The sequence below is a fragment of the Elephas maximus genome (genome assembly GCF_024166365.1).
Source record: "Elephas maximus indicus isolate mEleMax1 chromosome Y unlocalized genomic scaffold, mEleMax1 primary haplotype SUPER_Y_unloc_1, whole genome shotgun sequence".
In the NCBI taxonomy this organism is placed as follows: Eukaryota; Metazoa; Chordata; class Mammalia; order Proboscidea; family Elephantidae; genus Elephas; species Elephas maximus.
In genome coordinates this window covers 817,739-884,721 of record NW_026060237.1, presented here as the reverse complement: position 1 = coordinate 884,721, position 66,983 = coordinate 817,739, and positions in this window count along the sequence as shown.

The following is a 66,983-nucleotide window of genomic DNA, read 5'->3' as shown; positions in this document are numbered from 1 at the left end:
CGTTACGGCTTAGGGTTTCTCGTTAGTGTTAGGGTTAGGGTTAGGCAGAGCATTAGGGTTAGGGTTGGAGGATACGGTTAGGGGTTAGGGTGAGGGTTATGGTTAGTTTTATGGTTAAGGTGAGGGTTTAGGGTAAGTGTTATGTTTAAGGTTAGAGTTAGGGTTAGGGTTAGGTGTAGCGTAAGTTTTCGGTTTAGGTTCAGGTTTTGAATTAGAGTTAGTGTTCTATTTAAGATCAAGGTTAGACTTAGGGTTAGGGTTAGGATTAGGTCTAGACTTAGGTTCAGGGCTAATGTAAGGCTTAGTTTTAGGGTTAGAGGTGGAGTAGCATTATGACTAGAGTTTGGTTTAAGGTTAGGGTTTGGGTTAGGTTTAGGTTTAGGGTTAAAGTTAGGGTTAGGGTTGGATGAAGTTTAGGATGGGGTGAGGGTTATTCTTATGGTTAGGGCTAGAGTTTGATTTTGTGTTCAGGTTAGTGTTAAGGTTAGGCTTAGGGTTCGGGTTCGGGTTCGGAATTTCGTTTAGGGTTAGTGTTAGGTTTAGATTCAGGGTTAGAGTGACATTTCGGTTCAGGGGGAGGGTTAAGATAAGGGTTAGGATTACGGTGAGGATTATACTTAGTGTTAGAGGTTAGGTTTACGGTTAGGATAGGGTTAAGTTTAGGGTTCATGTTAGGGTTAGTGTTAGATTAGGGTTACTGTTCGTGTTTGGGTTAGGCTTAGGGATAAGTTTAGGGATAGCTTTAGGTTTAGGGTTGGGGATAGGTTTAGGGGTTAGGGTGAGAGTTAGCATTAGGTTTACAGTTAAGGTGAGGGTTTAGGGTAAGTGCTATGGTTAGGGTTAGTGTTAGAGTTAGGGTTAGGGTGAATTTTCAGTTAATAGTGAGGGTTAGGGTAAGGGTTAGGGTTAAGGTTTAGGTTAGATTTAGGATTAAGATTAGTGTTAGGGTTAGGTTTAGGGTCCGGGTTAGGGTAGGGGTAAGGTTAGGGTTAAGGCTAGGTTTACGGTCAGGGGTAGGGCTAGGTTAGGGTTAGGGTTAGCTTTAGAGTTAGAGTTAGTGCTAGGGGTTAGGGTTAGGTTTAGGGTTAGGTTTAGAGTTATTGTTAGGGTTAGGGTAGAGTTAAGGTTAGGGTTAAGTTTAAAGTTAGGTAAGGGTTACGTTTAGGTCAGGGTTAGGGTTATTATTAGAGATAGGGTTAGGTTTAGAGAAAGGGTTAGGGTTCGTGTGAGGGTTAGTGTTAGGTTTACAGTTAAGCTGATGTTTTACAGTGTTACGGTTAGGGTCAGGGTTAGAGTTAGGTTTAGGGTTAGGTTTAGGTGTAGGGCTTGAGTGAGGCGATAGTTTAGGGTTAGATTTAGGGTGAAGGTTAAGATTAGTGTTAGTGTAAATATTAGAGTTAGGCTTTTGTGTTAAGGTTATGATCAGGTTAAGTTAAGGTTTAGAGTTAGAGTTAGGGTTAGGTTATGGTGTTTGTGTTAATGTTAGGGTCAGGATTAGGGTAGCTTTAGGGTTAGGGTTTGGTTTAGGGTTAGGGTTAGGGTGAAGTTGAAGTTAAGGGTCAGGGTTGAGCTTAGTCTTAGCATTAGGGTTTAGGGTTAGGGTTAAGGTTAGGATAGGTTTTAGGGTTAAGATTAGTTTTAGGGTTAGGGTAAGTGTTAGGGTTAAGTCATGGTTAGGTTTAGGGCTAGTTTAAGGTTAGAGGTAAGGTTAGCTTAAGGGTAGTGTTTAGGTTTCGACGTTAGTGTGAGGGTTAGTGTTAGGTTTCCATTTGAGCTGAGTGTGTAGGGTAAGTTTTAGGGTTAGAATTAGGGTTAGAGATAGAGTTAGGGTCAGGGTTCGGGTTAAGTTTAGGGTTAGGGTTAGGTTTATGGTTAGGATTAGGGTTAGGGTCAGAGTTGGGGGATATTTAGTATTATGTTTCGTGTTAGGGTTTCGGTTAGGGTGAAGTTTATGTTAAGTGTGAGGGTTAGGGTTCGGGTTAGTTTTAGGGGTGGGTTCAGGTTAGGGTCAGGGATAGGGTTTGGGTTAGGTTTAGGGTTAGGGTTAGGGTTAGGGTTAGGTTTAGAGTTAGGTTTAGGGTTAGCTTTAGTTTTGGTTAGGGTTAGGATTTGAATGGATTTAGGTTAGGTTTAGGGTTCTGGATAGGGTGAAATTTTGGTTAAAGGTGAGGGTTCGGTTGAGGTTTAGGGTTAGAGTTATTGTTAGGGGTTAGGGTTAGGTTTGAGCTTATGGTAGGTTTAAAGTCTGGGTTAAGGTTAGGTTAGGGTTATGGTCAGGGTTAGGATTAGGATTCCGTTTAGGGTGAGGGTTAGGATCAGAGTTATTGTAAGGGTTAGTTTTAGGTTGACATGTGCGCCAAGGTTAAGGTTATGGTTTGGTTTAGGGGTAGGGATAGGTTTAGTGTTAGGGTGAGCTTTAGTTTAGGGATAGGGTGAAGTTTAAGATAGAGTGAGGTTTAGGGTTAGGGTTATGGCTAAGGTTTGGTTTAGTTTTCAGGTTAATGTTAAGGTTGTGTTTCGTGTTAGGGTTAAGTTTACGGGTTCTGTTTACTTTTAGGGTGAGGGTTAGATTTTAGGTTAGGGTTAAGTTTAGTGTTAGGGTTCCGGTCAGGGTGACGGTTTGTGTTAGGCTTTGTGGTTGGGGTGAGGGTTAGGTTTAGGGTTAGGGTTGGGTAGGGTTCGGATTATGGTTATGGTAAGGTGTTAGGGGTTAGAGATTTAGTTTAGGGTGAGGGTTTGGGTGAGTGTCTCGGTTAGTCACTGTGGTTCTGGTCATGCTTAGTTTTGGTTTATGGTTAGGGTTAGGTTTATGATCAGGTTTATGGTTAGTGTTAGAGTTAGGGTTAAGCTTTAGGTAAGGCTTTGGTGTTTGGGGTTAGGGTTTAGGTAAGGCTTTGGTGTTTGGGGTTAGGGTTTGGGTTGGGGTTAGGGTTTGGGTTCGGGTTAGAGTTATCGTTACGGCTTAGGGTTTCTCGTTAGTGTTAGGGTTAGGGTTAGGCAGAGCATTAGGGTTAGGGTTGGAGGATACGGTTAGGGGTTAGGGTGAGGGTTATGGTTAGTTTTATGGTTAAGGTGAGGGTTTAGGGTAAGTGTAATGTTTAAGGTTAGAGTTAGGGTTAGGGTTAGGTGTAGCGTAAGTTTTCGGTTTAGGTTCAGGTTTTGAATTAGAGTTAGTGTTCTATTTAAGATCAAGGTTAGACTTAGGGTTAGGGTTAGGATTAGGTCTAGACTTAGGTTCAGGGCTAATGTAAGGCTTAGTTTTAGGGTTAGAGGTGGAGTAGCATTATGACTAGAGTTTGGTTTAAGGTTAGGGTTTGGGTTAGGTTTAGGTTTAGGGTTAAAGTTAGGGTTAGGGTTGGATGAAGTTTAGGATGGGGTGAGGGTTATTCTTATGGTTAGGGCTAGAGTTTGATTTTGTGTTCAGGTTAGTGTTAAGGTTAGGCTTAGGGTTCGGGTTCGGGTTCGGAATTTCGTTTAGGGTTAGTGTTAGGTTTAGCTTCAGGGTTAGAGTGACATTTCGGTTCAGGGGGAGGGTTAAGATAAGGGTTAGGATTACGGTGAGGATTATACTTAGTGTTAGAGGTTAGGTTTACGGTTAGGATAGGGTTAAGTTTAGGGTCCATGTTAGGGTTAGTGTTAGATTAGGGTTACTGTTCGTGTTTGGGTTAGGCTTAGGGATAAGTTTAGGGATAGCTTTAGGTTTAGGGTTGGGGATAGGTTTAGGGGTTAGGGTGAGAGTTAGCATTAGGTTTACAGTTAAGGTGAGGGTTTAGGGTAAGTGCTATGGTTAGGGTTAGTGTTAGAGTTAGGGTTAGGGTGAATTTTCAGTTAATAGTGAGGGTTAGGGTAAGGGTTAGGGTTAAGGTTTAGGTTAGATTTAGGATTAAGATTAGTGTTAGGGTTAGGTTTAGGGTCCGGGTTAGGGTAGGGGTAAGGTTAGGGTTAAGGCTAGGTTTACGGTCAGGGGTAGGGCTAGGTTAGGGTTAGGGTTAGGTTTAGAGTTAGAGTTAGTGCTAGGGGTTAGGGTTAGGTTTAGGGTTAGGTTTAGAGTTATTGTTAGGGTTAGGGTAGAGTTAAGGTTAGGGTTAAGTTTAAAGTTAGGTAAGGGTTACGTTTAGGTCAGGGTTAGGGTTATTATTAGAGATAGGGTTAGGTTTAGAGAAAGGGTTAGGGTTCGTGTGAGGGTTAGTGTTAGGTTTACAGTTAAGCTGATGTTTTACAGTGTTACGGTTAGGGTCAGGGTTAGAGTTAGGTTTAGGTGTAGGGCTTGAGTGAGGCGATAGTTTAGGGTTAGATTTAGGGTGAAGGTTAAGATTAGTGTTAGTGTAAATATTAGAGTTAGGCGTTTGTGTTAAGGTTATGATCAGGTTAAGTTTAGGTTTAGAGTTAGAGTTAGGGTTAGGTTATGGTGTTTGTGTTAATGTTAGGGTCAGGATTAGGGTAGCTTTAGGGTTAGGGTTTGCTTTAGGGTTAGGGTTAGGGTGAAGTTGAAGTTAAGGGTCAGGGTTGAGCTTAGTCTTAGCATTAGGGTTTAGGGTTAGGGTTAAGGTTAGGATAGGTTTTAGGGTTAAGATTAGTTTTAGGGTTAGGGTAAGTGTTAGGGTTAAGTCATGGTTAGGTTTAGGGCTAGTTTAAGGTTAGAGGTAAGGTTAGCTTAAGGGTAGTGTTTAGGTTTCGACGTTAGTGTGAGGGTTAGTGTTAGGTTTCCATTTGAGCTGAGTGTGTAGGGTAAGTTTTAGGGTTAGAATTAGGGTTAGAGATAGAGTTAGGGTCAGGGTTCGGGTTAAGTTTAGGGTTAGGGTTAGGTTTATGGTTAGGATTAGGGTTAGGGTCAGAGTTGGGGGATATTTAGTATTATGTTTCGTGTTAGGGTTTCGGTTAGGGTGAAGTTTATGTTAAGTGTGAGGGTTAGGGTTCGGGTTAGTTTTAGGGGTGGGTTCAGGTTAGGGTCAGGGATAGGGTTTGGGTTAGGTTTAGGGTTAGGGTTAGGGTTAGGGTTAGAGTTAGGTTTAGGGTTAGCTTTAGTTTTGGTTAGGGTTAGGATTTGAATGGATTTAGGTTAGGTTCAGGGTTCTGGATAGGGTGAAATTTTGGTTAAAGGTGAGGGTTCGGTTGAGGTTTAGGGTTAGAGTTATTGTTAGGGGTTAGGGTTAGGTTTGAGCTTATGGTAGGTTTAAAGTCTGGGTTAAGGTTAGGTTAGGGTTATGGTCAGGGTTAGGATTAGGATTCCGTTTAGGGTGAGGGTTAGGATCAGAGTTATTGTAAGGGTTAGTTTTAGGTTGACAAGTGCGCCAAGGTTAAGGTTATGGTTTGGTTTAGGGGTAGGGATAGGTTTAGTGTTAGGGTGAGCTTTAGTTTAGGGATAGGGTGAAGTTTAAGATAGAGTGAGGTTTAGGGTTAGGGTTATGGCTAAGGTTTGGTTTAGTTTTCAGGTTAATGTTAAGGTTGTGTTTCGTGTTAGGGTTAAGTTTACGGGTTCTGTTTACTTTTAGGGTGAGGGTTAGATTTTAGGTTAGGGTTAAGTTTAGTGTTAGGGTTCCGGTCAGGGTGACGGTTTGTGTTAGGCTTTGTGGTTGGGGTGAGGGTTAGGTTTAGGGTTAGGGTTGGGTAGGGTTCGGATTATGGTTATGGTAAGGTGTTAGGGGTTAAAGATTTAGTTTAGGGTGAGGGTTTGGGTGAGTGTCTCGGTTAGTCACTGTGGTTCTGGTCATGCTTAGTTTTGGTTTATGGTTAGGGTTAGGTTTATGATCAGGTTTAGGGTTAGTGTTAGAGTTAGGGTTAAGCTTTAGGTAAGGCTTTGGTGTTTGGGGTTAGGGTTTAGGTAAGGCTTTGGTGTTTGGGGTTAGGGTTTGGGTTGGGGTTAGGGTTTGGGTTCGGGTTACAGTTATCGTTACGGCTTAGGGTTTCTCGTTAGTGTTAGGGTTAGGGTTAGGCAGAGCATTAGGGTTAGGGTTGGAGGATACGGTTAGGGGTTAGGGTGAGGGTTATGGTTAGTTTTATGGTTAAGGTGAGGGTTTAGGGTAAGTGTTATGTTTAAGGTTAGAGTTAGGGTTAGGGTTAGGTGTAGCGTAAGTTTTCGGTTTAGGTTCAGGTTTTGAATTAGAGTTAGTGTTCTATTTAAGATCAAGGTTAGACTTAGGGTTAGGGTTAGGATTAGGTCTAGACTTAGGTTCAGGGCTAATGTAAGGCTTAGTTTTAGGGTTAGAGGTGGAGTAGCATTATGACTAGAGTTTGGTTTAAGGTTAGGGTTTGGGTTAGGTTTAGGTTTAGGGTTAAAGTTAGGGTTAGGGTTGGATGAAGTTTAGGATGGGGTGAGGGTTATTCTTATGGTTAGGGCTAGAGTTTGATTTTGTGTTCAGGTTAGTGTTAAGGTTAGGCTTAGGGTTCGGGTTCGGGTTCGGAATTTCGTTTAGGGTTAGTGTTAGGTTTAGATTCAGGGTTAGAGTGACATTTCGGTTCAGGGGGAGGGTTAAGATAAGGGTTAGGATTACGGTGAGGATTATACTTAGTGTTAGAGGTTAGGTTTACGGTTAGGATAGGGTTAAGTTTAGGGTTCATGTTAGGGTTAGTGTTAGATTAGGGTTACTGTTCGTGTTTGGGTTAGGCTTAGGGATAAGTTTAGGGATAGCTTTAGGTTTAGGGTTGGGGATAGGTTTAGGGGTTAGGGTGAGAGTTAGCATTAGGTTTACAGTTAAGGTGAGGGTTTAGGGTAAGTGCTATGGTTAGGGTTAGTGTTAGAGTTAGGGTTAGGGTGAATTTTCAGTTAATAGTGAGGGTTAGGGTAAGGGTTAGGGTTAAGGTTTAGGTTAGATTTAGGATTAAGATTAGTGTTAGGGTTAGGTTTAGGGTCCGGGTTAGGGTAGGGGTAAGGTTAGGGTTAAGGCTAGGTTTACGGTCAGGGGTAGGGCTAGGTTAGGGTTAGGGTTAGCTTTAGAGTTAGAGTTAGTGCTAGGGGTTAGGGTTAGGTTTAGGGTTAGGTTTAGAGTTATTGTTAGGGTTAGGGTAGAGTTAAGGTTAGGGTTAAGTTTAAAGTTAGGTAAGGGTTACGTTTAGGTCAGGGTTAGGGTTATTATTAGAGATAGGGTTAGGTTTAGAGAAAGGGTTAGGGTTCGTGTGAGGGTTAGTGTTAGGTTTACAGTTAAGCTGATGTTTTACAGTGTTACGGTTAGGGTCAGGGTTAGAGTTAGGTTTAGGGTTAGGTTTAGGTGTAGGGCTTGAGTGAGGCGATAGTTTAGGGTTAGATTTAGGGTGAAGGTTAAGATTAGTGTTAGTGTAAATATTAGAGTTAGGCTTTTGTGTTAAGGTTATGATCAGGTTAAGTTAAGGTTTAGAGTTAGAGTTAGGGTTAGGTTATGGTGTTTGTGTTAATGTTAGGGTCAGGATTAGGGTAGCTTTAGGGTTAGGGTTTGGTTTAGGGTTAGGGTTAGGGTGAAGTTGAAGTTAAGGGTCAGGGTTGAGCTTAGTCTTAGCATTAGGGTTTAGGGTTAGGGTTAAGGTTAGGATAGGTTTTAGGGTTAAGATTAGTTTTAGGGTTAGGGTAAGTGTTAGGGTTAAGTCATGGTTAGGTTTAGGGCTAGTTTAAGGTTAGAGGTAAGGTTAGCTTAAGGGTAGTGTTTAGGTTTCGACGTTAGTGTGAGGGTTAGTGTTAGGTTTCCATTTGAGCTGAGTGTGTAGGGTAAGTTTTAGGGTTAGAATTAGGGTTAGAGATAGAGTTAGGGTCAGGGTTCGGGTTAAGTTTAGGGTTAGGGTTAGGTTTATGGTTAGGATTAGGGTTAGGGTCAGAGTTGGGGGATATTTAGTATTATGTTTCGTGTTAGGGTTTCGGTTAGGGTGAAGTTTATGTTAAGTGTGAGGGTTAGGGTTCGGGTTAGTTTTAGGGGTGGGTTCAGGTTAGGGTCAGGGATAGGGTTTGGGTTAGGTTTAGGGTTAGGGTTAGGGTTAGGGTTAGGTTTAGAGTTAGGTTTAGGGTTAGCTTTAGTTTTGGTTAGGGTTAGGATTTGAATGGATTTAGGTTAGGTTTAGGGTTCTGGATAGGGTGAAATTTTGGTTAAAGGTGAGGGTTCGGTTGAGGTTTAGGGTTAGAGTTATTGTTAGGGGTTAGGGTTAGGTTTGAGCTTATGGTAGGTTTAAAGTCTGGGTTAAGGTTAGGTTAGGGTTATGGTCAGGGTTAGGATTAGGATTCCGTTTAGGGTGAGGGTTAGGATCAGAGTTATTGTAAGGGTTAGTTTTAGGTTGACATGTGCGCCAAGGTTAAGGTTATGGTTTGGTTTAGGGGTAGGGATAGGTTTAGTGTTAGGGTGAGCTTTAGTTTAGGGATAGGGTGAAGTTTAAGATAGAGTGAGGTTTAGGGTTAGGGTTATGGCTAAGGTTTGGTTTAGTTTTCAGGTTAATGTTAAGGTTGTGTTTCGTGTTAGGGTTAAGTTTACGGGTTCTGTTTACTTTTAGGGTGAGGGTTAGATTTTAGGTTAGGGTTAAGTTTAGTGTTAGGGTTCCGGTCAGGGTGACGGTTTGTGTTAGGCTTTGTGGTTGGGGTGAGGGTTAGGTTTAGGGTTAGGGTTGGGTAGGGTTCGGATTATGGTTATGGTAAGGTGTTAGGGGTTAGAGATTTAGTTTAGGGTGAGGGTTTGGGTGAGTGTCTCGGTTAGTCACTGTGGTTCTGGTCATGCTTAGTTTTGGTTTATGGTTAGGGTTAGGTTTATGATCAGGTTTATGGTTAGTGTTAGAGTTAGGGTTAAGCTTTAGGTAAGGCTTTGGTGTTTGGGGTTAGGGTTTAGGTAAGGCTTTGGTGTTTGGGGTTAGGGTTTGGGTTGGGGTTAGGGTTTGGGTTCGGGTTAGAGTTATCGTTACGGCTTAGGGTTTCTCGTTAGTGTTAGGGTTAGGGTTAGGCAGAGCATTAGGGTTAGGGTTGGAGGATACGGTTAGGGGTTAGGGTGAGGGTTATGGTTAGTTTTATGGTTAAGGTGAGGGTTTAGGGTAAGTGTAATGTTTAAGGTTAGAGTTAGGGTTAGGGTTAGGTGTAGCGTAAGTTTTCGGTTTAGGTTCAGGTTTTGAATTAGAGTTAGTGTTCTATTTAAGATCAAGGTTAGACTTAGGGTTAGGGTTAGGATTAGGTCTAGACTTAGGTTCAGGGCTAATGTAAGGCTTAGTTTTAGGGTTAGAGGTGGAGTAGCATTATGACTAGAGTTTGGTTTAAGGTTAGGGTTTGGGTTAGGTTTAGGTTTAGGGTTAAAGTTAGGGTTAGGGTTGGATGAAGTTTAGGATGGGGTGAGGGTTATTCTTATGGTTAGGGCTAGAGTTTGATTTTGTGTTCAGGTTAGTGTTAAGGTTAGGCTTAGGGTTCGGGTTCGGGTTCGGAATTTCGTTTAGGGTTAGTGTTAGGTTTAGATTCAGGGTTAGAGTGACATTTCGGTTCAGGGGGAGGGTTAAGATAAGGGTTAGGATTACGGTGAGGATTATACTTAGTGTTAGAGGTTAGGTTTACGGTTAGGATAGGGTTAAGTTTAGGGTTCATGTTAGGGTTAGTGTTAGATTAGGGTTACTGTTCGTGTTTGGGTTAGGCTTAGGGATAAGTTTAGGGATAGCTTTAGGTTTAGGGTTGGGGATAGGTTTAGGGGTTAGGGTGAGAGTTAGCATTAGGTTTACAGTTAAGGTGAGGGTTTAGGGTAAGTGCTATGGTTAGGGTTAGTGTTAGAGTTAGGGTTAGGGTGAATTTTCAGTTAATAGTGAGGGTTAGGGTAAGGGTTAGGGTTAAGGTTTAGGTTAGATTTAGGATTAAGATTAGTGTTAGGGTTAGGTTTAGGGTCCGGGTTAGGGTAGGGGTAAGGTTAGGGTTAAGGCTAGGTTTACGGTCAGGGGTAGGGCTAGGTTAGGGTTAGGGTTAGGTTTAGAGTTAGAGTTAGTGCTAGGGGTTAGGGTTAGGTTTAGGGTTAGGTTTAGAGTTATTGTTAGGGTTAGGGTAGAGTTAAGGTTAGGGTTAAGTTTAAAGTTAGGTAAGGGTTACGTTTAGGTCAGGGTTAGGGTTATTATTAGAGATAGGGTTAGGTTTAGAGAAAGGGTTAGGGTTCGTGTGAGGGTTAGTGTTAGGTTTACAGTTAAGCTGATGTTTTACAGTGTTACGGTTAGGGTCAGGGTTAGAGTTAGGTTTAGGGTTAGGTTTAGGTGTAGGGCTTGAGTGAGGCGATAGTTTAGGGTTAGATTTAGGGTGAAGGTTAAGATTAGTGTTAGTGTAAATATTAGAGTTAGGCGTTTGTGTTAAGGTTATGATCAGGTTAAGTTTAGGTTTCGAGTTAGAGTTAGGGTTAGGTTTTGGTGTTTGTGTTAATGTTAGGGTCAGGATTAGGGTAGCTTTAGGGTTAGGGTTTGGTTTAGGGTTAGGGTTAGGGTGAAGTTGAAGTTAAGGGTCAGGGTTGAGCTTAGACTTAGCATTAGGGTTTAGGGTTAGGGTTAAGGTTAGGATAGGTTTTAGGGTTAAGATTAGTTTTAGGGTTAGGTTAAGTGTTAGGGTTAAGTCATGGTTAGGTTTAGGGCTAGTTTAAGGTTAGAGGTAAGGTTAGCTTAAGGGTAGTGTTTAGGTTTCGACGTTAGTGTGAGGGTTAGTGCTAGGTTTCCATTTGAGCTGAGTGTGTAGGGTAAGTTCTAGGGTTAGAATTAGGGTTAGAGATAGAGTTAGGGTCAGGGTTCGGGTTAAGTTTAGGGTTAGGGTTAGGTTTATGGTTAGGATTAGGGTTAGGGTCAGAGTTGGGGGATATTTAGTATTATGTTTCGTGTTAGGGTTTCGGTTAGGGTGAAGTTTATGTTAAGTGTGAGGGTTAGGGTTCGGGTTAGCTTTAGGGGTGGGTTCAGGTTAGGGTCAGGGATAGGGTTTGGGTTAGGTTTAGGGTTAGGGTTAGGGTTAGAGTTAGGTTTAGGGTTAGCTTTAGTTTTGGTTAGGGTTAGGATTTGAATGGATTTAGGTTAGGTTTAGGGTTCTGGATAGGGTGAAATTTTGGTTAAAGGTGAGGGTTCGGTTTAGGTTTAGGGTTAGAGTTATTGTTAGGGGTTAGGGTTAGGTTTGAGCTTATGGTAGGTTCAAAGTCTGGATTAAGGTTAGGTTAGGGTTATGGTCAGGGTTAGGATTAGGATTCCGTTTAGGGTGAGGGTTAGGATCAGAGTTATTCTAAGGGTTAGTTTTAGGTTGACATGTGCACCAAGGTTAAGGTTATGGTTTGGTTTAGGGGTAGGGATAGGTTTAGTGTTAGGGTGAGCTTTAGTTTAGGGATAGGGTGAAGTTTAAGATAGAGTGAGGTTTAGGGTTAGGGTTATGGCTAAGGTTTGGTTTAGTTTTCAGGTTAATGTTAAGGTTGTGTTTCGTGTTAGGGTTAAGTTTACGGGTTCTGTTTACTTTTAGGGTGAGGGTTAGATTTTAGGTTAGGGTTAAGTTTAGTGTTAGGGTTCGGGTTAGGGTGACGGTTTGTGTTAGGCTTTGTGGTTGGGGTGAGGGTTAGGTTTAGGGTTAGGGTTGGGTAGGGTTCGGATTATGGTTATGGTAAGGTGTTAGGGGTTAGAGATTTAGTTTAGGGTGAGGGTTTGGGTGAGTGTCTCGGTTAGTCACTGTGGTTCTGGTCATGCTTAGTTTTGGTTTATGGTTAGGGTTAGGTTTATGATCAGGTTTAGGGTTAGTGTTAGAGTTAGGGTTAAGCTTTAGGTAAGGCTTTGGTGTTTGGGGTTAGGGTTTAGGTAAGGCTTTGGTGTTTGGGGTTAGGGTTTGGGTTGGGGTTAGGGTTTGGGTTCGGGTTAGAGTTATCGTTACGGCTTAGGGTTTCTCGTTAGTGTTAGTGTTAGGGTTAGACAGAGCATTAGGGTTAGGGTTGGAGGATACGGTTAGGGGTTAGGGTGACGGTTATGGTTAGTTTTATGGTTAAGGTGAGGGTTTAGGGTAAGTGTTATGTTTAAGGTTTGAGTTATGGTTAGGGTTAGGTGTAGCGTAAATTTTCGGTTTAGGTTCAGGTTTTGAATTAGAGTTAGTGTTCTATTTAAGATCAAGGTTAGACTTAGGGTTAGGGTTAGGATTAGGTCTAGACTTAGGTTCAGGGCTAATGTAAGGCTTAGTTTTAGGGTTAGAGGTGGAGTAGCATTATGACTAGAGTTTGGTTTAAGGTTAGGGTTTGGGTTAGGTTTCGGTTTAGGGTTAAAGTTAGGGTTAGGGTTGGATGAAGTTTAGGATGGGGTGAGGGTTATTCTTATGGTTAGGGCTAGAGTTTGATTTTGTGTTCAGGTTAGTGTTAATGTTAGGCTTAGGGTTCGGGTTCGGGTTCGGAATTTCGTTTAGGGTTAGTGTTAGGTTTAGATTCAGGGTTAGAGTGACATTTCGGTTCAGGGTGAGAGTTAAGATAAGGGTTAGGATTACGGTGAGGGTTATACTTAGTGTTAGGGGTTAGGTTTACGGTTAGGATAGGGTTAAGTTTAGGGTTCATGTTAGGGGTAGTGTTAGATTAGGGTTACTGTTCGTGTTTGGGTTAGGCTTAGGGATAAGTTTAGGGATAGCTTTAGGTTTAGGGTTGGGGATAGGTTTAGGGGTTAGGGTGAGAGTTAGCATTAGGTTTACAGTTAAGGTGAGGGTTTAGGGTAAGTGCTATGGTTAGGGTTAGTGTTAGAGTTAGGGTTAGGGTGAATTTTCAGTTAATAGTGAGGGTTAGGGTAAGGGTTAGGGTTAAGGTTTAGGTTAGATTTAGGATTAAGATTAGTGTTAGGGTTAGGTTTAGGGTCCGGGTTAGGGTAGGGGTAAGGTTAGGGTTAAGGCTAGGTTTACGGTCAGGGGTAGGGCTAGGTTAGGGTTAGGGTTAGCTTTAGAGTTAGAGTTAGTGCTAGGGGTTAGGGTTAGGTTTAGGGTTAGGTTTAGAGTTATTGTTAGGGTTAGGGTAGAGTTAAGGTTAGGGTTAAGTTTAAAGTTAGGTAAGGGTTACGTTTAGGTCAGGGTTAGGGTTATTATTATAGATAGGGTTAGGTTTAGAGAAAGGGTTAGGGTTCGTGTGAGGGTTAGTGTTAGGTTTACAGTTAAGCTGATGTTTTACAGTGTTACGGTTAGGGTCAGGGTTAGAGTTAGGTTTAGGGTTAGGTTTAGGTGTAGGGCTTGAGTGAGGCGATAGTTTAGGGTTAGATTTAGGGTGAAGGTTAAGATTAGTGTTAGTGTAAATATTAGAGTTAGGCGTTTGTGTTAAGGTTATGATCAGGTTAAGTTTAGGTTTCGAGTTAGAGTTAGGGTTAGGTTTTGGTGTTTGTGTTAATGTTAGGGTCAGGATTAGGGTAGCTTTAGGGTTAGGGTTTGGTTTAGGGTTAGGGTTAGGGTGAAGTTGAAGTTAAGGGTCAGGGTTGAGCTTAGACTTAGCATTAGGGTTTAGGGTTAGGGTTAAGGTTAGGATAGGTTTTAGGGTTAAGATTAGTTTTAGGGTTAGGTTAAGTGTTAGGGTTAAGTCATGGTTAGGTTTAGGGCTAGTTTAAGGTTAGAGGTAAGGTTAGCTTAAGGGTAGTGTTTAGGTTTCGACGTTAGTGTGAGGGTTAGTGCTAGGTTTCCATTTGAGCTGAGTGTGTAGGGTAAGTTCTAGGGTTAGAATTAGGGTTAGAGATAGAGTTAGGGTCAGGGTTCGGGTTAAGTTTAGGGTTAGGGTTAGGTTTATGGTTAGGATTAGGGTTAGGGTCAGAGTTGGGGGATATTTAGTATTATGTTTCGTGTTAGGGTTTCGGTTAGGGTGAAGTTTATGTTAAGTGTGAGGGTTAGGGTTCGGGTTAGCTTTAGGGGTGGGTTCAGGTTAGGGTCAGGGATAGGGTTTGGGTTAGGTTTAGGGTTAGGGTTAGGGTTAGAGTTAGGTTTAGGGTTAGCTTTAGTTTTGGTTAGGGTTAGGATTTGAATGGATTTAGGTTAGGTTTAGGGTTCTGGATAGGGTGAAATTTTGGTTAAAGGTGAGGGTTCGGTTTAGGTTTAGGGTTAGAGTTATTGTTAGGGGTTAGGGTTAGGTTTGAGCTTATGGTAGGTTCAAAGTCTGGATTAAGGTTAGGTTAGGGTTATGGTCAGGGTTAGGATTAGGATTCCGTTTAGGGTGAGGGTTAGGATCAGAGTTATTCTAAGGGTTAGTTTTAGGTTGACATGTGCGCCAAGGTTAAGGTTATGGTTTGGTTTAGGGGTAGGGATAGGTTTAGTGTTAGGGTGAGCTTTAGTTTAGGGATAGGGTGAAGTTTAAGATAGAGTGAGGTTTAGGGTTAGGGTTATGGCTAAGGTTTGGTTTAGTTTTCAGGTTAATGTTAAGGTTGTGTTTCGTGTTAGGGTTAAGTTTACGGGTTCTGTTTACTTTTAGGGTGAGGGTTAGATTTTAGGTTAGGGTTAAGTTTAGTGTTAGGGTTCGGGTTAGGGTGACGGTTTGTGTTAGGCTTTGTGGTTGGGGTGAGGGTTAGGTTGAGGGTTAGGGTTGGGTAGGGTTCGGATTATGGTTATGGTAAGGTGTTAGGGGTTAGAGATTTAGTTTAGGGTGAGGGTTTGGGTGAGTGTCTCGGTTAGTCACTGTGGTTCTGGTCATGCTTAGTTTTGGTTTATGGTTAGGGTTAGGTTTATGATCAGGTTTAGGGTTAGTGTTAGAGTTAGGGTTAAGCTTTAGGTAAGGCTTTGGTGTTTGGGGTTAGGGTTTAGGTAAGGCTTTGGTGTTTGGGGTTAGGGTTTGGGTTGGGGTTAGGGTTTGGGTTCGGGTTAGAGTTATCGTTACGGCTTAGGGTTTCTCGTTAGTGTTAGTGTTAGGGTTAGACAGAGCATTAGGGTTAGGGTTGGAGGATACGGTTAGGGGTTAGGGTGACGGTTATGGTTAGTTTTATGGTTAAGGTGAGGGTTTAGGGTAAGTGTTATGTTTAAGGTTTGAGTTATGGTTAGGGTTAGGTGTAGCGTAAGTTTTCGGTTTAGGTTCAGGTTTTGAATTAGAGTTAGTGTTCTATTTAAGATCAAGGTTAGACTTAGGGTTAGGGTTAGGATTAGGTCTAGACTTAGGTTCAGGGCTAATGTAAGGCTTAGTTTTAGGGTTAGAGGTGGAGTAGCATTATGACTAGAGTTTGGTTTAAGGTTAGGGTTTGGGTTAGGTTTCGGTTTAGGGTTAAAGTTAGGGTTAGGGTTGGATGAAGTTTAGGATGGGGTGAGGGTTATTCTTATGGTTAGGGCTAGAGTTTGATTTTGTGTTCAGGTTAGTGTTAATGTTAGGCTTAGGGTTCGGGTTCGGGTTCGGAATTTCGTTTAGGGTTAGTGTTAGGTTTAGATTCAGGGTTAGAGTGACATTTCGGTTCAGGGTGAGAGTTAAGATAAGGGTTAGGATTACGGTGAGGGTTATACTTAGTGTTAGGGGTTAGGTTTACGGTTAGGATAGGGTTAAGTTTAGGGTTCATGTTAGGGGTAGTGTTAGATTAGGGTTACTGTTCGTGTTTGGGTTAGGCTTAGGGATAAGTTTAGGGATAGCTTTAGGTTTAGGGTTGGGGATAGGTTTAGGGGTTAGGGTGAGAGTTAGCATTAGGTTTACAGTTAAGGTGAGGGTTTAGGGTAAGTGCTATGGTTAGGGTTAGTGTTAGAGTTAGGGTTAGGGTGAATTTTCAGTTAATAGTGAGGGTTAGGGTAAGGGTTAGGGTTAAGGTTTAGGTTAGATTTAGGATTAAGATTAGTGTTAGGGTTAGGTTTAGGGTCCGGGTTAGGGTAGGGGTAAGGTTAGGGTTAAGGCTAGGTTTACGGTCAGGGGTAGGGCTAGGTTAGGGTTAGGGTTAGCTTTAGAGTTAGAGTTAGTGCTAGGGGTTAGGGTTAGGTTTAGGGTTAGGTTTAGAGTTATTGTTAGGGTTAGGGTAGAGTTAAGGTTAGGGTTAAGTTTAAAGTTAGGTAAGGGTTACGTTTAGGTCAGGGTTAGGGTTATTATTAGAGATAGGGTTAGGTTTAGAGAAAGGGTTAGGGTTCGTGTGAGGGTTAGTGTTAGGTTTACAGTTAAGCTGATGTTTTACAGTGTTACGGTTAGGGTCAGGGTTAGAGTTAGGTTTAGGGTTAGGTTTAGGTGTAGGGCTTGAGTGAGGCGATAGTTTAGGGTTAGATTTAGGGTGAAGGTTAAGATTAGTGTTAGTGTAAATATTAGAGTTAGGCGTTTGTGTTAAGGTTATGATCAGGTTAAGTTTAGGTTTCGAGTTAGAGTTAGGGTTAGGTTTTGGTGTTTGTGTTAATGTTAGGGTCAGGATTAGGGTAGCTTTAGGGTTAGGGTTTGGTTTAGGGTTAGGGTTAGGGTGAAGTTGAAGTTAAGGGTCAGGGTTGAGCTTAGACTTAGCATTAGGGTTTAGGGTTAGGGTTAAGGTTAGGATAGGTTTTAGGGTTAAGATTAGTTTTAGGGTTAGGTTAAGTGTTAGGGTTAAGTCATGGTTAGGTTTAGGGCTAGTTTAAGGTTAGAGGTAAGGTTAGCTTAAGGGTAGTGTTTAGGTTTCGACGTTAGTGTGAGGGTTAGTGCTAGGTTTCCATTTGAGCTGAGTGTGTAGGGTAAGTTCTAGGGTTAGAATTAGGGTTAGAGATAGAGTTAGGGTCAGGGTTCGGGTTAAGTTTAGGGTTAGGGTTAGGTTTATGGTTAGGATTAGGGTTAGGGTCAGAGTTGGGGGATATTTAGTATTACGTTTCGTGTTAGGGTTTCGGTTAGGGTGAAGTTTATGTTAAGTGTGAGGGTTAGGGTTCGGGTTAGTTTTAGGGGTGGGTTCAGGTTAGGGTCAGGGATAGGGTTTGGGTTAGGTTTAGGGTTAGGGTTAGGGTTAGAGTTAGGTTTAGGGTTAGCTTTAGTTTTGGTTAGGGTTAGGATTTGAATGGATTTAGGTTAGGTTTAGGGTTCTGGATAGGGTGAAATTTTGGTTAAAGGTGAGGGTTCGGTTTAGGTTTAGGGTTAGAGTTTTTGTTAGGGGTTAGGGTTAGGTTTGAGCTTATGGTAGGTTTAAAGTCTGGGTTAAGGTTAGGTTAGGGTTATGTTCAGGGTTAGGATTAGGATTCCGTTTAGGGTGAGGGTTAGGATCAGAGTTATTGTAAGGGTTAGTTTTAGGTTGACATGTGCGCCAAGGTTAAGATTATGGTTTGGTTTAGGGGTAGGGATAGGTTTAGTGTTAGGGTGAGCTTTAGTTTAGGGATAGGGTGAAGTTTAAGATAGAGTGAGGTTTAGGGTTAGGGTTATGGCTAAGGTTTGGTTTAGTTTTCAGGTTAATGTTAAGGTTGTGTTTCGTGTTAGGGTTAAGTTTACGGGTTCTGTTTACTTTTAGGGTGAGGGTTAGATTTTAGGTTAGGGTTAAGTTTAGTGTTAGGGTTCGGGTTAGGGTGACGGTTTGTGTTAGGCTTTGTGGTTGGGGTGAGGGTTAGGTTTAGGGTTAGGGTTGGGTAGGGTTCGGATTATGGTTATGGTAAGGTGTTAGGGGTTAGAGATTTAGTTTAGGGTGAGGGTTTGGGTGAGTGTCTCGGTTAGTCACTGTGGTTCTGGTCATGCTTAGTTTTGGTTTATGGTTAGGGTTAGGTTTATGATCAGGTTTAGGGTTAGTGTTAGAGTTAGGGTTAAGCTTTAGGTAAGGCTTTGGTGTTTGGGGTTAGGGTTTAGGTAAGGCTTTGGTGTTTGGGGTTAGGGTTTGGGTTGGGGTTAGGGTTTGGGTTCGGGTTAGAGTTATCGTTACGGCTTAGGGTTTCTCGTTAGTGTTAGTGTTAGGGTTAGACAGAGCATTAGGGTTAGGGTTGGAGGATACGGTTAGGGGTTAGGGTGACGGTTATGGTTAGTTTTATGGTTAAGGTGAGGGTTTAGGGTAAGTGTTATGTTTAAGGTTTGAGTTAGGGTTAGGGTTAGGTGTAGCGTAAATTTTCGGTTTAGGTTCAGGTTTTGAATTAGAGTTAGTGTTCTATTTAAGATCAAGGTTAGACTTAGGGTTAGGGTTAGGATTAGGTCTAGACTTAGGTTCAGGGCTAATGTAAGGCTTAGTTTTAGGGTTAGAGGTGGAGTAGCATTATGACTAGAGTTTGGTTTAAGGTTAGGGTTTCGGTTAGGTTTAGGTTTAGGGTTAAAGTTAGGGTTAGGGTTGGATGAAGTTTAGGATGGGGTGAGGGTTATTCTTATGGTTAGAGCTAGAGTTTGATTTTGTGTTCAGGTTAGTGTTAAGGTTAGGCTTAGGGTTCGGGTTCGGGTTCGGAATTTCGTTTAGGGTTAGTGTTAGGTTTAGATTCAGGGTTAGATTGACATTTCGGTTCAGGGGGAGGGTTAAGATAAGGGTTAGGATTACGGTGAGGATTATACTTAGTGTTAGAGGTTAGGTTTACGGTTAGGATAGGGTTAAGTTTAGGGTTCATGTTAGGGTTAGTGTTAGATTAGGGTTACTGTTCGTGTTTGGGTTAGGCTTAGGGATAAGTTTAGGGATAGCTTTAGGTTTAGGGTTGGGGATAGGTTTAGGGGTTAGGGTGAGAGTTAGCATTAGGTTTACAGTTAAGGTGAGGGTTTAGGGTAAGTGCTATGGTTAGGGTTAGTGTTAGAGTTAGGGTTAGGGTGAATTTTCAGTTAATAGTGAGGGTTAGGGTAAGGGTTAGGGTTAAGGTTTAGGTTAGATTTAGGATTAAGATTAGTGTTAGGGTTAGGTTTAGGGTCCGGGTTAGGGTAGGGGTAAGGTTAGGGTTAAGGCTAGGTTTACGGTCAGGGGTAGGGCTAGGTTAGGCTTAGGGTTAGGTTTAGAGTTAGAGTTAGTGCTAGGGGTTAGGGTTAGGTTTAGGGTTAGGTTTAGAGTTATTGTTAGGGTTCGGGTAGAGTTAAGGTTAGGGTTAAGTTTAAAGTTAGGTAAGGGTTACGTTTAGGTCAGGGTTAGGGTTATTATTAGAGATAGGGTTAGGTTTAGAGAAAGGGTTAGGGTTCGTGTGAGGGTTAGTGTTAGGTTTACAGTTAAGCTGATGTTTTACAGTGTTACGGTTAGGGTCAGGGTTAGAGTTAGGTTTAGGGTTAGGTTTAGGTGTAGGGCTTGAGTGAGGCGATAGTTTAGGGTTAGATTTAGGGTGAAGGTTAAGATTAGTGTTAGTGTAAATATTAGAGTTAGGCGTTTGTGTTAAGGTTATGATCAGGTTAAGTTTAGGTTTCGAGTTAGAGTTAGGGTTAGGTTATGGTGTTTGTGTTAATGTTAGGGTCAGGATTAGGGTAGCTTTAGGGTTAGGGTTTGGTTTAGGGTTAGGGTTAGGGTGAAGTTGAAGTTAAGGGTCAGGGTTGAGCTTAGTCTTAGCATTAGGGTTTAGGGTTAGGGTTAAGGTTAGGATAGGTTTTAGGGTTAAGATTAGTTTTAGGGTTAGGGTAAGTGTTAGGGTTAAGTCATGGTTAGGTTTAGGGCTAGTTTAAGGTTAGAGGTAAGGTTAGCTTAAGGGTAGTGTTTAGGTTTCGACGTTAGTGTGAGGGTTAGTGTTAGGTTTCCATTTCAGCTGAGTGTGTAGGGTAAGTTTTAGGGTTAGAATTAGGGTTAGAGATAGAGTTAGGGCCAGGGTTCGGGTTAAGTTTAGGGTTAGGGTTAGGTTTATGGTTAGGATTAGGGTTAGGGTCAGAGTTGGGGGATATTTAGTATTATGTTTCGTGTTAGGGTTTCGGTTAGGGTGAAGTTTATGTTAAGTGTGAGGGTTAGGGTTCGGGTTAGTTTTAGGGGTGGGTTCAGGTTAGGGTCAGGGATAGGGTTTGGGTTAGGTTTAGGGTTAGGGTTAGGGTTAGGGTTAGGGTTAGAGTTAGGTTTAGGGTTAGCTTTAGTTTTGGTTAGGGTTAGGATTTGAATGGATTTAGGTTAGGTTTAGGGTTCTGGATAGGGTGAAATTTTGGTTAAAGGTGAGGGTTCGGTTTAGGTTTAGGGTTAGAGTTTTTGTTAGGGGTTAGGGTTAGGTTTGAGCTTATGGTAGGTTTAAAGTCTGGGTTAAGGTTAGGTTAGGGTTATGGTCAGGGTTAGGATTAGGATTCCGTTTAGGGTGAGGGTTAGGATCAGAGTTATTGTAAGGGTTAGTTTTAGGTTGACATGTGCGCCAAGGTTAAGATTATGGTTTGGTTTAGGGGTAGGGATAGGTTTAGTGTTAGGGTGAGCTTTAGTTTAGGGATAGGGTGAAGTTTAAGATAGAGTGAGGTTTAGGGTTAGGGTTATGGCTAAGGTTTGGTTTAGTTTTCAGGTTAATGTTAAGGTTGTGTTTCGTGTTAGGGTTAAGTTTACGGGTTCTGTTTACTTTTAGGGTGAGGGTTAGATTTTAGGTTAGGGTTAAGTTTAGTGTTAGGGTTCGGGTTAGGGTGACGGTTTGTGTTAGGCTTTGTGGTTGGGGTGAGGGTTAGGTTTAGGGTTAGGGTTGGGTAGGGTTCGGATTATGGTTATGGTAAGGTGTTAGGGGTTAGAGATTTAGTTTAGGGTGAGGGTTTGGGTGAGTGTCTCGGTTAGTCACTGTGGTTCTGGTCATGCTTAGTTTTGGTTTATGGTTAGGGTTAGGTTTATGATCAGGTTTAGGGTTAGTGTTAGAGTTAGGGTTAAGCTTTAGGTAAGGCTTTGGTGTTTGGGGTTAGGGTTTAGGTAAGGCTTTGGTGTTTGGGGTTAGGGTTTGGGTTGGGGTTAGGGTTTGGGTTCGGGTTAGAGTTATCGTTACGGCTTAGGGTTTCTCGTTAGTGTTAGGGTTAGGGTTAGACAGAGCATTAGGGTTAGGGTTGGAGGATACGGTTAGGGGTTAGGGTGACGGTTATGGTTAGTTTTATGGTTAAGGTGAGGGTTTAGGGTAAGTGTTATGTTTAAGGTTAGAGTTAGGGTTAGGGTTAGGTGTAGCGTAAATTTTCGGTTTAGGTTCAGGTTTTGAATTAGAGTTAGTGTTCTATTTAAGATCAAGGTTAGACTTAGGGTTAGGGTTAGGATTAGGTCTAGACTTAGGTTCAGGGCTAATGTAAGGCTTAGTTTTAGGGTTAGAGGTGGAGTAGCATTATGACTAGAGTTTGGTTTAAGGTTAGGGTTTGGGTTAGGTTTAGGTTTAGGGTTAAAGTTAGGGTTAGGGTTGGATGAAGTTTAGGATGGGGTGAGGGTTATTCTTATGGTTAGGGCTAGAGTTTGATTTTGTGTTCAGGTTAGTGTTAAGGTTAGGCTTAGGGTTCGGGTTCGGGTTCGGAATTTCGTTTAGGGTTAGTGTTAGGTTTAGATTCAGGGTTAGAGTGACATTTCGGTTCAGGGGGAGGGTTAAGATAAGGGTTAGGATTACGGTGAGGATTATACTTAGTGTTAGAGGTTAGGTTTACGGTTAGGATAGGGTTAAGTTTAGGGTTCATGTTAGGGTTAGTGTTAGATTAGGGTTACTGTTCGTGTTTGGGTTAGGCTTAGGGATAAGTTTAGGGATAGCTTTAGGTTTAGGGTTGGGGATAGGTTTAGGGGTTAGGGTGAGAGTTAGCATTAGGTTTACAGTTAAGGTGAGGGTTTAGGGTAAGTGCTATGGTTAGGGTTAGTGTTAGAGTTAGGGTTAGGGTGAATTTTCAGTTAATAGTGAGGGTTAGGGTAAGGGTTAGGGTTAAGGTTTAGGTTAGATTTAGGATTAAGATTAGTGTTAGGGTTAGGTTTAGGGTCCGGGTTAGGGTAGGGGTAAGGTTAGGGTTAAGGCTAGGTTTACGGTCAGGGGTAGGGCTAGGTTAGGCTTAGGGTTAGGTTTAGAGTTAGAGTTAGTGCTAGGGGTTAGGGTTAGGTTTAGGGTTAGGTTTAGAGTTATTGTTAGGGTTCGGGTAGAGTTAAGGTTAGGGTTAAGTTTAAAGTTAGGTAAGGGTTACGTTTAGGTCAGGGTTAGGGTTATTATTAGAGATAGGGTTAGGTTTAGAGAAAGGGTTAGGGTTCGTGTGAGGGTTAGTGTTAGGTTTACAGTTAAGCTGATGTTTTACAGTGTTACGGTTAGGGTCAGGGTTAGAGTTAGGTTTAGGGTTAGGTTTAGGTGTAGGGCTTGAGTGAGGCGATAGTTTAGGGTTAGATTTAGGGTGAAGGTTAAGATTAGTGTTAGTGTAAATATTAGAGTTAGGCGTTTGTGTTAAGGTTATGATCAGGTTAAGTTTAGGTTTCGAGTTAGAGTTAGGGTTAGGTTTTGGTGTTTGTGTTAATGTTAGGGTCAGGATTAGGGTAGCTTTAGGGTTAGGGTTTGGTTTAGGGTTAGGGTTAGGGTGAAGTTGAAGTTAAGGGTCAGGGTTGAGCTTAGACTTAGCATTAGGGTTTAGGGTTAGGGTTAAGGTTAGGATAGGTTTTAGGGTTAAGATTAGTTTTAGGGTTAGGTTAAGTGTTAGGGTTAAGTCATGGTTAGGTTTAGGGCTAGTTTAAGGTTAGAGGTAAGGTTAGCTTAAGGGTAGTGTTTAGGTTTCGACGTTAGTGTGAGGGTTAGTGCTAGGTTTCCATTTGAGCTGAGTGTGTAGGGTAAGTTCTAGGGTTAGAATTAGGGTTAGAGATAGAGTTAGGGTCAGGGTTCGGGTTAAGTTTAGGGTTAGGGTTAGGTTTATGGTTAGGATTAGGGTTAGGGTCAGAGTTGGGGGATATTTAGTATTACGTTTCGTGTTAGGGTTTCGGTTAGGGTGAAGTTTATGTTAAGTGTGAGGGTTAGGGTTCGGGTTAGTTTTAGGGGTGGGTTCAGGTTAGGGTCAGGGATAGGGTTTGGGTTAGGTTTAGGGTTAGGGTTAGGGTTAGAGTTAGGTTTAGGGTTAGCTTTAGTTTTGGTTAGGGTTAGGATTTGAATGGATTTAGGTTAGGTTTAGGGTTCTGGATAGGGTGAAATTTTGGTTAAAGGTGAGGGTTCGGTTTAGGTTTAGGGTTAGAGTTTTTGTTAGGGGTTAGGGTTAGGTTTGAGCTTATGGTAGGTTTAAAGTCTGGGTTAAGGTTAGGTTAGGGTTATGTTCAGGGTTAGGATTAGGATTCCGTTTAGGGTGAGGGTTAGGATCAGAGTTATTGTAAGGGTTAGTTTTAGGTTGACATGTGCGCCAAGGTTAAGATTATGGTTTGGTTTAGGGGTAGGGATAGGTTTAGTGTTAGGGTGAGCTTTAGTTTAGGGATAGGGTGAAGTTTAAGATAGAGTGAGGTTTAGGGTTAGGGTTATGGCTAAGGTTTGGTTTAGTTTTCAGGTTAATGTTAAGGTTGTGTTTCGTGTTAGGGTTAAGTTTACGGGTTCTGTTTACTTTTAGGGTGAGGGTTAGATTTTAGGTTAGGGTTAAGTTTAGTGTTAGGGTTCGGGTTAGGGTGACGGTTTGTGTTAGGCTTTGTGGTTGGGGTGAGGGTTAGGTTTAGGGTTAGGGTTGGGTAGGGTTCGGATTATGGTTATGGTAAGGTGTTAGGGGTTAGAGATTTAGTTTAGGGTGAGGGTTTGGGTGAGTGTCTCGGTTAGTCACTGTGGTTCTGGTCATGCTTAGTTTTGGTTTATGGTTAGGGTTAGGTTTATGATCAGGTTTAGGGTTAGTGTTAGAGTTAGGGTTAAGCTTTAGGTAAGGCTTTGGTGTTTGGGGTTAGGGTTTAGGTAAGGCTTTGGTGTTTGGGGTTAGGGTTTGGGTTGGGGTTAGGGTTTGGGTTCGGGTTAGAGTTATCGTTACGGCTTAGGGTTTCTCGTTAGTGTTAGTGTTAGGGTTAGACAGAGCATTAGGGTTAGGGTTGGAGGATACGGTTAGGGGTTAGGGTGACGGTTATGGTTAGTTTTATGGTTAAGGTGAGGGTTTAGGGTAAGTGTTATGTTTAAGGTTAGAGTTAGGGTTAGGGTTAGGTGTAGCGTAAATTTTCGGTTTAGGTTCAGGTTTTGAATTAGAGTTAGTGTTCTATTTAAGATCAAGGTTAGACTTAGGGTTAGGGTTAGGATTAGGTCTAGACTTAGGTTCAGGGCTAATGTAAGGCTTAGTTTTAGGGTTAGAGGTGGAGTAGCATTATGACTAGAGTTTGGTTTAAGGTTAGGGTTTGGGTTAGGTTTAGGTTTAGGGTTAAAGTTAGGGTTAGGGTTGGATGAAGTTTAGGATGGGGTGAGGGTTATTCTTATGGTTAGAGCTAGAGTTTGATTTTGTGTTCAGGTTAGTGTTAAGGTTAGGCTTAGGGTTCGGGTTCGGGTTCGGAATTTCGTTTAGGGTTAGTGTTAGGTTTAGATTCAGGGTTAGAGTGACATTTCGGTTCAGGGGGAGGGTTAAGATAAGGGTTAGGATTACGGTGAGGATTATACTTAGTGTTAGAGGTTAGGTTTACGGTTAGGATAGGGTTAAGTTTAGGGTTCATGTTAGGGTTAGTGTTAGATTAGGGTTACTGTTCGTGTTTGGGTTAGGCTTAGGGATAAGTTTAGGGATAGCTTTAGGTTTAGGGTTGGGGATAGGTTTAGGGGTTAGGGTGAGAGTTAGCATTAGGTTTACAGTTAAGGTGAGGGTTTAGGGTAAGTGCTATGGTTAGGGTTAGTGTTAGAGTTAGGGTTAGGGTGAATTTTCAGTTAATAGTGAGGGTTAGGGTAAGGGTTAGGGTTAAGGTTTAGGTTAGATTTAGGATTAAGATTAGTGTTAGGGTTAGGTTTAGGGTCCGGGTTAGGGTAGGGGTAAGGTTAGGGTTAAGGCTAGGTTTACGGTCAGGGGTAGGGCTAGGTTAGGCTTAGGGTTAGCTTTAGAGTTAGAGTTAGTGCTAGGGGTTAGGGTTAGGTTTAGGGTTAGGTTTAGAGTTATTGTTAGGGTTAGGGTAGAGTTAAGGTTAGGGTTAAGTTTAAAGTTAGGTAAGGGTTACGTTTAGGTCAGGGTTAGGGTTATTATTAGAGATAGGGTTAGGTTTAGAGAAAGGGTTAGGGTTCGTGTGAGGGTTAGTGTTAGGTTTACAGTTAAGCTGATGTTTTACAGTGTTACGGTTAGGGTCAGGGTTAGAGTTAGGTTTAGGGTTAGGTTTAGGTGTAGGGCTTGAGTGAGGCGATAGTTTAGGGTTAGATTTAGGGTGAAGGTTAAGATTAGTGTTAGTGTAAATATTAGAGTTAGGCGTTGGTGTTAAGGTTATGATCAGGTTAAGTTTAGGTTTAGAGTTAGAGTTAGGGTTAGGTTTTGGTGTTTGTGTTAATGTTAGGGTCAGGATTAGGGTAGCTTTAGGGTTAGGGTTTGGTTTAGGGTTAGGGTTAGGGTGAAGTTGAAGTTAAGGGTCAGGGTTGAGCTTAGACTTAGCATTAGGGTTTAGGGTTAGGGTTAAGGTTAGGATAGGTTTTAGGGTTAAGATTAGTTTTAGGCTTAGGTTAAGTGTTAGGGTTAAGTCATGGTTAGGTTTAGGGCTAGTTTAAGGTTAGAGGTAAGGTTAGCTTAAGGGTAGTGTTTAGGTTTCGACGTTAGTGTGAGGGTTAGTGCTAGGTTTCCATTTCAGCTGAGTGTGTAGGGTAAGTTCTAGGGTTAGAATTAGGGTTAGAGATAGAGTTAGGGTCAGGGTTCGGGTTAAGTTTAGGGTTAGGGTTAGGTTTATGGTTAGGATTAGGGTTAGGGTCAGAGTTGGGGGATATTTAGTATTATGTTTCGTGTTAGGGTTTCGGTTAGGGTGAAGTTTATGTTAAGTGTGAGGGTTAGGGTTCGGGTTAGTTTTAGGGGTGGGTTCAGGTTAGGGTCAGGGATAGGGTTTGGGTTAGGTTTAGGGTTAGGGTTAGGGTTAGAGTTAGGTTTAGGGTTAGCTTTAGTTTTGGTTAGGGTTAGGATTTGAATGGATTTAGGTTAGGTTTAGGGTTCTGGATAGGGTGAAATTTTGGTTAAAGGTGAGGGTTCGGTTTAGGTTTAGGGTTAGAGTTATTGTTAGGGGTTAGGGTTAGGTTTGAGCTTATGGTAGGTTCAAAGTCTGGATTAAGGTTAGGTTAGGGTTATGGTCAGGGTTAGGATTAGGATTCCGTTTAGGGTGAGGGTTAGGATCAGAGTTATTGTAAGGGTTAGTTTTAGGTTGACATGTGCGCCAAGGTTAAGGTTATGGTTTGGTTTAGGGGTAGGGATAGGTTTAGTGTTAGGGTGAGCTTTAGTTTAGGGATAGGGTGAAGTTTAAGATAGAGTGAGGTTTAGGGTTAGGGTTATGGCTAAGGTTTGGTTTAGTTTTCAGGTTAATGTTAAGGTTGTGTTTCGTGTTAGGGTTAAGTTTACGGGTTCTGTTTACTTTTAGGGTGAGGGTTAGATTTTAGGTTAGGGTTAAGTTTAGTGTTAGGGTTCGGGTTAGGGTGACGGTTTGTGTTAGGCTTTGTGGTTGGGGTGAGGGTTAGGTTTAGGGTTAGGGTTGGGTAGGGTTCGGATTATGGTTATGGTAAGGTGTTAGGGGTTAGAGATTTAGTTTAGGGTGAGGGTTTGGGTGAGTGTCTCGGTTAGTCACTGTGGTTCTGGTCATGCTTAGTTTTGGTTTATGGTTAGGGTTAGGTTTATGATCAGGTTTAGGGTTAGTGTTAGAGTTAGGGTTAAGCTTTAGGTAAGGCTTTGGTGTTTGGGGTTAGGGTTTAGGTAAGGCTTTGGTGTTTGGGGTTAGGGTTTGGGTTGGGGTTAGGGTTTGGGTTCGGGTTAGAGTTATCGTTACGGCTTAGGGTTTCTCGTTAGTGTTAGTGTTAGGGTTAGACAGAGCATTAGGGTTAGGGTTGGAGGATACGGTTAGGGGTTAGGGTGACGGTTATGGTTAGTTTTATGGTTAAGGTGAGGGTTTAGGGTAAGTGTTATGTTTAAGGTTAGAGTTAGGGTTAGGGTTAGGTGTAGCGTAAATTTTCGGTTTAGGTTCAGGTTTTGAATTAGAGTTAGTGTTCTATTTAAGATCAAGGTTAGACTTAGGGTTAGGGTTAGGATTAGGTCTAGACTTAGGTTCAGGGCTAATGTAAGGCTTAGTTTTAGGGTTAGAGGTGGAGTAGCATTATGACTAGAGTTTGGTTTAAGGTTAGGGTTTGGGTTAGGTTTCGGTTTAGGGTTAAAGTTAGGGTTAGGGTTGGATGAAGTTTAGGATGGGGTGAGGGTTATTCTTATGGTTAGGGCTAGAGTTTGATTTTGTGTTCAGGTTAGTGTTAAGGTTAGGCTTAGGGTTCGGGTTCGGGTTCGGAATTTCGTTTAGGGTTAGTGTTAGGTTTAGCTTCAGGGTTAGAGTGACATTTCGGTTCAGGGGGAGGGTTAAGATAAGGGTTAGGATTACGGTGAGGATTATACTTAGTGTTAGAGGTTAGGTTTACGGTTAGGATAGGGTTAAGTTTAGGGTCCATGTTAGGGTTAGTGTTAGATTAGGGTTACTGTTCGTGTTTGGGTTAGGCTTAGGGATAAGTTTAGGGATAGCTTTAGGTTTAGGGTTGGGGATAGGTTTAGGGGTTAGGGTGAGAGTTAGCATTAGGTTTACAGTTAAGGTGAGGGTTTAGGGTAAGTGCTATGGTTAGGGTTAGTGTTAGAGTTAGGGTTAGGGTGAATTTTCAGTTAATAGTGAGGGTTAGGGTAAGGGTTAGGGTTAAGGTTTAGGTTAGATTTAGGATTAAGATTAGTGTTAGGGTTAGGTTTAGGGTCCGGGTTAGGGTAGGGGTAAGGTTAGGGTTAAGGCTAGGTTTACGGTCAGGGGTAGGGCTAGGTTAGGGTTAGGGTTAGGTTTAGAGTTAGAGTTAGTGCTAGGGGTTAGGGTTAGGTTTAGGGTTAGGTTTAGAGTTATTGTTAGGGTTAGGGTAGAGTTAAGGTTAGGGTTAAGTTTAAAGTTAGGTAAGGGTTACGTTTAGGTCAGGGTTAGGGTTATTATTAGAGATAGGGTTAGGTTTAGAGAAAGGGTTAGGGTTCGTGTGAGGGTTAGTGTTAGGTTTACAGTTAAGCTGATGTTTTACAGTGTTACGGTTAGGGTCAGGGTTAGAGTTAGGTTTAGGTGTAGGGCTTGAGTGAGGCGATAGTTTAGGGTTAGATTTAGGGTGAAGGTTAAGATTAGTGTTAGTGTAAATATTAGAGTTAGGCGTTTGTGTTAAGGTTATGATCAGGTTAAGTTTAGGTTTAGAGTTAGAGTTAGGGTTAGGTTATGGTGTTTGTGTTAATGTTAGGGTCAGGATTAGGGTAGCTTTAGGGTTAGGGTTTGCTTTAGGGTTAGGGTTAGGGTGAAGTTGAAGTTAAGGGTCAGGGTTGAGCTTAGTCTTAGCATTAGGGTTTAGGGTTAGGGTTAAGGTTAGGATAGGTTTTAGGGTTAAGATTAGTTTTAGGGTTAGGGTAAGTGTTAGGGTTAAGTCATGGTTAGGTTTAGGGCTAGTTTAAGGTTAGAGGTAAGGTTAGCTTAAGGGTAGTGTTTAGGTTTCGACGTTAGTGTGAGGGTTAGTGTTAGGTTTCCATTTGAGCTGAGTGTGTAGGGTAAGTTTTAGGGTTAGAATTAGGGTTAGAGATAGAGTTAGGGTCAGGGTTCGGGTTAAGTTTAGGGTTAGGGTTAGGTTTATGGTTAGGATTAGGGTTAGGGTCAGAGTTGGGGGATATTTAGTATTATGTTTCGTGTTAGGGTTTCGGTTAGGGTGAAGTTTATGTTAAGTGTGAGGGTTAGGGTTCGGGTTAGTTTTAGGGGTGGGTTCAGGTTAGGGTCAGGGATAGGGTTTGGGTTAGGTTTAGGGTTAGGGTTAGGGTTAGGGTTAGAGTTAGGTTTAGGGTTAGCTTTAGTTTTGGTTAGGGTTAGGATTTGAATGGATTTAGGTTAGGTTCAGGGTTCTGGATAGGGTGAAATTTTGGTTAAAGGTGAGGGTTCGGTTGAGGTTTAGGGTTAGAGTTATTGTTAGGGGTTAGGGTTAGGTTTGAGCTTATGGTAGGTTTAAAGTCTGGGTTAAGGTTAGGTTAGGGTTATGGTCAGGGTTAGGATTAGGATTCCGTTTAGGGTGAGGGTTAGGATCAGAGTTATTGTAAGGGTTAGTTTTAGGTTGACAAGTGCGCCAAGGTTAAGGTTATGGTTTGGTTTAGGGGTAGGGATAGGTTTAGTGTTAGGGTGAGCTTTAGTTTAGGGATAGGGTGAAGTTTAAGATAGAGTGAGGTTTAGGGTTAGGGTTATGGCTAAGGTTTGGTTTAGTTTTCAGGTTAATGTTAAGGTTGTGTTTCGTGTTAGGGTTAAGTTTACGGGTTCTGTTTACTTTTAGGGTGAGGGTTAGATTTTAGGTTAGGGTTAAGTTTAGTGTTAGGGTTCCGGTCAGGGTGACGGTTTGTGTTAGGCTTTGTGGTTGGGGTGAGGGTTAGGTTTAGGGTTAGGGTTGGGTAGGGTTCGGATTATGGTTATGGTAAGGTGTTAGGGGTTAAAGATTTAGTTTAGGGTGAGGGTTTGGGTGAGTGTCTCGGTTAGTCACTGTGGTTCTGGTCATGCTTAGTTTTGGTTTATGGTTAGGGTTAGGTTTATGATCAGGTTTAGGGTTAGTGTTAGAGTTAGGGTTAAGCTTTAGGTAAGGCTTTGGTGTTTGGGGTTAGGGTTTAGGTAAGGCTTTGGTGTTTGGGGTTAGGGTTTGGGTTGGGGTTAGGGTTTGGGTTCGGGTTACAGTTATCGTTACGGCTTAGGGTTTCTCGTTAGTGTTAGGGTTAGGGTTAGGCAGAGCATTAGGGTTAGGGTTGGAGGATACGGTTAGGGGTTAGGGTGAGGGTTATGGTTAGTTTTATGGTTAAGGTGAGGGTTTAGGGTAAGTGTTATGTTTAAGGTTAGAGTTAGGGTTAGGGTTAGGTGTAGCGTAAGTTTTCGGTTTAGGTTCAGGTTTTGAATTAGAGTTAGTGTTCTATTTAAGATCAAGGTTAGACTTAGGGTTAGGGTTAGGATTAGGTCTAGACTTAGGTTCAGGGCTAATGTAAGGCTTAGTTTTAGGGTTAGAGGTGGAGTAGCATTATGACTAGAGTTTGGTTTAAGGTTAGGGTTTGGGTTAGGTTTAGGTTTAGGGTTAAAGTTAGGGTTAGGGTTGGATGAAGTTTAGGATGGGGTGAGGGTTATTCTTATGGTTAGGGCTAGAGTTTGATTTTGTGTTCAGGTTAGTGTTAAGGTTAGGCTTAGGGTTCGGGTTCGGGTTCGGAATTTCGTTTAGGGTTAGTGTTAGGTTTAGATTCAGGGTTAGAGTGACATTTCGGTTCAGGGGGAGGGTTAAGATAAGGGTTAGGATTACGGTGAGGATTATACTTAGTGTTAGAGGTTAGGTTTACGGTTAGGATAGGGTTAAGTTTAGGGTTCATGTTAGGGTTAGTGTTAGATTAGGGTTACTGTTCGTGTTTGGGTTAGGCTTAGGGATAAGTTTAGGGATAGCTTTAGGTTTAGGGTTGGGGATAGGTTTAGGGGTTAGGGTGAGAGTTAGCATTAGGTTTACAGTTAAGGTGAGGGTTTAGGGTAAGTGCTATGGTTAGGGTTAGTGTTAGAGTTAGGGTTAGGGTGAATTTTCAGTTAATAGTGAGGGTTAGGGTAAGGGTTAGGGTTAAGGTTTAGGTTAGATTTAGGATTAAGATTAGTGTTAGGGTTAGGTTTAGGGTCCGGGTTAGGGTAGGGGTAAGGTTAGGGTTAAGGCTAGGTTTACGGTCAGGGGTAGGGCTAGGTTAGGGTTAGGGTTAGCTTTAGAGTTAGAGTTAGTGCTAGGGGTTAGGGTTAGGTTTAGGGTTAGGTTTAGAGTTATTGTTAGGGTTAGGGTAGAGTTAAGGTTAGGGTTAAGTTTAAAGTTAGGTAAGGGTTACGTTTAGGTCAGGGTTAGGGTTATTATTAGAGATAGGGTTAGGTTTAGAGAAAGGGTTAGGGTTCGTGTGAGGGTTAGTGTTAGGTTTACAGTTAAGCTGATGTTTTACAGTGTTACGGTTAGGGTCAGGGTTAGAGTTAGGTTTAGGGTTAGGTTTAGGTGTAGGGCTTGAGTGAGGCGATAGTTTAGGGTTAGATTTAGGGTGAAGGTTAAGATTAGTGTTAGTGTAAATATTAGAGTTAGGCTTTTGTGTTAAGGTTATGATCAGGTTAAGTTAAGGTTTAGAGTTAGAGTTAGGGTTAGGTTATGGTGTTTGTGTTAATGTTAGGGTCAGGATTAGGGTAGCTTTAGGGTTAGGGTTTGGTTTAGGGTTAGGGTTAGGGTGAAGTTGAAGTTAAGGGTCAGGGTTGAGCTTAGTCTTAGCATTAGGGTTTAGGGTTAGGGTTAAGGTTAGGATAGGTTTTAGGGTTAAGATTAGTTTTAGGGTTAGGGTAAGTGTTAGGGTTAAGTCATGGTTAGGTTTAGGGCTAGTTTAAGGTTAGAGGTAAGGTTAGCTTAAGGGTAGTGTTTAGGTTTCGACGTTAGTGTGAGGGTTAGTGTTAGGTTTCCATTTGAGCTGAGTGTGTAGGGTAAGTTTTAGGGTTAGAATTAGGGTTAGAGATAGAGTTAGGGTCAGGGTTCGGGTTAAGTTTAGGGTTAGGGTTAGGTTTATGGTTAGGATTAGGGTTAGGGTCAGAGTTGGGGGATATTTAGTATTATGTTTCGTGTTAGGGTTTCGGTTAGGGTGAAGTTTATGTTAAGTGTGAGGGTTAGGGTTCGGGTTAGTTTTAGGGGTGGGTTCAGGTTAGGGTCAGGGATAGGGTTTGGGTTAGGTTTAGGGTTAGGGTTAGGGTTAGGGTTAGGTTTAGAGTTAGGTTTAGGGTTAGCTTTAGTTTTGGTTAGGGTTAGGATTTGAATGGATTTAGGTTAGGTTTAGGGTTCTGGATAGGGTGAAATTTTGGTTAAAGGTGAGGGTTCGGTTGAGGTTTAGGGTTAGAGTTATTGTTAGGGGTTAGGGTTAGGTTTGAGCTTATGGTAGGTTTAAAGTCTGGGTTAAGGTTAGGTTAGGGTTATGGTCAGGGTTAGGATTAGGATTCCGTTTAGGGTGAGGGTTAGGATCAGAGTTATTGTAAGGGTTAGTTTTAGGTTGACATGTGCGCCAAGGTTAAGGTTATGGTTTGGTTTAGGGGTAGGGATAGGTTTAGTGTTAGGGTGAGCTTTAGTTTAGGGATAGGGTGAAGTTTAAGATAGAGTGAGGTTTAGGGTTAGGGTTATGGCTAAGGTTTGGTTTAGTTTTCAGGTTAATGTTAAGGTTGTGTTTCGTGTTAGGGTTAAGTTTACGGGTTCTGTTTACTTTTAGGGTGAGGGTTAGATTTTAGGTTAGGGTTAAGTTTAGTGTTAGGGTTCCGGTCAGGGTGACGGTTTGTGTTAGGCTTTGTGGTTGGGGTGAGGGTTAGGTTTAGGGTTAGGGTTGGGTAGGGTTCGGATTATGGTTATGGTAAGGTGTTAGGGGTTAGAGATTTAGTTTAGGGTGAGGGTTTGGGTGAGTGTCTCGGTTAGTCACTGTGGTTCTGGTCATGCTTAGTTTTGGTTTATGGTTAGGGTTAGGTTTATGATCAGGTTTATGGTTAGTGTTAGAGTTAGGGTTAAGCTTTAGGTAAGGCTTTGGTGTTTGGGGTTAGGGTTTAGGTAAGGCTTTGGTGTTTGGGGTTAGGGTTTGGGTTGGGGTTAGGGTTTGGGTTCGGGTTAGAGTTATCGTTACGGCTTAGGGTTTCTCGTTAGTGTTAGGGTTAGGGTTAGGCAGAGCATTAGGGTTAGGGTTGGAGGATACGGTTAGGGGTTAGGGTGAGGGTTATGGTTAGTTTTATGGTTAAGGTGAGGGTTTAGGGTAAGTGTAATGTTTAAGGTTAGAGTTAGGGTTAGGGTTAGGTGTAGCGTAAGTTTTCGGTTTAGGTTCAGGTTTTGAATTAGAGTTAGTGTTCTATTTAAGATCAAGGTTAGACTTAGGGTTAGGGTTAGGATTAGGTCTAGACTTAGGTTCAGGGCTAATGTAAGGCTTAGTTTTAGGGTTAGAGGTGGAGTAGCATTATGACTAGAGTTTGGTTTAAGGTTAGGGTTTGGGTTAGGTTTAGGTTTAGGGTTAAAGTTAGGGTTAGGGTTGGATGAAGTTTAGGATGGGGTGAGGGTTATTCTTATGGTTAGGGCTAGAGTTTGATTTTGTGTTCAGGTTAGTGTTAAGGTTAGGCTTAGGGTTCGGGTTCGGGTTCGGAATTTCGTTTAGGGTTAGTGTTAGGTTTAGATTCAGGGTTAGAGTGACATTTCGGTTCAGGGGGAGGGTTAAGATAAGGGTTAGGATTACGGTGAGGATTATACTTAGTGTTAGAGGTTAGGTTTACGGTTAGGATAGGGTTAAGTTTAGGGTTCATGTTAGGGTTAGTGTTAGATTAGGGTTACTGTTCGTGTTTGGGTTAGGCTTAGGGATAAGTTTAGGGATAGCTTTAGGTTTAGGGTTGGGGATAGGTTTAGGGGTTAGGGTGAGAGTTAGCATTAGGTTTACAGTTAAGGTGAGGGTTTAGGGTAAGTGCTATGGTTAGGGTTAGTGTTAGAGTTAGGGTTAGGGTGAATTTTCAGTTAATAGTGAGGGTTAGGGTAAGGGTTAGGGTTAAGGTTTAGGTTAGATTTAGGATTAAGATTAGTGTTAGGGTTAGGTTTAGGGTCCGGGTTAGGGTAGGGGTAAGGTTAGGGTTAAGGCTAGGTTTACGGTCAGGGGTAGGGCTAGGTTAGGGTTAGGGTTAGGTTTAGAGTTAGAGTTAGTGCTAGGGGTTAGGGTTAGGTTTAGGGTTAGGTTTAGAGTTATTGTTAGGGTTAGGGTAGAGTTAAGGTTAGGGTTAAGTTTAAAGTTAGGTAAGGGTTACGTTTAGGTCAGGGTTAGGGTTATTATTAGAGATAGGGTTAGGTTTAGAGAAAGGGTTAGGGTTCGTGTGAGGGTTAGTGTTAGGTTTACAGTTAAGCTGATGTTTTACAGTGTTACGGTTAGGGTCAGGGTTAGAGTTAGGTTTAGGGTTAGGTTTAGGTGTAGGGCTTGAGTGAGGCGATAGTTTAGGGTTAGATTTAGGGTGAAGGTTAAGATTAGTGTTAGTGTAAATATTAGAGTTAGGCGTTTGTGTTAAGGTTATGATCAGGTTAAGTTTAGGTTTCGAGTTAGAGTTAGGGTTAGGTTTTGGTGTTTGTGTTAATGTTAGGGTCAGGATTAGGGTAGCTTTAGGGTTAGGGTTTGGTTTAGGGTTAGGGTTAGGGTGAAGTTGAAGTTAAGGGTCAGGGTTGAGCTTAGACTTAGCATTAGGGTTTAGGGTTAGGGTTAAGGTTAGGATAGGTTTTAGGGTTAAGATTAGTTTTAGGGTTAGGTTAAGTGTTAGGGTTAAGTCATGGTTAGGTTTAGGGCTAGTTTAAGGTTAGAGGTAAGGTTAGCTTAAGGGTAGTGTTTAGGTTTCGACGTTAGTGTGAGGGTTAGTGCTAGGTTTCCATTTGAGCTGAGTGTGTAGGGTAAGTTCTAGGGTTAGAATTAGGGTTAGAGATAGAGTTAGGGTCAGGGTTCGGGTTAAGTTTAGGGTTAGGGTTAGGTTTATGGTTAGGATTAGGGTTAGGGTCAGAGTTGGGGGATATTTAGTATTATGTTTCGTGTTAGGGTTTCGGTTAGGGTGAAGTTTATGTTAAGTGTGAGGGTTAGGGTTCGGGTTAGCTTTAGGGGTGGGTTCAGGTTAGGGTCAGGGATAGGGTTTGGGTTAGGTTTAGGGTTAGGGTTAGGGTTAGAGTTAGGTTTAGGGTTAGCTTTAGTTTTGGTTAGGGTTAGGATTTGAATGGATTTAGGTTAGGTTTAGGGTTCTGGATAGGGTGAAATTTTGGTTAAAGGTGAGGGTTCGGTTTAGGTTTAGGGTTAGAGTTATTGTTAGGGGTTAGGGTTAGGTTTGAGCTTATGGTAGGTTCAAAGTCTGGATTAAGGTTAGGTTAGGGTTATGGTCAGGGTTAGGATTAGGATTCCGTTTAGGGTGAGGGTTAGGATCAGAGTTATTCTAAGGGTTAGTTTTAGGTTGACATGTGCGCCAAGGTTAAGGTTATGGTTTGGTTTAGGGGTAGGGATAGGTTTAGTGTTAGGGTGAGCTTTAGTTTAGGGATAGGGTGAAGTTTAAGATAGAGTGAGGTTTAGGGTTAGGGTTATGGCTAAGGTTTGGTTTAGTTTTCAGGTTAATGTTAAGGTTGTGTTTCGTGTTAGGGTTAAGTTTACGGGTTCTGTTTACTTTTAGGGTGAGGGTTAGATTTTAGGTTAGGGTTAAGTTTAGTGTTAGGGTTCGGGTTAGGGTGACGGTTTGTGTTAGGCTTTGTGGTTGGGGTGAGGGTTAGGTTTAGGGTTAGGGTTGGGTAGGGTTCGGATTATGGTTATGGTAAGGTGTTAGGGGTTAGAGATTTAGTTTAGGGTGAGGGTTTGGGTGAGTGTCTCGGTTAGTCACTGTGGTTCTGGTCATGCTTAGTTTTGGTTTATGGTTAGGGTTAGGTTTATGATCAGGTTTAGGGTTAGTGTTAGAGTTAGGGTTAAGCTTTAGGTAAGGCTTTGGTGTTTGGGGTTAGGGTTTAGGTAAGGCTTTGGTGTTTGGGGTTAGGGTTTGGGTTGGGGTTAGGGTTTGGGTTCGGGTTAGAGTTATCGTTACGGCTTAGGGTTTCTCGTTAGTGTTAGTGTTAGGGTTAGACAGAGCATTAGGGTTAGGGTTGGAGGATACGGTTAGGGGTTAGGGTGACTGTTATGGTTAGTTTTATGGTTAAGGTGAGGGTTTAGGGTAAGTGTTATGTTTAAGGTTTGAGTTATGGTTAGGGTTAGGTGTAGCGTAAATTTTCGGTTTAGGTTCAGGTTTTGAATTAGAGTTAGTGTTCTATTTAAGATCAAGGTTAGACTTAGGGTTAGGGTTAGGATTAGGTCTAGACTTAGGTTCAGGGCTAATGTAAGGCTTAGTTTTAGGGTTAGAGGTGGAGTAGCATTATGACTAGAGTTTGGTTTAAGGTTAGGGTTTGGGTTAGGTTTCGGTTTAGGGTTAAAGTTAGGGTTAGGGTTGGATGAAGTTTAGGATGGGGTGAGGGTTATTCTTATGGTTAGGGCTAGAGTTTGATTTTGTGTTCAGGTTAGTGTTAATGTTAGGCTTAGGGTTCGGGTTCGGGTTCGGAATTTCGTTTAGGGTTAGTGTTAGGTTTAGATTCAGGGTTAGAGTGACATTTCGGTTCAGGGTGAGAGTTAAGATAAGGGTTAGGATTACGGTGAGGGTTATACTTAGTGTTAGGGGTTAGGTTTACGGTTAGGATAGGGTTAAGTTTAGGGTTCATGTTAGGGGTAGTGTTAGATTAGGGTTACTGTTCGTGTTTGGGTTAGGCTTAGGGATAAGTTTAGGGATAGCTTTAGGTTTAGGGTTGGGGATAGGTTTAGGGGTTAGGGTGAGAGTTAGCATTAGGTTTACAGTTAAGGTGAGGGTTTAGGGTAAGTGCTATGGTTAGGGTTAGTGTTAGAGTTAGGGTTAGGGTGAATTTTCAGTTAATAGTGAGGGTTAGGGTAAGGGTTAGGGTTAAGGTTTAGGTTAGATTTAGGATTAAGATTAGTGTTAGGGTTAGGTTTAGGGTCCGGGTTAGGGTAGGGGTAAGGTTAGGGTTAAGGCTAGGTTTACGGTCAGGGGTAGGGCTAGGTTAGGGTTAGGGTTAGCTTTAGAGTTAGAGTTAGTGCTAGGGGTTAGGGTTAGGTTTAGGGTTAGGTTTAGAGTTATTGTTAGGGTTAGGGTAGAGTTAAGGTTAGGGTTAAGTTTAAAGTTAGGTAAGGGTTACGTTTAGGTCAGGGTTAGGGTTATTATTATAGATAGGGTTAGGTTTAGAGAAAGGGTTAGGGTTCGTGTGAGGGTTAGTGTTAGGTTTACAGTTAAGCTGATGTTTTACAGTGTTACGGTTAGGGTCAGGGTTAGAGTTAGGTTTAGGGTTAGGTTTAGGTGTAGGGCTTGAGTGAGGCGATAGTTTAGGGTTAGATTTAGGGTGAAGGTTAAGATTAGTGTTAGTGTAAATATTAGAGTTAGGCGTTTGTGTTAAGGTTATGATCAGGTTAAGTTTAGGTTTCGAGTTAGAGTTAGGGTTAGGTTTTGGTGTTTGTGTTAATGTTAGGGTCAGGATTAGGGTAGCTTTAGGGTTAGGGTTTGGTTTAGGGTTAGGGTTAGGGTGAAGTTGAAGTTAAGGGTCAGGGTTGAGCTTAGACTTAGCATTAGGGTTTAGGGTTAGGGTTAAGGTTAGGATAGGTTTTAGGGTTAAGATTAGTTTTAGGGTTAGGTTAAGTGTTAGGGTTAAGTCATGGTTAGGTTTAGGGCTAGTTTAAGGTTAGAGGTAAGGTTAGCTTAAGGGTAGTGTTTAGGTTTCGACGTTAGTGTGAGGGTTAGTGCTAGGTTTCCATTTGAGCTGAGTGTGTAGGGTAAGTTCTAGGGTTAGAATTAGGGTTAGAGATAGAGTTAGGGTCAGGGTTCGGGTTAAGTTTAGGGTTAGGGTTAGGTTTATGGTTAGGATTAGGGTTAGGGTCAGAGTTGGGGGATATTTAGTATTATGTTTCGTGTTAGGGTTTCGGTTAGGGTGAAGTTTATGTTAAGTGTGAGGGTTAGGGTTCGGGTTAGCTTTAGGGGTGGGTTCAGGTTAGGGTCAGGGATAGGGTTTGGGTTAGGTTTAGGGTTAGGGTTAGGGTTAGAGTTAGGTTTAGGGTTAGCTTTAGTTTTGGTTAGGGTTAGGATTTGAATGGATTTAGGTTAGGTTTAGGGTTCTGGATAGGGTGAAATTTTGGTTAAAGGTGAGGGTTCGGTTTAGGTTTAGGGTTAGAGTTATTGTTAGGGGTTAGGGTTAGGTTTGAGCTTATGGTAGGTTCAAAGTCTGGATTAAGGTTAGGTTAGGGTTATGGTCAGGGTTAGGATTAGGATTCCGTTTAGGGTGAGGGTTAGGATCAGAGTTATTCTAAGGGTTAGTTTTAGGTTGACATGTGCGCCAAGGTTAAGGTTATGGTTTGGTTTAGGGGTAGGGATAGGTTTAGTGTTAGGGTGAGCTTTAGTTTAGGGATAGGGTGAAGTTTAAGATAGAGTGAGGTTTAGGGTTAGGGTTATGGCTAAGGTTTGGTTTAGTTTTCAGGTTAATGTTAAGGTTGTGTTTCGTGTTAGGGTTAAGTTTACGGGTTCTGTTTACTTTTAGGGTGAGGGTTAGATTTTAGGTTAGGGTTAAGTTTAGTGTTAGGGTTCGGGTTAGGGTGACGGTTTGTGTTAGGCTTTGTGGTTGGGGTGAGGGTTAGGTTGAGGGTTAGGGTTGGGTAGGGTTCGGATTATGGTTATGGTAAGGTGTTAGGGGTTAGAGATTTAGTTTAGGGTGAGGGTTTGGGTGAGTGTCTCGGTTAGTCACTGTGGTTCTGGTCATGCTTAGTTTTGGTTTATGGTTAGGGTTAGGTTTATGATCAGGTTTAGGGTTAGTGTTAGAGTTAGGGTTAAGCTTTAGGTAAGGCTTTGGTGTTTGGGGTTAGGGTTTAGGTAAGGCTTTGGTGTTTGGGGTTAGGGTTTGGGTTGGGGTTAGGGTTTGGGTTCGGGTTAGAGTTATCGTTACGGCTTAGGGTTTCTCGTTAGTGTTAGTGTTAGGGTTAGACAGAGCATTAGGGTTAGGGTTGGAGGATACGGTTAGGGGTTAGGGTGACGGTTATGGTTAGTTTTATGGTTAAGGTGAGGGTTTAGGGTAAGTGTTATGTTTAAGGTTTGAGTTATGGTTAGGGTTAGGTGTAGCGTAAGTTTTCGGTTTAGGTTCAGGTTTTGAATTAGAGTTAGTGTTCTATTTAAGATCAAGGTTAGACTTAGGGTTAGGGTTAGGATTAGGTCTAGACTTAGGTTCAGGGCTAATGTAAGGCTTAGTTTTAGGGTTAGAGGTGGAGTAGCATTATGACTAGAGTTTGGTTTAAGGTTAGGGTTTGGGTTAGGTTTCGGTTTAGGGTTAAAGTTAGGGTTAGGGTTGGATGAAGTTTAGGATGGGGTGAGGGTTATTCTTATGGTTAGGGCTAGAGTTTGATTTTGTGTTCAGGTTAGTGTTAATGTTAGGCTTAGGGTTCGGGTTCGGGTTCGGAATTTCGTTTAGGGTTAGTGTTAGGTTTAGATTCAGGGTTAGAGTGACATTTCGGTTCAGGGTGAGAGTTAAGATAAGGGTTAGGATTACGGTGAGGGTTATACTTAGTGTTAGGGGTTAGGTTTACGGTTAGGATAGGGTTAAGTTTAGGGTTCATGTTAGGGGTAGTGTTAGATTAGGGTTACTGTTCGTGTTTGGGTTAGGCTTAGGGATAAGTTTAGGGATAGCTTTAGGTTTAGGGTTGGGGATAGGTTTAGGGGTTAGGGTGAGAGTTAGCATTAGGTTTACAGTTAAGGTGAGGGTTTAGGGTAAGTGCTATGGTTAGGGTTAGTGTTAGAGTTAGGGTTAGGGTGAATTTTCAGTTAATAGTGAGGGTTAGGGTAAGGGTTAGGGTTAAGGTTTAGGTTAGATTTAGGATTAAGATTAGTGTTAGGGTTAGGTTTAGGGTCCGGGTTAGGGTAGGGGTAAGGTTAGGGTTAAGGCTAGGTTTACGGTCAGGGGTAGGGCTAGGTTAGGGTTAGGGTTAGCTTTAGAGTTAGAGTTAGTGCTAGGGGTTAGGGTTAGGTTTAGGGTTAGGTTTAGAGTTATTGTTAGGGTTAGGGTAGAGTTAAGGTTAGGGTTAAGTTTAAAGTTAGGTAAGGGTTACGTATAGGTCAGGGTTAGGGTTATTATTAGAGATAGGGTTAGGTTTAGAGAAAGGGTTAGGGTTCGTGTGAGGGTTAGTGTTAGGTTTACAGTTAAGCTGATGTTTTACAGTGTTACGGTTAGGGTCAGGGTTAGAGTTAGGTTTAGGGTTAGGTTTAGGTGTAGGGCTTGAGTGAGGCGATAGTTTAGGGTTAGATTTAGGGTGAAGGTTAAGATTAGTGTTAGTGTAAATATTAGAGTTAGGCGTTTGTGTTAAGGTTATGATCAGGTTAAGTTTAGGTTTCGAGTTAGAGTTAGGGTTAGGTTTTGGTGTTTGTGTTAATGTTAGGGTCAGGATTAGGGTAGCTTTAGGGTTAGGGTTTGGTTTAGGGTTAGGGTTAGGGTGAAGTTGAAGTTAAGGGTCAGGGTTGAGCTTAGACTTAGCATTAGGGTTTAGGGTTAGGGTTAAGGTTAGGATAGGTTTTAGGGTTAAGATTAGTTTTAGGGTTAGGTTAAGTGTTAGGGTTAAGTCATGGTTAGGTTTAGGGCTAGTTTAAGGTTAGAGGTAAGGTTAGCTTAAGGGTAGTGTTTAGGTTTCGACGTTAGTGTGAGGGTTAGTGCTAGGTTTCCATTTGAGCTGAGTGTGTAGGGTAAGTTCTAGGGTTAGAATTAGGGTTAGAGATAGAGTTAGGGTCAGGGTTCGGGTTAAGTTTAGGGTTAGGGTTAGGTTTATGGTTAGGATTAGGGTTAGGGTCAGAGTTGGGGGATATTTAGTATTACGTTTCGTGTTAGGGTTTCGGTTAGGGTGAAGTTTATGTTAAGTGTGAGGGTTAGGGTTCGGGTTAGTTTTAGGGGTGGGTTCAGGTTAGGGTCAGGGATAGGGTTTGGGTTAGGTTTAGGGTTAGGGTTAGGGTTAGAGTTAGGTTTAGGGTTAGCTTTAGTTTTGGTTAGGGTTAGGATTTGAATGGATTTAGGTTAGGTTTAGGGTTCTGGATAGGGTGAAATTTTGGTTAAAGGTGAGGGTTCGGTTTAGGTTTAGGGTTAGAGTTTTTGTTAGGGGTTAGGGTTAGGTTTGAGCTTATGGTAGGTTTAAAGTCTGGGTTAAGGTTAGGTTAGGGTTATGTTCAGGGTTAGGATTAGGATTCCGTTTAGGGTGAGGGTTAGGATCAGAGTTATTGTAAGGGTTAGTTTTAGGTTGACATGTGCGCCAAGGTTAAGATTATGGTTTGGTTTAGGGGTAGGGATAGGTTTAGTGTTAGGGTGAGCTTTAGTTTAGGGATAGGGTGAAGTTTAAGATAGAGTGAGGTTTAGGGTTAGGGTTATGGCTAAGGTTTGGTTTAGTTTTCAGGTTAATGTTAAGGTTGTGTTTCGTGTTAGGGTTAAGTTTACGGGTTCTGTTTACTTTTAGGGTGAGGGTTAGATTTTAGGTTAGGGTTAAGTTTAGTGTTAGGGTTCGGGTTAGGGTGACGGTTTGTGTTAGGCTTTGTGGTTGGGGTGAGGGTTAGGTTTAGGGTTAGGGTTGGGTAGGGTTCGGATTATGGTTATGGTAAGGTGTTAGGGGTTAGAGATTTAGTTTAGGGTGAGGGTTTGGGTGAGTGTCTCGGTTAGTCACTGTGGTTCTGGTCATGCTTAGTTTTGGTTTATGGTTAGGGTTAGGTTTATGATCAGGTTTAGGGTTAGTGTTAGAGTTAGGGTTAAGCTTTAGGTAAGGCTTTGGTGTTTGGGGTTAGGGTTTAGGTAAGGCTTTGGTGTTTGGGGTTAGGGTTTGGGTTGGGGTTAGGGTTTGGGTTCGGGTTAGAGTTATCGTTACGGCTTAGGGTTTCTCGTTAGTGTTAGTGTTAGGGTTAGACAGAGCATTAGGGTTAGGGTTGGAGGATACGGTTAGGGGTTAGGGTGACGGTTATGGTTAGTTTTATGGTTAAGGTGAGGGTTTAGGGTAAGTGTTATGTTTAAGGTTTGAGTTAGGGTTAGGGTTAGGTGTAGCGTAAATTTTCGGTTTAGGTTCAGGTTTTGAATTAGAGTTAGTGTTCTATTTAAGATCAAGGTTAGACTTAGGGTTAGGGTTAGGATTAGGTCTAGACTTAGGTTCAGGGCTAATGTAAGGCTTAGTTTTAGGGTTAGAGGTGGAGTAGCATTATGACTAGAGTTTGGTTTAAGGTTAGGGTTTCGGTTAGGTTTAGGTTTAGGGTTAAAGTTAGGGTTAGGGTTGGATGAAGTTTAGGATGGGGTGAGGGTTATTCTTATGGTTAGAGCTAGAGTTTGATTTTGTGTTCAGGTTAGTGTTAAGGTTAGGCTTAGGGTTCGGGTTCGGGTTCGGAATTTCGTTTAGGGTTAGTGTTAGGTTTAGATTCAGGGTTAGATTGACATTTCGGTTCAGGGGGAGGGTTAAGATAAGGGTTAGGATTACGGTGAGGATTATACTTAGTGTTAGAGGTTAGGTTTACGGTTAGGATAGGGTTAAGTTTAGGGTTCATGTTAGGGTTAGTGTTAGATTAGGGTTACTGTTCGTGTTTGGGTTAGGCTTAGGGATAAGTTTAGGGATAGCTTTAGGTTTAGGGTTGGGGATAGGTTTAGGGGTTAGGGTGAGAGTTAGCATTAGGTTTACAGTTAAGGTGAGGGTTTAGGGTAAGTGCTATGGTTAGGGTTAGTGTTAGAGTTAGGGTTAGGGTGAATTTTCAGTTAATAGTGAGGGTTAGGGTAAGGGTTAGGGTTAAGGTTTAGGTTAGATTTAGGATTAAGATTAGTGTTAGGGTTAGGTTTAGGGTCCGGGTTAGGGTAGGGGTAAGGTTAGGGTTAAGGCTAGGTTTACGGTCAGGGGTAGGGCTAGGTTAGGCTTAGGGTTAGGTTTAGAGTTAGAGTTAGTGCTAGGGGTTAGGGTTAGGTTTAGGGTTAGGTTTAGAGTTATTGTTAGGGTTCGGGTAGAGTTAAGGTTAGGGTTAAGTTTAAAGTTAGGTAAGGGTTACGTTTAGGTCAGGGTTAGGGTTATTATTAGAGATAGGGTTAGGTTTAGAGAAAGGGTTAGGGTTCGTGTGAGGGTTAGTGTTAGGTTTACAGTTAAGCTGATGTTTTACAGTGTTACGGTTAGGGTCAGGGTTAGAGTTAGGTTTAGGGTTAGGTTTAGGTGTAGGGCTTGAGTGAGGCGATAGTTTAGGGTTAGATTTAGGGTGAAGGTTAAGATTAGTGTTAGTGTAAATATTAGAGTTAGGCGTTTGTGTTAAGGTTATGATCAGGTTAAGTTTAGGTTTCGAGTTAGAGTTAGGGTTAGGTTATGGTGTTTGTGTTAATGTTAGGGTCAGGATTAGGGTAGCTTTAGGGTTAGGGTTTGGTTTAGGGTTAGGGTTAGGGTGAAGTTGAAGTTAAGGGTCAGGGTTGAGCTTAGTCTTAGCATTAGGGTTTAGGGTTAGGGTTAAGGTTAGGATAGGTTTTAGGGTTAAGATTAGTTTTAGGGTTAGGGTAAGTGTTAGGGTTAAGTCATGGTTAGGTTTAGGGCTAGTTTAAGGTTAGAGGTAAGGTTAGCTTAAGGGTAGTGTTTAGGTTTCGACGTTAGTGTGAGGGTTAGTGTTAGGTTTCCATTTCAGCTGAGTGTGTAGGGTAAGTTTTAGGGTTAGAATTAGGGTTAGAGATAGAGTTAGGGCCAGGGTTCGGGTTAAGTTTAGGGTTAGGGTTAGGTTTATGGTTAGGATTAGGGTTAGGGTCAGAGTTGGGGGATATTTAGTATTATGTTTCGTGTTAGGGTTTCGGTTAGGGTGAAGTTTATGTTAAGTGTGAGGGTTAGGGTTCGGGTTAGTTTTAGGGGTGGGTTCAGGTTAGGGTCAGGGATAGGGTTTGGGTTAGGTTTAGGGTTAGGGTTAGGGTTAGGGTTAGGGTTAGAGTTAGGTTTAGGGTTAGCTTTAGTTTTGGTTAGGGTTAGGATTTGAATGGATTTAGGTTAGGTTTAGGGTTCTGGATAGGGTGAAATTTTGGTTAAAGGTGAGGGTTCGGTTTAGGTTTAGGGTTAGAGTTTTTGTTAGGGGTTAGGGTTAGGTTTGAGCTTATGGTAGGTTTAAAGTCTGGGTTAAGGTTAGGTTAGGGTTATGGTCAGGGTTAGGATTAGGATTCCGTTTAGGGTGAGGGTTAGGATCAGAGTTATTGTAAGGGTTAGTTTTAGGTTGACATGTGCGCCAAGGTTAAGATTATGGTTTGGTTTAGGGGTAGGGATAGGTTTAGTGTTAGGGTGAGCTTTAGTTTAGGGATAGGGTGAAGTTTAAGATAGAGTGAGGTTTAGGGTTAGGGTTATGGCTAAGGTTTGGTTTAGTTTTCAGGTTAATGTTAAGGTTGTGTTTCGTGTTAGGGTTAAGTTTACGGGTTCTGTTTACTTTTAGGGTGAGGGTTAGATTTTAGGTTAGGGTTAAGTTTAGTGTTAGGGTTCGGGTTAGGGTGACGGTTTGTGTTAGGCTTTGTGGTTGGGGTGAGGGTTAGGTTTAGGGTTAGGGTTGGGTAGGGTTCGGATTATGGTTATGGTAAGGTGTTAGGGGTTAGAGATTTAGTTTAGGGTGAGGGTTTGGGTGAGTGTCTCGGTTAGTCACTGTGGTTCTGGTCATGCTTAGTTTTGGTTTATGGTTAGGGTTAGGTTTATGATCAGGTTTAGGGTTAGTGTTAGAGTTAGGGTTAAGCTTTAGGTAAGGCTTTGGTGTTTGGGGTTAGGGTTTAGGTAAGGCTTTGGTGTTTGGGGTTAGGGTTTGGGTTGGGGTTAGGGTTTGGGTTCGGGTTAGAGTTATCGTTACGGCTTAGGGTTTCTCGTTAGTGTTAGGGTTAGGGTTAGACAGAGCATTAGGGTTAGGGTTGGAGGATACGGTTAGGGGTTAGGGTGACGGTTATGGTTAGTTTTATGGTTAAGGTGAGGGTTTAGGGTAAGTGTTATGTTTAAGGTTAGAGTTAGGGTTAGGGTTAGGTGTAGCGTAAATTTTCGGTTTAGGTTCAGGTTTTGAATTAGAGTTAGTGTTCTATTTAAGATCAAGGTTAGACTTAGGGTTAGGGTTAGGATTAGGTCTAGACTTAGGTTCAGGGCTAATGTAAGGCTTAGTTTTAGGGTTAGAGGTGGAGTAGCATTATGACTAGAGTTTGGTTTAAGGTTAGGGTTTGGGTTAGGTTTAGGTTTAGGGTTAAAGTTAGGGTTAGGGTTGGATGAAGTTTAGGATGGGGTGAGGGTTATTCTTATGGTTAGGGCTAGAGTTTGATTTTGTGTTCAGGTTAGTGTTAAGGTTAGGCTTAGGGTTCGGGTTCGGGTTCGGAATTTCGTTTAGGGTTAGTGTTAGGTTTAGATTCAGGGTTAGAGTGACATTTCGGTTCAGGGGGAGGGTTAAGATAAGGGTTAGGATTACGGTGAGGATTATACTTAGTGTTAGAGGTTAGGTTTACGGTTAGGATAGGGTTAAGTTTAGGGTTCATGTTAGGGTTAGTGTTAGATTAGGGTTACTGTTCGTGTTTGGGTTAGGCTTAGGGATAAGTTTAGGGATAGCTTTAGGTTTAGGGTTGGGGATAGGTTTAGGGGTTAGGGTGAGAGTTAGCATTAGGTTTACAGTTAAGGTGAGGGTTTAGGGTAAGTGCTATGGTTAGGGTTAGTGTTAGAGTTAGGGTTAGGGTGAATTTTCAGTTAATAGTGAGGGTTAGGGTAAGGGTTAGGGTTAAGGTTTAGGTTAGATTTAGGATTAAGATTAGTGTTAGGGTTAGGTTTAGGGTCCGGGTTAGGGTAGGGGTAAGGTTAGGGTTAAGGCTAGGTTTACGGTCAGGGGTAGGGCTAGGTTAGGCTTAGGGTTAGGTTTAGAGTTAGAGTTAGTGCTAGGGGTTAGGGTTAGGTTTAGGGTTAGGTTTAGAGTTATTGTTAGGGTTCGGGTAGAGTTAAGGTTAGGGTTAAGTTTAAAGTTAGGTAAGGGTTACGTTTAGGTCAGGGTTAGGGTTATTATTAGAGATAGGGTTAGGTTTAGAGAAAGGGTTAGGGTTCGTGTGAGGGTTAGTGTTAGGTTTACAGTTAAGCTGATGTTTTACAGTGTTACGGTTAGGGTCAGGGTTAGAGTTAGGTTTAGGGTTAGGTTTAGGTGTAGGGCTTGAGTGAGGCGATAGTTTAGGGTTAGATTTAGGGTGAAGGTTAAGATTAGTGTTAGTGTAAATATTAGAGTTAGGCGTTTGTGTTAAGGTTATGATCAGGTTAAGTTTAGGTTTCGAGTTAGAGTTAGGGTTAGGTTTTGGTGTTTGTGTTAATGTTAGGGTCAGGATTAGGGTAGCTTTAGGGTTAGGGTTTGGTTTAGGGTTAGGGTTAGGGTGAAGTTGAAGTTAAGGGTCAGGGTTGAGCTTAGACTTAGCATTAGGGTTTAGGGTTAGGGTTAAGGTTAGGATAGGTTTTAGGGTTAAGATTAGTTTTAGGGTTAGGTTAAGTGTTAGGGTTAAGTCATGGTTAGGTTTAGGGCTAGTTTAAGGTTAGAGGTAAGGTTAGCTTAAGGGTAGTGTTTAGGTTTCGACGTTAGTGTGAGGGTTAGTGCTAGGTTTCCATTTGAGCTGAGTGTGTAGGGTAAGTTCTAGGGTTAGAATTAGGGTTAGAGATAGAGTTAGGGTCAGGGTTCGGGTTAAGTTTAGGGTTAGGGTTAGGTTTATGGTTAGGATTAGGGTTAGGGTCAGAGTTGGGGGATATTTAGTATTACGTTTCGTGTTAGGGTTTCGGTTAGGGTGAAGTTTATGTTAAGTGTGAGGGTTAGGGTTCGGGTTAGTTTTAGGGGTGGGTTCAGGTTAGGGTCAGGGATAGGGTTTGGGTTAGGTTTAGGGTTAGGGTTAGGGTTAGAGTTAGGTTTAGGGTTAGCTTTAGTTTTGGTTAGGGTTAGGATTTGAATGGATTTAGGTTAGGTTTAGGGTTCTGGATAGGGTGAAATTTTGGTTAAAGGTGAGGGTTCGGTTTAGGTTTAGGGTTAGAGTTTTTGTTAGGGGTTAGGGTTAGGTTTGAGCTTATGGTAGGTTTAAAGTCTGGGTTAAGGTTAGGTTAGGGTTATGTTCAGGGTTAGGATTAGGATTCCGTTTAGGGTGAGGGTTAGGATCAGAGTTATTGTAAGGGTTAGTTTTAGGTTGACATGTGCGCCAAGGTTAAGATTATGGTTTGGTTTAGGGGTAGGGATAGGTTTAGTGTTAGGGTGAGCTTTAGTTTAGGGATAGGGTGAAGTTTAAGATAGAGTGAGGTTTAGGGTTAGGGTTATGGCTAAGGTTTGGTTTAGTTTTCAGGTTAATGTTAAGGTTGTGTTTCGTGTTAGGGTTAAGTTTACGGGTTCTGTTTACTTTTAGGGTGAGGGTTAGATTTTAGGTTAGGGTTAAGTTTAGTGTTAGGGTTCGGGTTAGGGTGACGGTTTGTGTTAGGCTTTGTGGTTGGGGTGAGGGTTAGGTTTAGGGTTAGGGTTGGGTAGGGTTCGGATTATGGTTATGGTAAGGTGTTAGGGGTTAGAGATTTAGTTTAGGGTGAGGGTTTGGGTGAGTGTCTCGGTTAGTCACTGTGGTTCTGGTCATGCTTAGTTTTGGTTTATGGTTAGGGTTAGGTTTATGATCAGGTTTAGGGTTAGTGTTAGAGTTAGGGTTAAGCTTTAGGTAAGGCTTTGGTGTTTGGGGTTAGGGTTTAGGTAAGGCTTTGGTGTTTGGGGTTAGGGTTTGGGTTGGGGTTAGGGTTTGGGTTCGGGTTAGAGTTATCGTTACGGCTTAGGGTTTCTCGTTAGTGTTAGTGTTAGGGTTAGACAGAGCATTAGGGTTAGGGTTGGAGGATACGGTTAGGGGTTAGGGTGACGGTTATGGTTAGTTTTATGGTTAAGGTGAGGGTTTAGGGTAAGTGTTATGTTTAAGGTTAGAGTTAGGGTTAGGGTTAGGTGTAGCGTAAATTTTCGGTTTAGGTTCAGGTTTTGAATTAGAGTTAGTGTTCTATTTAAGATCAAGGTTAGACTTAGGGTTAGGGTTAGGATTAGGTCTAGACTTAGGTTCAGGGCTAATGTAAGGCTTAGTTTTAGGGTTAGAGGTGGAGTAGCATTATGACTAGAGTTTGGTTTAAGGTTAGGGTTTGGGTTAGGTTTAGGTTTAGGGTTAAAGTTAGGGTTAGGGTTGGATGAAGTTTAGGATGGGGTGAGGGTTATTCTTATGGTTAGAGCTAGAGTTTGATTTTGTGTTCAGGTTAGTGTTAAGGTTAGGCTTAGGGTTCGGGTTCGGGTTCGGAATTTCGTTTAGGGTTAGTGTTAGGTTTAGATTCAGGGTTAGAGTGACATTTCGGTTCAGGGGGAGGGTTAAGATAAGGGTTAGGATTACGGTGAGGATTATACTTAGTGTTAGAGGTTAGGTTTACGGTTAGGATAGGGTTAAGTTTAGGGTTCATGTTAGGGTTAGTGTTAGATTAGGGTTACTGTTCGTGTTTGGGTTAGGCTTAGGGATAAGTTTAGGGATAGCTTTAGGTTTAGGGTTGGGGATAGGTTTAGGGGTTAGGGTGAGAGTTAGCATTAGGTTTACAGTTAAGGTGAGGGTTTAGGGTAAGTGCTATGGTTAGGGTTAGTGTTAGAGTTAGGGTTAGGGTGAATTTTCAGTTAATAGTGAGGGTTAGGGTAAGGGTTAGGGTTAAGGTTTAGGTTAGATTTAGGATTAAGATTAGTGTTAGGGTTAGGTTTAGGGTCCGGGTTAGGGTAGGGGTAAGGTTAGGGTTAAGGCTAGGTTTACGGTCAGGGGTAGGGCTAGGTTAGGCTTAGGGTTAGCTTTAGAGTTAGAGTTAGTGCTAGGGGTTAGGGTTAGGTTTAGGGTTAGGTTTAGAGTTATTGTTAGGGTTAGGGTAGAGTTAAGGTTAGGGTTAAGTTTAAAGTTAGGTAAGGGTTACGTTTAGGTCAGGGTTAGGGTTATTATTAGAGATAGGGTTAGGTTTAGAGAAAGGGTTAGGGTTCGTGTGAGGGTTAGTGTTAGGTTTACAGTTAAGCTGATGTTTTACAGTGTTACGGTTAGGGTCAGGGTTAGAGTTAGGTTTAGGGTTAGGTTTAGGTGTAGGGCTTGAGTGAGGCGATAGTTTAGGGTTAGATTTAGGGTGAAGGTTAAGATTAGTGTTAGTGTAAATATTAGAGTTAGGCGTTTGTGTTAAGGTTATGATCAGGTTAAGTTTAGGTTTAGAGTTAGAGTTAGGGTTAGGTTTTGGTGTTTGTGTTAATGTTAGGGTCAGGATTAGGGTAGCTTTAGGGTTAGGGTTTGGTTTAGGGTTAGGGTTAGGGTGAAGTTGAAGTTAAGGGTCAGGGTTGAGCTTAGACTTAGCATTAGGGTTTAGGGTTAGGGTTAAGGTTAGGATAGGTTTTAGGGTTAAGATTAGTTTTAGGCTTAGGTTAAGTGTTAGGGTTAAGTCATGGTTAGGTTTAGGGCTAGTTTAAGGTTAGAGGTAAGGTTAGCTTAAGGGTAGTGTTTAGGTTTCGACGTTAGTGTGAGGGTTAGTGCTAGGTTTCCATTTGAGCTGAGTGTGTAGGGTAAGTTCTAGGGTTAGAATTAGGGTTAGAGATAGAGTTAGGGTCAGGGTTCGGGTTAAGTTTAGGGTTAGGGTTAGGTTTATGGTTAGGATTAGGGTTAGGGTCAGAGTTGGGGGATATTTAGTATTATGTTTCGTGTTAGGGTTTCGGTTAGGGTGAAGTTTATGTTAAGTGTGAGGGTTAGGGTTCGGGTTAGTTTTAGGGGTGGGTTCAGGTTAGGGTCAGGGATAGGGTTTGGGTTAGGTTTAGGGTTAGGGTTAGGGTTAGAGTTAGGTTTAGGGTTAGCTTTAGTTTTGGTTAGGGTTAGGATTTGAATGGATTTAGGTTAGGTTTAGGGTTCTGGATAGGGTGAAATTTTGGTTAAAGGTGAGGGTTCGGTTTAGGTTTAGGGTTAGAGTTATTGTTAGGGGTTAGGGTTAGGTTTGAGCTTATGGTAGGTTCAAAGTCTGGATTAAGGTTAGGTTAGGGTTATGGTCAGGGTTAGGATTAGGATTCCGTTTAGGGTGAGGGTTAGGATCAGAGTTATTGTAAGGGTTAGTTTTAGGTTGACATGTGCGCCAAGGTTAAGGTTATGGTTTGGTTTAGGGGTAGGGATAGGTTTAGTGTTAGGGTGAGCTTTAGTTTAGGGATAGGGTGAAGTTTAAGATAGAGTGAGGTTTAGGGTTAGGGTTATGGCTAAGGTTTGGTTTAGTTTTCAGGTTAATGTTAAGGTTGTGTTTCGTGTTAGGGTTAAGTTTACGGGTTCTGTTTACTTTTAGGGTGAGGGTTAGATTTTAGGTTAGGGTTAAGTTTAGTGTTAGGGTTCGGGTTAGGGTGACGGTTTGTGTTAGGCTTTGTGGTTGGGGTGAGGGTTAGGTTTAGGGTTAGGGTTGGGTAGGGTTCGGATTATGGTTATGGTAAGGTGTTAGGGGTTAGAGATTTAGTTTAGGGTGAGGGTTTGGGTGAGTGTCTCGGTTAGTCACTGTGGTTCTGGTCATGCTTAGTTTTGGTTTATGGTTAGGGTTAGGTTTATGATCAGGTTTAGGGTTAGTGTTAGAGTTAGGGTTAAGCTTTAGGTAAGGCTTTGGTGTTTGGGGTTAGGGTTTAGGTAAGGCTTTGGTGTTTGGGGTTAGGGTTTGGGTTGGGGTTAGGGTTTGGGTTCGGGTTAGAGTTATCGTTACGGCTTAGGGTTTCTCGTTAGTGTTAGTGTTAGGGTTAGACAGAGCATTAGGGTTAGGGTTGGAGGATACGGTTAGGGGTTAGGGTGACGGTTATGGTTAGTTTTATGGTTAAGGTGAGGGTTTAGGGTAAGTGTTATGTTTAAGGTTAGAGTTAGGGTTAGGGTTAGGTGTAGCGTAAATTTTCGGTTTAGGTTCAGGTTTTGAATTAGAGTTAGTGTTCTATTTAAGATCAAGGTTAGACTTAGGGTTAGGGTTAGGATTAGGTCTAGACTTAGGTTCAGGGCTAATGTAAGGCTTAGTTTTAGGGTTAGAGGTGGAGTAGCATTATGACTAGAGTTTGGTTTAAGGTTAGGGTTTGGGTTAGGTTTCGGTTTAGGGTTAAAGTTAGGGTTAGGGTTGGATGAAGTTTAGGATGGGGTGAGGGTTATTCTTATGGTTAGGGCTAGAGTTTGATTTTGTGTTCAGGTTAGTGTTAATGTTAGGCTTAGGGTTCGGGTTCGGGTTCGGAATTTCGTTTAGGGTTAGTGTTAGGTTTAGATTCAGGGTTAGAGTGACATTTCGGTTCAGGGTGAGAGTTAAGATAAGGGTTAGGATTACGGTGAGGGTTATACTTAGTGTTAGGGGTTAGGTTTACGGTTAGGATAGGGTTAAGTTTAGGGTTCATGTTAGGGGTAGTGTTAGATTAGGGTTACTGTTCGTGTTTGGGTTAGGCTTAGGGATAAGTTTAGGGATAGCTTTAGGTTTAGGGTTGGGGATAGGTTTAGGGGTTAGGGTGAGAGTTAGCATTAGGTTTACAGTTAAGGTGAGGGTTTAGGGTAAGTGCTATGGTTAGGGTTAGTGTTAGAGTTAGGGTTAGGGTGAATTTTCAGTTAATAGTGAGGGTTAGGGTAAGGGTTAGCGTTAAGGTTTAGGTTAGATTTAGGATTAAGATTAGTGTTAGGGTTAGGTTTAGGGTCCGGGTTAGGGTAGGGGTAAGGTTAGGGTTAAGGCTAGGTTTACGGTCAGGGGTAGGGCTAGGTTAGGGTTAGGGTTAGCTTTAGAGTTAGAGTTAGTGCTAGGGGTTAGGGTTAGGTTTAGGGTTAGGTTTAGAGTTATTGTTAGGGTTAGGGTAGAGTTAAGGTTAGGGTTAAGTTTAAAGTTAGGTAAGGGTTACGTTTAGGTCAGGGTTAGGGTTATTATTAGAGATAGGGTTAGGTTTAGAGAAAGGGTTAGGGTTCGTGTGAGGGTTAGTGTTAGGTTTACAGTTAAGCTGATGTTTTACAGTGTTACGGTTAGGGTCAGGGTTAGAGTTAGGTTTAGGGTTAGGTTTAGGTGTAGGGCTTGAGTGAGGCGATAGTTTAGGGTTAGATTTAGGGTGAAGGTTAAGATTAGTGTTAGTGTAAATATTAGAGTTAGGCGTTTGTGTTAAGGTTATGATCAGGTTAAGTTTAGGTTTCGAGTTAGAGTTAGGGTTAGGTTTTGGTGTTTGTGTTAATGTTAGGGTCAGGATTAGGGTAGCTTTAGGGTTAGGGTTTGGTTTAGGGTTAGGGTTAGGGTGAAGTTGAAGTTAAGGGTCAGGGTTGAGCTTAGACTTAGCATTAGGGTTTAGGGTTAGGGTTAAGGTTAGGATAGGTTTTAGGGTTAAGATTAGTTTTAGGCTTAGGTTAAGTGTTAGGGTTAAGTCATGGTTAGGTTTAGGGCTAGTTTAAGGTTAGAGGTAAGGTTAGCTTAAGGGTAGTGTTTAGGTTTCGACGTTAGTGTGAGGGTTAGTGCTAGGTTTCCATTTGAGCTGAGTGTGTAGGGTAAGTTCTAGGGTTAGAATTAGGGTTAGAGATAGAGTTAGGGTCAGGGTTCGGGTTAAGTTTAGGGTTAGGGTTAGGTTTATGGTTAGGATTAGGGTTAGGGTCAGAGTTGGGGGATATTTAGTATTATGTTTCGTGTTAGGGTTTCGGTTAGGGTGAAGTTTATGTTAAGTGTGAGGGTTAGGGTTCGGGTTAGTTTTAGGGGTGGGTTCAGGTTAGGGTCAGGGATAGGGTTTGGGTTAGGTTTAGGGTTAGGGTTAGGGTTAGAGTTAGGTTTAGGGTTAGCTTTAGTTTTGGTTAGGGTTAGGATTTGAATGGATTTAGGTTAGGTTTAGGGTTCTGGATAGGGTGAAATTTTGGTTAAAGGTGAGGGTTCGGTTTAGGTTTAGGGTTAGAGTTATTGTTAGGGGTTAGGTTTAGGTTTGAGCTTATGGTAGGTTTAAAGTCTGGATTAAGGTTAGGTTAGGGTTATGGTCAGGGTTAGGATTAGGATTCCGTTTAGGGTGAGGGTTAGGATCAGAGTTATTGTAAGGGTTAGTTTTAGGTTGACATGTGCGCCAAGGTTAAGATTATGGTTTGGTTTAGGGGTAGGGATAGGTTTAGTGTTAGGGTGAGCTTTAGTTTAGGGATAGGGTGAAGTTTAAGATAGAGTGAGGTTTAGGGTTAGGGTTATGGCTAAGGTTTGGTTTAGTTTTCAGGTTAATGTTAAGGTTGTGTTTCGTGTTAGGGTTAAGTTTACGGGTTCTGTTTACTTTTAGGGTGAGGGTTAGATTTTAGGTTAGGGTTAAGTTTAGTGTTAGGGTTCGGGTTAGGGTGACGGTTTGTGTTAGGCTTTGTGGTTGGGGTGAGGGTTAGGTTTAGGGTTAGGGTTGGGTAGGGTTCGGGTTATGGTTATGGTAAGGTGTTAGGGGTTAGAGATTTAGTTTAGGGTGAGGGTTTGGGTGAGTGTCTCGGTTAGTCACTGTGGTTCTGGTCATGCTTAGTTTTGGTTTATGGTTAGGGTTAGGTTTATGATCAGGTTTAGGGTTAGTGTTAGAGTTAGGGTTAAGCTTTAGGTAAGGCTTTGGTGTTTGGGGTTAGGGTTTAGGTAAGGCTTTGGTGTTTGGGGTTAGGGTTTGGGTTGGGGTTAGGGTTTGGGTTCGGGTTAGAGTTATCGTTACGGCTTAGGGTTTCTCGTTAGTGTTAGGGTTAGGGTTAGGCAGAGCATTAGGGTTAGGGTTGGAGGATACGGTTAGGGGTTAGGGTGAGGGTTATGGTTAGTTTTATGGTTAAGGTGAGGGTTTAGGGTAAGTGTTATGTTTAAGGTTAGAGTTAGGGTTAGGGTTAGGTGTAGCGTAAGTTTTCGGTTTAGGTTCAGGTTTTGAATTAGAGTTAGTGTTCTATTTAAGATCAAGGTTAGACTTAGGGTTAGGGTTAGGATTAGGTCTAGACTTAGGTTCAGGGCTAATGTAAGGCTTAGTTTTAGGGTTAGAGGTGGAGTAGCATTATGACTAGAGTTTGGTTTAAGGTTAGGGTTTGGGTTAGGTTTAGGTTTAGGGTTAAAGTTAGGGTTAGGGTTGGATGAAGTTTAGGATGGGGTGAGGGTTATTCTTATGGTTAGAGCTAGAGTTTGATTTTGTGTTCAGGTTAGTGTTAAGGTTAGGCTTAGGGTTCGGGTTCGGGTTCGGAATTTCGTTTAGGGTTAGTGTTAGGTTTAGATTCAGGGTTAGAGTGACATTTCGGTTCAGGGGGAGGGTTAAGATAAGGGTTAGGATTACGGTGAGGATTATACTTAGTGTTAGAGGTTAGGTTTACGGTTAGGATAGGGTTAAGTTTAGGGTTCATGTTAGGGTTAGTGTTAGATTAGGGTTACTGTTCGTGTTTGGGTTAGGCTTAGGGATAAGTTTAGGGATAGCTTTAGGTTTAGGGTTGGGGATAGGTTTAGGGGTTAGGGTGAGAGTTAGCATTAGGTTTACAGTTAAGGTGAGGGTTTAGGGTAAGTGCTATGGTTAGGGTTAGTGTTAGAGTTAGGGTTAGGGTGAATTTTCAGTTAATAGTGAGGGTTAGGGTAAGGGTTAGGGTTAAGGTTTAGGTTAGATTTAGGATTAAGATTAGTGTTAGGGTTAGGTTTAGGGTCCGGGTTAGGGTAGGGGTAAGGTTAGGGTTAAGGCTAGGTTTACGGTCAGGGGTAGGGCTAGGTTAGGGTTAGGGTTAGGTTTAGAGTTAGAGTTAGTGCTAGGGGTTAGGGTTAGGTTTAGGGTTAGGTTTAGAGTTATTGTTAGGGTTCGGGTAGAGTTAAGGTTAGGGTTAAGTTTAAAGTTAGGTAAGGGTTACGTTTAGGTCAGGGTTAGGGTTATTATTAGAGATAGGGTTAGGTTTAGAGAAAGGGTTAGGGTTCGTGTGAGGGTTAGTGTTAGATTTACAGTTAAGCTGATGTTTTACAGTGTTACGGTTAGGGTCAGGGTTAGAGTTAGGTTTAGGGTTAGGTTTAGGTGTAGGGCTTGAGTGAGGCGATAGTTTAGGGTTAGATTTAGGGTGAAGGTTAAGATTAGTGTTAGTGTAAATATTAGAGTTAGGCGTTTGTGTTAAGGTTATGATCAGGTTAAGTTTAGGTTTCGAGTTAGAGTTAGGGTTAGGTTTTGGTGTTTGTGTTAATGTTAGGGTCAGGATTAGGGTAGCTTTAGGGTTAGGGTTTGGTTTAGGGTTAGGGTTAGGGTGAAGTTGAAGTTAAGGGTCAGGGTTGAGCTTAGACTTAGCATTAGGGTTTAGGGTTAGGGTTAAGGTTAGGATAGGTTTTAGGGTTAAGATTAGTTTTAGGCTTAGGTTAAGTGTTAGGGTTAAGTCATGGTTAGGTTTAGGGCTAGTTTAAGGTTAGAGGTAAGGTTAGCTTAAGGGTAGTGTTTAGGTTTCGACGTTAGTGTGAGGGTTAGTGCTAGGTTTCCATTTGAGCTGAGTGTGTAGGGTAAGTTCTAGGGTTAGAATTAGGGTTAGAGATAGAGTTAGGGTCAGGGTTCGGGTTAAGTTTAGGGTTAGGGTTAGGTTTATGGTTAGGATTAGGGTTAGGGTCAGAGTTGGGGGATATTTAGTATTACGTTTCGTGTTAGGGTTTCGGTTAGGGTGAAGTTTATGTTAAGTGTGAGGGTTAGGGTTCGGGTTAGTTTTAGGGGTGGGTTCAGGTTAGGGTCAGGGATAGGGTTTGGGTTAGGTTTAGGGTTAGGGTTAGGGTTAGAGTTAGGTTTAGGGTTAGCTTTAGTTTTGGTTAGGGTTAGGATTTGAATGGATTTAGGTTAGGTTTAGGGTTCTGGATAGGGTGAAATTTTGGTTAAAGGTGAGGGTTCGGTTTAGGTTTAGGGTTAGAGTTATTGTTAGGGGTTAGGGTTAGGTTTGAGCTTATGGTAGGTTCAAAGTCTGGATTAAGGTTAGGTTAGGGTTATGGTCAGGGTTAGGATTAGGATTCCGTTTAGGGTGAGGGTTAGGATCAGAGTTATTCTAAGGGTTAGTTTTAGGTTGACATGTGCGCCAAGGTTAAGGTTATGGTTTGGTTTAGGGGTAGGGATAGGTTTAGTGTTAGGGTGAGCTTTAGTTTAGGGATAGGGTGAAGTTTAAGATAGAGTGAGGTTTAGGGTTAGGGTTATGGCTAAGGTTTGGTTTAGTTTTCAGGTTAATGTTAAGGTTGTGTTTCGTGTTAGGGTTAAGTTTACGGGTTCTGTTTACTTTTAGGGTGAGGGTTAGATTTTAGGTTAGGGTTAAGTTTAGTGTTAGGGTTCGGGTTAGGGTGACGGTTTGTGTTAGGCTTTGTGGTTGGGGTGAGGGTTAGGTTTAGGGTTAGGGTTGGGTAGGGTTCGGATTATGGTTATGGTAAGGTGTTAGGGGTTAGAGATTTAGTTTAGGGTGAGGGTTTGGGTGAGTGTCTCGGTTAGTCACTGTGGTTCTGGTCATGCTTAGTTTTGGTTTATGGTTAGGGTTAGGTTTATGATCAGGTTTAGGGTTAGTGTTAGAGTTAGGGTTAAGCTTTAGGTAAGGCTTTGGTGTTTGGGGTTAGGGTTTAGGTAAGGCTTTGGTGTTTGGGGTTAGGGTTTGGGTTGGGGTTAGGGTTTGGGTTCGGGTTAGAGTTATCGTTACGGCTTAGGGTTTCTCGTTAGTGTTAGGGTTAGGGTTAGGCAGAGCATTAGGGTTAGGGTTGGAGGATACGGTTAGGGGTTAGGGTGAGGGTTATGGTTAGTTTTATGGTTAAGGTGAGGGTTTAGGGTAAGTGTTATGTTTAAGGTTAGAGTTAGGGTTAGGGTTAGGTGTAGCGTAAGTTTTCGGTTTAGGTTCAGGTTTTGAATTAGAGTTAGTGTTCTATTTAAGATCAAGGTTAGACTTAGGGTTAGGGTTAGGATTAGGTCTAGACTTAGGTTCAGGGCTAATGTAAGGCTTAGTTTTAGGGTTAGAGGTGGAGTAGCATTATGACTAGAGTTTGGTTTAAGGTTAGGGTTTGGGTTAGGTTTAGGTTTAGGGTTAAAGTTAGGGTTAGGGTTGGATGAAGTTTAGGATGGGGTGAGGGTTATTCTTATGGTTAGAGCTAGAGTTTGATTTTGTGTTCAGGTTAGTGTTAAGGTTAGGCTTAGGGTTCGGGTTCGGGTTCGGAATTTCGTTTAGGGTTAGTGTTAGGTTTAGATTCAGGGTTAGAGTGACATTTCGGTTCAGGGGGAGGGTTAAGATAAGGGTTAGGATTACGGTGAGGATTATACTTAGTGTTAGAGGTTAGGTTTACGGTTAGGATAGGGTTAAGTTTAGGGTTCATGTTAGGGTTAGTGTTAGATTAGGGTTACTGTTCGTGTTTGGGTTAGGCTTAGGGATAAGTTTAGGGATAGCTTTAGGTTTAGGGTTGGGGATAGGTTTAGGGGTTAGGGTGAGAGTTAGCATTAGGTTTACAGTTAAGGTGAGGGTTTAGGGTAAGTGCTATGGTTAGGGTTAGTGTTAGAGTTAGGGTTAGGGTGAATTTTCAGTTAATAGTGAGGGTTAGGGTAAGGGTTAGGGTTAAGGTTTAGGTTAGATTTAGGATTAAGATTAGTGTTAGGGTTAGGTTTAGGGTCCGGGTTAGGGTAGGGGTAAGGTTAGGGTTAAGGCTAGGTTTACGGTCAGGGGTAGGGCTAGGTTAGGGTTAGGGTTAGGTTTAGAGTTAGAGTTAGTGCTAGGGGTTAGGGTTAGGTTTAGGGTTAGGTTTAGAGTTATTGTTAGGGTTCGGGTAGAGTTAAGGTTAGGGTTAAGTTTAAAGTTAGGTAAGGGTTACGTTTAGGTCAGGGTTAGGGTTATTATTAGAGATAGGGTTAGGTTTAGAGAAAGGGTTAGGGTTCGTGTGAGGGTTAGTGTTAGATTTACAGTTAAGCTGATGTTTTACAGTGTTACGGTTAGGGTCAGGGTTAGAGTTAGGTTTAGGGTTAGGTTTAGGTGTAGGGCTTGAGTGAGGCGATAGTTTAGGGTTAGATTTAGGGTGAAGGTTAAGATTAGTGTTAGTGTAAATATTAGAGTTAGGCGTTTGTGTTAAGGTTATGATCAGGTTAAGTTTAGGTTTCGAGTTAGAGTTAGGGTTAGGTTTTGGTGTTTGTGTTAATGTTAGGGTCAGGATTAGGGTAGCTTTAGGGTTAGGGTTTGGTTTAGGGTTAGGGTTAGGGTGAAGTTGAAGTTAAGGGTCAGGGTTGAGCTTAGACTTAGCATTAGGGTTTAGGGTTAGGGTTAAGGTTAGGATAGGTTTTAGGGTTAAGATTAGTTTTAGGCTTAGGTTAAGTGTTAGGGTTAAGTCATGGTTAGGTTTAGGGCTAGTTTAAGGTTAGAGGTAAGGTTAGCTTAAGGGTAGTGTTTAGGTTTCGACGTTAGTGTGAGGGTTAGTGCTAGGTTTCCATTTGAGCTGAGTGTGTAGGGTAAGTTCTAGGGTTAGAATTAGGGTTAGAGATAGAGTTAGGGTCAGGGTTCGGGTTAAGTTTAGGGTTAGGGTTAGGTTTATGGTTAGGATTAGGGTTAGGGTCAGAGTTGGGGGATATTTAGTATTACGTTTCGTGTTAGGGTTTCGGTTAGGGTGAAGTTTATGTTAAGTGTGAGGGTTAGGGTTCGGGTTAGTTTTAGGGGTGGGTTCAGGTTAGGGTCAGGGATAGGGTTTGGGTTAGGTTTAGGGTTAGGGTTAGGGTTAGAGTTAGGTTTAGGGTTAGCTTTAGTTTTGGTTAGGGTTAGGATTTGAATGGATTTAGGTTAGGTTTAGGGTTCTGGATAGGGTGAAATTTTGGTTAAAGGTGAGGGTTCGGTTTAGGTTTAGGGTTAGAGTTATTGTTAGGGGTTAGGGTTAGGTTTGAGCTTATGGTAGGTTCAAAGTCTGGATTAAGGTTAGGTTAGGGTTATGGTCAGGGTTAGGATTAGGATTCCGTTTAGGGTGAGGGTTAGGATCAGAGTTATTGTAAGGGTTAGTTTTAGGTTGACATGTGCGCCAAGGTTAAGGTTATGGTTTGGTTTAGGGGTAGGGATAGGTTTAGTGTTAGGGTGAGCTTTAGTTTAGGGATAGGGTGAAGTTTAAGATAGAGTGAGGTTTAGGGTTAGGGTTATGGCTAAGGTTTGGTTTAGTTTTCAGGTTAATGTTAAGGTTGTGTTTCGTGTTAGGGTTAAGTTTACGGGTTCTGTTTACTTTTAGGGTGAGGGTTAGATTTTAGGTTAGGGTTAAGTTTAGTGTTAGGGTTCGGGTTAGGGTGACGGTTTGTGTTAGGCTTTGTGGTTGGGGTGAGGGTTAGGTTTAGGGTTAGGGTTGGGTAGGGTTCGGATTATGGTTATGGTAAGGTGTTAGGGGTTAGAGATTTAGTTTAGGGTGAGGGTTTGGGTGAGTGTCTCGGTTAGTCACTGTGGTTCTGGTCATGCTTAGTTTTGGTTTATGGTTAGGGTTAGGTTTATGATCAGGTTTAGGGTTAGTGTTAGAGTTAGGGTTAAGCTTTAGGTAAGGCTTTGGTGTTTGGGGTTAGGGTTTAGGTAAGGCTTTGGTGTTTGGGGTTAGGGTTTGGGTTGGGGTTAGGGTTTGGGTTCGGGTTAGAGTTATCGTTACGGCTTAGGGTTTCTCGTTAGTGTTAGTGTTAGGGTTAGACAGAGCATTAGGGTTAGGGTTGGAGGATACGGTTAGGGGTTAGGGTGACGGTTATGGTTAGTTTTATGGTTAAGGTGAGGGTTTAGGGTAAGTGTTATGTTTAAGGTTAGAGTTAGGGTTAGGGTTAGGTGTAGCGTAAATTTTCGGTTTAGGTTCAGGTTTTGAATTAGAGTTAGTGTTCTATTTAAGATCAAGGTTAGACTTAGGGTTAGGGTTAGGATTAGGTCTAGACTTAGGTTCAGGGCTAATGTAAGGCTTAGTTTTAGGGTTAGAGGTGGAGTAGCATTATGACTAGAGTTTGGTTTAAGGTTAGGGTTTGGGTTAGGTTTAGGTTTAGGGTTAAAGTTAGGGTTAGGGTTGGATGAAGTTTAGGATGGGGTGAGGGTTATTCTTATGGTTAGAGCTAGAGTTTGATTTTGTGTTCAGGTTAGTGTTAAGGTTAGGCTTAGGGTTCGGGTTCGGGTTCGGAATTTCGTTTAGGGTTAGTGTTAGGTTTAGATTCAGGGTTAGAGTGACATTTCGGTTCAGGGGGAGGGTTAAGATAAGGGTTAGGATTACGGTGAGGATTATACTTAGTGTTAGAGGTTAGGTTTACGGTTAGGATAGGGTTAAGTTTAGGGTTCATGTTAGGGTTAGTGTTAGATTAGGGTTACTGTTCGTGTTTGGGTTAGGCTTAGGGATAAGTTTAGGGATAGCTTTAGGTTTAGGGTTGGGGATAGGTTTAGGGGTTAGGGTGAGAGTTAGCATTAGGTTTACAGTTAAGGTGAGGGTTTAGGGTAAGTGCTATGGTTAGGGTTAGTGTTAGAGTTAGGGTTAGGGTGAATTTTCAGTTAATAGTGAGGGTTAGGGTAAGGGTTAGGGTTAAGGTTTAGGTTAGATTTAGGATTAAGATTAGTGTTAGGGTTAGGTTTAGGGTCCGGGTTAGGGTAGGGGTAAGGTTAGGGTTAAGGCTAGGTTTACGGTCAGGGGTAGGGCTAGGTTAGGGTTAGGGTTAGGTTTAGAGTTAGAGTTAGTGCTAGGGGTTAGGGTTAGGTTTAGGGTTAGGTTTAGAGTTATTGTTAGGGTTCGGGTAGAGTTAAGGTTAGGGTTAAGTTTAAAGTTAGGTAAGGGTTACGTTTAGGTCAGGGTTAGGGTTATTATTAGAGATAGGGTTAGGTTTAGAGAAAGGGTTAGGGTTCGTGTGAGGGTTAGTGTTAGGTTTACAGTTAAGCTGATGTTTTACAGTGTTACGGTTAGGGTCAGGGTTAGAGTTAGGTTTAGGGTTAGGTTTAGGTGTAGGGCTTGAGTGAGGCGATAGTTTAGGGTTAGATTTAGGGTGAAGGTTAAGATTAGTGTTAGTGTAAATATTAGAGTTAGGCGTTTGTGTTAAGGTTATGATCAGGTTAAGTTTAGGTTTCGAGTTAGAGTTAGGGTTAGGTTTTGGTGTTTGTGTTAATGTTAGGGTCAGGATTAGGGTAGCTTTAGGGTTAGGGTTTGGTTTAGGGTTAGGGTTAGGGTGAAGTTGAAGTTAAGGGTCAGGGTTGAGCTTAGACTTAGCATTAGGGTTTAGGGTTAGGGTTAAGGTTAGGATAGGTTTTAGGGTTAAGATTAGTTTTAGGCTTAGGTTAAGTGTTAGGGTTAAGTCATGGTTAGGTTTAGGGCTAGTTTAAGGTTAGAGGTAAGGTTAGCTTAAGGGTAGTGTTTAGGTTTCGACGTTAGTGTGAGGGTTAGTGCTAGGTTTCCATTTGAGCTGAGTGTGTAGGGTAAGTTCTAGGGTTAGAATTAGGGTTAGAGATAGAGTTAGGGTCAGGGTTCGGGTTAAGTTTAGGGTTAGGGTTAGGTTTATGGTTAGGATTAGGGTTAGGGTCAGAGTTGGGGGATATTTAGTATTACGTTTCGTGTTAGGGTTTCGGTTAGGGTGAAGTTTATGTTAAGTGTGAGGGTTAGGGTTCGGGTTAGTTTTAGGGGTGGGTTCAGGTTAGGGTCAGGGATAGGGTTTGGGTTAGGTTTAGGGTTAGGGTTAGGGTTAGAGTTAGGTTTAGGGTTAGCTTTAGTTTTGGTTAGGGTTAGGATTTGAATGGATTTAGGTTAGGTTTAGGGTTCTGGATAGGGTGAAATTTTGGTTAAAGGTGAGGGTTCGGTTTAGGTTTAGGGTTAGAGTTATTGTTAGGGGTTAGGGTTAGGTTTGAGCTTATGGTAGGTTCAAAGTCTGGATTAAGGTTAGGTTAGGGTTATGGTCAGGGTTAGGATTAGGATTCCGTTTAGGGTGAGGGTTAGGATCAGAGTTATTGTAAGGGTTAGTTTTAGGTTGACATGTGCGCCAAGGTTAAGGTTATGGTTTGGTTTAGGGGTAGGGATAGGTTTAGTGTTAGGGTGAGCTTTAGTTTAGGGATAGGGTGAAGTTTAAGATAGAGTGAGGTTTAGGGTTAGGGTTATGGCTAAGGTTTGGTTTAGTTTTCAGGTTAATGTTAAGGTTGTGTTTCGTGTTAGGGTTAAGTTTACGGGTTCTGTTTACTTTTAGGGTGAGGGTTAGATTTTAGGTTAGGGTTAAGTTTAGTGTTAGGGTTCGGGTTAGGGTGACGGTTTGTGTTAGGCTTTGTGGTTGGGGTGAGGGTTAGGTTTAGGGTTAGGGTTGGGTAGGGTTCGGATTATGGTTATGGTAAGGTGTTAGGGGTTAGAGATTTAGTTTAGGGTGAGGGTTTGGGTGAGTGTCTCGGTTAGTCACTGTGGTTCTGGTCATGCTTAGTTTTGGTTTATGGTTAGGGTTAGGTTTATGATCAGGTTTAGGGTTAGTGTTAGAGTTAGGGTTAAGCTTTAGGTAAGGCTTTGGTGTTTGGGGTTAGGGTTTAGGTAAGGCTTTGGTGTTTGGGGTTAGGGTTTGGGTTGGGGTTAGGGTTTGGGTTCGGGTTAGAGTTATCGTTACGGCTTAGGGTTTCTCGTTAGTGTTAGTGTTAGGGTTAGACAGAGCATTAGGGTTAGGGTTGGAGGATACGGTTAGGGGTTAGGGTGACGGTTATGGTTAGTTTTATGGTTAAGGTGAGGGTTTAGGGTAAGTGTTATGTTTAAGGTTAGAGTTAGGGTTAGGGTTAGGTGTAGCGTAAATTTTCGGTTTAGGTTCAGGTTTTGAATTAGAGTTAGTGTTCTATTTAAGATCAAGGTTAGACTTAGGGTTAGGGTTAGGATTAGGTCTAGACTTAGGTTCAGGGCTAATGTAAGGCTTAGTTTTAGGGTTAGAGGTGGAGTAGCATTATGACTAGAGTTTGGTTTAAGGTTAGGGTTTGGGTTAGGTTTAGGTTTAGGGTTAAAGTTAGGGTTAGGGTTGGATGAAGTTTAGGATGGGGTGAGGGTTATTCTTATGGTTAGAGCTAGAGTTTGATTTTGTGTTCAGGTTAGTGTTAAGGTTAGGCTTAGGGTTCGGGTTCGGGTTCGGAATTTCGTTTAGGGTTAGTGTTAGGTTTAGATTCAGGGTTAGAGTGACATTTCGGTTCAGGGGGAGGGTTAAGATAAGGGTTAGGATTACGGTGAGGATTATACTTAGTGTTAGAGGTTAGGTTTACGGTTAGGATAGGGTTAAGTTTAGGGTTCATGTTAGGGTTAGTGTTAGATTAGGGTTACTGTTCGTGTTTGGGTTAGGCTTAGGGATAAGTTTAGGGATAGCTTTAGGTTTAGGGTTGGGGATAGGTTTAGGGGTTAGGGTGAGAGTTAGCATTAGGTTTACAGTTAAGGTGAGGGTTTAGGGTAAGTGCTATGGTTAGGGTTAGTGTTAGAGTTAGGGTTAGGGTGAATTTTCAGTTAATAGTGAGGGTTAGGGTAAGGGTTAGGGTTAAGGTTTAGGTTAGATTTAGGATTAAGATTAGTGTTAGGGTTAGGTTTAGGGTCCGGGTTAGGGTAGGGGTAAGGTTAGGGTTAAGGCTAGGTTTACGGTCAGGGGTAGGGCTAGGTTAGGGTTAGGGTTAGGTTTAGAGTTAGAGTTAGTGCTAGGGGTTAGGGTTAGGTTTAGGGTTAGGTTTAGAGTTATTGTTAGGGTTCGGGTAGAGTTAAGGTTAGGGTTAAGTTTAAAGTTAGGTAAGGGTTACGTTTAGGTCAGGGTTAGGGTTATTATTAGAGATAGGGTTAGGTTTAGAGAAAGGGTTAGGGTTCGTGTGAGGGTTAGTGTTAGGTTTACAGTTAAGCTGATGTTTTACAGTGTTACGGTTAGGGTCAGGGTTAGAGTTAGGTTTAGGGTTAGGTTTAGGTGTAGGGCTTGAGTGAGGCGATAGTTTAGGGTTAGATTTAGGGTGAAGGTTAAGATTAGTGTTAGTGTAAATATTAGAGTTAGGCGTTTGTGTTAAGGTTATGATCAGGTTAAGTTTAGGTTTCGAGTTAGAGTTAGGGTTAGGTTTTGGTGTTTGTGTTAATGTTAGGGTCAGGATTAGGGTAGCTTTAGGGTTAGGGTTTGGTTTAGGGTTAGGGTTAGGGTGAAGTTGAAGTTAAGGGTCAGGGTTGAGCTTAGACTTAGCATTAGGGTTTAGGGTTAGGGTTAAGGTTAGGATAGGTTTTAGGGTTAAGATTAGTTTTAGGCTTAGGTTAAGTGTTAGGGTTAAGTCATGGTTAGGTTTAGGGCTAGTTTAAGGTTAGAGGTAAGGTTAGCTTAAGGGTAGTGTTTAGGTTTCGACGTTAGTGTGAGGGTTAGTGCTAGGTTTCCATTTGAGCTGAGTGTGTAGGGTAAGTTCTAGGGTTAGAATTAGGGTTAGAGATAGAGTTAGGGTCAGGGTTCGGGTTAAGTTTAGGGTTAGGGTTAGGTTTATGGTTAGGATTAGGGTTAGGGTCAGAGTTGGGGGATATTTAGTATTACGTTTCGTGTTAGGGTTTCGGTTAGGGTGAAGTTTATGTTAAGTGTGAGGGTTAGGGTTCGGGTTAGTTTTAGGGGTGGGTTCAGGTTAGGGTCAGGGATAGGGTTTGGGTTAGGTTTAGGGTTAGGGTTAGGGTTAGAGTTAGGTTTAGGGTTAGCTTTAGTTTTGGTTAGGGTTAGGATTTGAATGGATTTAGGTTAGGTTTAGGGTTCTGGATAGGGTGAAATTTTGGTTAAAGGTGAGGGTTCGGTTTAGGTTTAGGGTTAGAGTTATTGTTAGGGGTTAGGGTTAGGTTTGAGCTTATGGTAGGTTCAAAGTCTGGATTAAGGTTAGGTTAGGGTTATGGTCAGGGTTAGGATTAGGATTCCGTTTAGGGTGAGGGTTAGGATCAGAGTTATTGTAAGGGTTAGTTTTAGGTTGACATGTGCGCCAAGGTTAAGGTTATGGTTTGGTTTAGGGGTAGGGATAGGTTTAGTGTTAGGGTGAGCTTTAGTTTAGGGATAGGGTGAAGTTTAAGATAGAGTGAGGTTTAGGGTTAGGGTTATGGCTAAGGTTTGGTTTAGTTTTCAGGTTAATGTTAAGGTTGTGTTTCGTGTTAGGGTTAAGTTTACGGGTTCTGTTTACTTTTAGGGTGAGGGTTAGATTTTAGGTTAGGGTTAAGTTTAGTGTTAGGGTTCGGGTTAGGGTGACGGTTTGTGTTAGGCTTTGTGGTTGGGGTGAGGGTTAGGTTTAGGGTTAGGGTTGGGTAGGGTTCGGATTATGGTTATGGTAAGGTGTTAGGGGTTAGAGATTTAGTTTAGGGTGAGGGTTTGGGTGAGTGTCTCGGTTAGTCACTGTGGTTCTGGTCATGCTTAGTTTTGGTTTATGGTTAGGGTTAGGTTTATGATCAGGTTTAGGGTTAGTGTTAGAGTTAGGGTTAAGCTTTAGGTAAGGCTTTGGTGTTTGGGGTTAGGGTTTAGGTAAGGCTTTGGTGTTTGGGGTTAGGGTTTGGGTTGGGGTTAGGGTTTGGGTTCGGGTTAGAGTTATCGTTACGGCTTAGGGTTTCTCGTTAGTGTTAGTGTTAGGGTTAGACAGAGCATTAGGGTTAGGGTTGGAGGATACGGTTAGGGGTTAGGGTGACGGTTATGGTTAGTTTTATGGTTAAGGTGAGGGTTTAGGGTAAGTGTTATGTTTAAGGTTAGAGTTAGGGTTAGGGTTAGGTGTAGCGTAAATTTTCGGTTTAGGTTCAGGTTTTGAATTAGAGTTAGTGTTCTATTTAAGATCAAGGTTAGACTTAGGGTTAGGGTTAGGATTAGGTCTAGACTTAGGTTCAGGGCTAATGTAAGGCTTAGTTTTAGGGTTAGAGGTGGAGTAGCATTATGACTAGAGTTTGGTTTAAGGTTAGGGTTTGGGTTAGGTTTCGGTTTAGGGTTAAAGTTAGGGTTAGGGTTGGATGAAGTTTAGGATGGGGTGAGGGTTATTCTTATGGTTAGGGCTAGAGTTTGATTTTGTGTTCAGGTTAGTGTTAATGTTAGGCTTAGGGTTCGGGTTCGGGTTCGGAATTTCGTTTAGGGTTAGTGTTAGGTTTAGATTCAGGGTTAGAGTGACATTTCGGTTCAGGGGGAGGGTTAAGATAAGGGTTAGGATTACGGTGAGGATTATACTTAGTGTTAGAGGTTAGGTTTACGGTTAGGATAGGGTTAAGTTTAGGGTTCATGTTAGGGGTAGTGTTAGATTAGGGTTACTGTTCGTGTTTGGGTTAGGCTTAGGGATAAGTTTAGGGATAGCTTTAGGTTTAGGGTTGGGGATAGGTTTAGGGGTTAGGGTGAGAGTTAGCATTAGGTTTACAGTTAAGGTGAGGGTTTAGGGTAAGTGCTATGGTTAGGGTTAGTGTTAGAGTTAGGGTTAGGGTGAATTTTCAGTTAATAGTGAGGGTTAGGGTAAGGGTTAGGGTTAAGGTTTAGGTTAGATTTAGGATTAAGATTAGTGTTAGGGTTAGGTTTAGGGTCAGGGTTAGGGTAGGGGTAAGGTTAGGGTTAAGGCTAGGTTTACGGTCAGGGGTAGGGCTAGGTTAGGGTTAGGGTTAGGTTTAGAGTTAGAGTTAGTGCTAGGGGTTAGGGTTAGGTTTAGGGTTAGGTTTAGAGTTATTGTTAGGGTTAGGGTAGAGTTAAGGTTAGGGTTAAGTTTAAAGTTAGGTAAGGGTTACGTTTAGGTCAGGGTTAGGGTTATTATTAGAGATAGGGTTAGGTTTAGAGAAAGGGTTAGGGTTCGTGTGAGGGTTAGTGTTAGGTTTACAGTTAAGCTGATGTTTTACAGTGTTACGGTTAGGGTCAGGGTTAGAGTTAGGTTTAGGGTTAGGTTTAGGTGTAGGGCTTGAGTGAGGCGATAGTTTAGGGTTAGATTTAGGGTGAAGGTTAAGATTAGTGTTAGTGTAAATATTAGAGTTAGGCGTTTGTGTTAAGGTTATGATCAGGTTAAGTTTAGGTTTCGAGTTAGAGTTAGGGTTAGGTTTTGGTGTTTGTGTTAATGTTAGGGTCAGGATTAGGGTAGCTTTAGGGTTAGGGTTTGGTTTAGGGTTAGGGTTAGGGTGAAGTTGAAGTTAAGGGTCAGGGTTGAGCTTAGACTTAGCATTAGGGTTTAGGGTTAGGGTTAAGGTTAGGATAGGTTTTAGGGTTAAGATTAGTTTTAGGGTTAGGTTAAGTGTTAGGGTTAAGTCATGGTTAGGTTTAGGGCTAGTTTAAGGTTAGAGGTAAGGTTAGCTTAAGGGTAGTGTTTAGGTTTCGACGTTAGTGTGAGGGTTAGTGCTAGGTTTCCATTTGAGCTGAGTGTGTAGGGTAAGTTCTAGGGTTAGAATTAGGGTTAGAGATAGAGTTAGGGTCAGGGTTCGGGTTAAGTTTAGGGTTAGGGTTAGGTTTATGGTTAGGATTAGGGTTAGGGTCAGAGTTGGGGGATATTTAGTATTACGTTTCGTGTTAGGGTTTCGGTTAGGGTGAAGTTTATGTTAAGTGTGAGGGTTAGGGTTCGGGTTAGTTTTAGGGGTGGGTTCAGGTTAGGGTCAGGGATAGGGTTTGGGTTAGGTTTAGGGTTAGGGTTAGGGTTAGAGTTAGGTTTAGGGTTAGCTTTAGTTTTGGTTAGGGTTAGGATTTGAATGGATTTAGGTTAGGTTTAGGGTTCTGGATAGGGTGAAATTTTGGTTAAAGGTGAGGGTTCGGTTTAGGTTTAGGGTTAGAGTTTTTGTTAGGGGTTAGGGTTAGGTTTGAGCTTATGGTAGGTTTAAAGT